The 72,089-nt window shown below is 39.3% G+C and overlaps 1 long non-coding RNA gene across 1 annotated transcript; it reads left to right on the top strand.

Moving 5' to 3' along the window:
* The first annotated feature begins 14,613 nt into the window (after positions 1-14,613).
* LOC135973293 (uncharacterized) lies at positions 14,614-68,547 on the top strand. Its single transcript, XR_010590102.1, has 3 exons — positions 14,614-14,737; positions 53,954-54,057; positions 67,864-68,547. It is a non-coding gene; the product is annotated as an uncharacterized LOC135973293 (long non-coding RNA).
* The last annotated feature ends 3,542 nt before the right edge of the window (positions 68,548-72,089 follow it).

The following is a 72,089-nucleotide window of genomic DNA, read 5'->3' as shown; positions in this document are numbered from 1 at the left end:
ATGGGGGTTGCCATACCAACTCTAACAAGACTAATCAATTAAGGTGGGCTATTATCAGCAGGAGAAAAACAACTTTTGTAGTGATAATCAGGATGGCCCATTTCAAACAGTTGAGAAGAAGGTGTGAGTAACAGTAGGGGGAAAATAAGCATGGGGAAATAGTTTTTAGTTTGTGTAATGATCCATTCACTGCCAGTCTTTATTCAAGCCTAATTTAATGGTGTCCAGTTCGCAAATTAATTCTAATTCTGCAGTTTCTCTTTGGAGTCTGTTTTTGAATTTTTTTTTTTTTGCTGATGGTGTGGCTGATGTGATTAGGTCCTATGGTGTTGTCCCTGGAATAGATGTGGACAGATCCTTGCAACAAAGCCTGTTGCCAACTATGTTCCTGTGCTAGTGTTTTTGTTGTGTGATGTGTGGTTGCTTTTGAGTATTTGCTTCAGGTTGGGGTGCTAAGTGAGGACTGTCCCGTCTCCCAAGATCTGTGCGAGTGAGGGATCGTCCTTCAGGATGGTGCATCATCATCATCAAGGATCTACAACCTATCGGGCTCGTTCACCTGCACATCTACCAATGTGATATATGCCATCATGTGCCAGCAATGCCCCTCTGCCATATACATTGGCCAAACTGGACAGTCTCTATGCAAAAGAATAAATGGACACAAATCAGCTATCAAGAATTATAATATTCAAAAACCAGTCGGAGAACACTTCAGCCTCCCTGGACACTCAATTACAAACCTAAAAGTCGCAATTCTTCAACAACAACAACAACAAAAAACTTCAAAAACAGACTCCAACGAGAAACTGCAGAACTGGAATTAATTTTTTTCTCCTGCTGATAATAGCCCACCTTAATTGATTAGTTTTGTTAGAGTTGGTATGGCAACCCGCATTTTTTCATGGTGTGTGTGTGTGTGTGTGTGTGTGTGTGTGTGTGTGTGTATATATCTTCCTACTGTATTTTCCACTGTATGCATCTGATGAAGTGGGTTTAGCCCACAAAAGCTTATGCCCAAATAAATTTGTTAGTCTCTAAGGTACCACAAGTACTCCTCGTTCTTTTTGTTGATATAGACTATCACGGCTACCACTCTCAAAGTCAATAGGAGCTAAATGCCCTAATTGCAGTTAGTGCCTTTGAAAATCTTTACTGTTATCCTTTAACCATAGGTACATATAACCCTCAGATGGTAAGGTGATAGAAGCCCTACAAACACTGCGGGAGGGAAGGGGGGGAGGAGAGAGGTGGTAACTTAATTATGTAAATTTTGTTTGTGTAGGGGAAAAGTCAGAAAGGTTTGGGTAAAAATATTACTTGCACATCCAAAATAGATGGTATTTTGCTACTGTAATGCAATAGTGACAAATAGTTATTAAATAAGACATTTTACTCTGAGACGTGCTCAAGATATGAAAGCTTATGATAAACAAGCAAAAGTAACTACTGGCTGCAGAACTACAGAAGTCAAATCTAAACCTCTTGTAGTCTTCTTTAAAAACAAAAACAGAATGCTGGTATTCTTAGTGAATATTATATTAGAGTTTTGCTCATTTAAATGAGCATAGAGAGCAGCTGCTTTTTGGTTAATTCTTTGCCTTGGATCTTGTATTTACAATGCTAGAAGTATTGTAGCTGTCAGAGCCAGTGAAGAGAGCTATCCTGTTTCCTTCCAGAGGCCTGACTTGTTAGAATTGAGAGAGAGTTTGAGTCTATGAATTACTGTAGAAAATATCTTTCTCTCATGACGTTCAGCTAGCCCAACTTTAAGCAGTTGTCTATAGTCTGGAAAAAAACGAGTATTTCTAAATAGGGCCAAAGAGAGAAAGAGTGCACATTTCTTATCAAGATGTTTTGTTTCTCTCAGCTCTATATTGCTTATTACTTGCCTGCTAATGTGGATGTGTACTGAATGGAGATGCCTTTAAGAAATATTGCCCAGTGGACATAGGAAACAACCCTGCAATGAAGTCTGTACCTAGACCCCTGTACCTGCCTGGGGCCTGTCACAGGGTGAGCTGGACCCTGGACTGGGTCTCTGCTACACCTGTGCCAAGTTTACTCCACTTCCCCAGGTGAAGGGATGAGTAAGGTAAGAGACCCCAGGGAAAGCAGATCTGGAAGGGGATGATTCACTAAAGGCCCGGAGAATAGCCAGGAAAGGGCCACTGGTCATGCTGAACATGTAGGAAGACACCCTGGGAAAGAAAGATGAGGAAGTTTAGATTATAGGCCAAAAAGCCCAATTGTTTAGGGTCTGAAGACTGAGGAGTTATAGTAAAGGTGTATGTTCCCTCTATGCCACCACCAGCGGGAAGAAAAGACTGAAGCCCAAAACTAGAAACTGAACCCAAGTGATGGGGTAAAGACTGGGGTGGGAGAAGACCGACTCTGGGAGCAAAGGCTGTGTCGAATAAGTGTTTGGAATGTTCTGTTTGGACTCTGACTCCTGCTGGGGAGGACTTTTGTTTCTTAGCTGGAGGGCTAAGTCCCTGAAGCAACCTATATGCACTAGGAGTCATAGAACCATCAGAGAGGGAAAACTGAAGTTTGACATTGAGGGGAATTGAAGCAATGAACAGGCCTAAAGCCAGACCAGGTAGGTCTCTTCTACAGGGTCCTGTTGAAATAAATAGGAATCTACATGTAGTCAAATGTCTACACACATGGAACAACATACCAGACTGATTGCTATATCTGGCTGTTCTGAAAAGCCCTATATGGTATCAGTGTCTCTTATTCTTTTCCTAAGATATGGTTCAACTGAAATGTTGTTGGCAAACTAACAGAGAAGTGACATTCAGAGCTCTTAGCTGTTAAGTTATTTGGACTGGGGGGGGGGGGGGGAGAGTTTGGCAATTAGCCAGAGAGAAAGCTTCAAAGGTTTTTTTTTTAAATTATGTTTGAATTAACTCATTCTGGGGCTAGAAAGAAATTAACAAGTTAAGAGAAGTTTCAATAATAATCACAGTGGCAGTTTTGGTCTAAATGCTGTGGTGGGGCCTGGAGCAAGCTTCATTGAGGACTCAGGTATTCTATCTCCACAGCAGCTTGCAGCACCATAGGTTTCTATTATGAGTGAGATTTTCAAACACACTGCAGTGGGAGCCATGTTAGATTATGCAGAGAGCTTCTGAAAAATTCTGCCACCATTCAGTGTGGAATCACCAACAATGCTTGCATTATGGCTCTATTTTCTCCCACTCCCAGCCCCACCTCTGACATGGTCCCTGCGTTGAAATTTGTAATGATGTGTGGGCATTTAGTATAACATTAGCTAATGGGTATGATTCTCAACTTGCCTATGCTGGTGTAAATCATGAGTATCTCCATTTAAGTCAATGAAGTTGCATTGGATTTACATAAAACTGGTGTATCTATACTTTAATTAGAGATGTTTCCTCTCTCCTCCTTTGCTGTCTTGTTTTCCCAATAATTTCCAAATTGTTGGAAATTTCCCAACAATTTCCCAACAAATTGATCCCAAGCACCACATGAACCCTATAACGTGGCTCAGAATCTGAGCCATGTAGGATATTCAAGAGAGTTTGAAATTAGTGAAACAGCTTTGCACAGTGTCTGTAACAAGTTGTGCAAATAAAAACAAAATCCATTGGGACCTCTGTTCAGCTATGAAATATTGAGCTGATTTATTTGAATTAAACAAGTTTGAAGCTCTCCATTAAATGGACTAATACTTAAAATACCCAGGAAAAAACTGAGTTAAGTGAATTTACAATAAAGCAATAGTGTTTTTGCTATTTGCCAGGCATGTCACTCGGGATGAGGTTATCGCTGATAATGGTGCTCAGTTCTCCAGTTCAGAAATCAGAATGTTTATTGAACAGTTATGTTCTGAATAAGCCCTCATCTGGTCTTGGATTATGTCAGTCCAAAGGACAACCTGGACAGAAAAACACTTAAGGGAAGCTCAGAATGATGGTAGAGAACCCTATCTTGTAGGCAGAAATCTGACTTATGCTAGTCTAAACTGTGGATAAAACTGGAAAGCCAAACTGGAGACAAACAAACTAGAAAATGCCAGTTAGAAGTGCTGCTGTGGGCAGCATGCACACCACTGTGTAAAAGGGAAAAGTGCTTAGAATTGTGTAAGGAGACATCACATCATATTCATATAACAATTTTCCTCCTGAAGAATAAAGCCCATAGTTGAAACACCTTTCGATGATCTAAATTCTCACAATATGCTGATTTACACCATTTGAGGGCCTGGGCCAAAAGTATTTAAACAGACTCTGAGCCCTAATATTGTGCTATGAGCCAATGACCTTCCATTGTTAGATGTAATAACAACAACCTCTACTTTGAGATGAGATTCGGTGCTGGGAGAAAGGAGAACAAAGGTAAAAGGGGGAGAAAAGTGAAAAGGAAGGTCGGGGGGATCAGTCAGGGCCAAAAGTGAGGAGACAAGCAGCAGAATATATATATTGGGAGAGGAATAGAGTAATCATTGTTTAAGATAAAGAGCTGAAAATAAATATTTGTTATTGAAAAATGCTTGCAATTTACTTTTATTAAACAAATATGATCAATCAAATTTCAGAATTCTGAATATCTGTGATGCATTATAGGAAATAAATTAAAAACGGGGATGGTTAAATAGTGGGAGGGGGGTATTATCAGCCAGCCTGTTCATGCATTTTAAAATGCTTCTCAGGTTAGCTATGGGCATACCCTGATTCAAAACACACAAACACTTGCCCAACAATAGTCCTCATATATGTTGCTGTGTTAGGATTAGTGCTGGGCAAATAATTCTTGGGATATTCTTGTCTGTTTTTTGTTGTGGATAAACAAAAATAAGAGAAATCACAGGGGAAGGGCGGGGTGGAGAAACCCTGATTTGGGGCTGACCTGAAAAACAATCTTTTGGTTTTTTTTCCTCATCAAAATGGAAAACAAATACAAATACTAGTTCATTTCATTTGAAGGTGGCTATTCACCCTTTTTCTCTATTTAGATTAATCTACTTACAATTTCAAATGTTTTGACATCGTGTTTTAAAACATCCTAAAAATGTTACCCAAACAAAAAAAGTGAAACTTTTTTTAAACTTTTATCCTTTCCTCACCCACCAAAAACAACATTTTCCCAAATTTGACCCAAATTATCAGTTTTGATTAACCTCAAATTGCATTTTTCCATGAATAGTTTATTCACTTTTTTCCCCTCTAGCTCTAGTTAGGACAGCTCTTGACAAAAGAGCAGGATTTCATAGAATCTCAGGTCCATAAGGGACCATTATGATCAGTGAGTCTGACATGCCTAACACAGGCCATAGATTTCACTAAGTGATCCCTCTATCTAGCCCAAAACTTTTTGATTGAACTGAGCATAACTCTTTAGAAACATATCCAGTCTTGATTTAAAGATGCCAGCTGATTTTTACCACAAGAAAAATCTATCACATTTATTAGTAAACTGTTCCAATGGTTATCTACCTGATACCATTTTAGAATGGTAGAAATATTGACAGATTTTGTAGTATGATAGCATATAGAGACTAAGATGAGATCAAGGCTCCATATTGCTAGACACTGAACAAATACAGAAGAGAGAATCCCTGCCAGAAAGAGCTTACAATCTGAATAGAAAGAGTAGAAGAAAGGAGATATTACTATCCAAATTTTAAAGATTGGGAATGAGGCAAGGAGAAATTAAGTGACTTGTCCAAGATTGCACAGGAAGAGTGAGATAGAACCAGGAACTGAATCCAAATCTCCTGCGTATTAGCTGAGTGCCTTAATCACAAAAGCAACCTTCCTGTAAGCAGTCTACAAATTAAGCACTGAATTTTTGTCTCCATCAGACAAGCAATTCAGTGATACAAATTGACCTAGAAAGCACTACATGGTATCAGTTTGCTTTAGAAGAAATTATCTATAGTAATGAGAGAGAGTTTGGTTTTGTTTTCCTCCACAAATAATGAATTTAAAAAAAATCAAGATATTATTTAAAGTCGCTGGGAAAGAGTTAGCATTTTTGCTCATCTTTCTTGAAAGATGAGCAAGGTCAAGATTAAAACAATCAGGTGCAAGACTGGAGGGGTACTGTGCAGTAGCGTAGCTGGGGAGGAGCGGGGGGAGCGGCCTCTCCCCCACTGAGTACAATCAGCGCCTTGTCAATTTCCTGGCGCCTTTGTCCTCACCCAGGGGAGCGATTTAAAAAAAAAAAAAAAAAAGGGTGTCACCTTCAGTGCCGCTGAAGACACCCGGAGTGAGTGAAGGGCCCGCCGCCGAAGACCCAGAGCACCGCTGGGTGAGTAAAAGCACTGCAGCAGGTGGCGCCTTTTTTTTTTTATTGCTCCCCCTGTTTCCTCCACCTGGCTACGCCACTGGTACTGTGATGCTTCCTGGGGGTATCTAGGGCTGTGAGGTTCCTCATTGCCACCTTCCCTTAGCCTGAGGAAGCCTTGACCGTGGCTGCCAGGGGTCAGCTCCCCAACTCCACCAGCCAGAGGCAACACAAGCACCCACCTCAGCCTGTGCAGGATCCCCTCTCCTTTGTAGGTAAGCAATACACACTCCAACCCTGAGCATGACAAGTTTCTCTCTGGAGCATCCAGCCTCTGGTCTGCTGGATACTCACAGAATTCACAGATCAGTTATTCCTAAAGGAACAGTACACCCCATCCTGACCTCAGGATCACCACTCCACTCAACTCACAACACTTAGATTTGTTTATAGTGAAAACAAGTAGACATTTATTTAACAAAGAACAGAGATTTGAGAAGAAGCAAGTAGAATTAATGGAACCAAATGGTTACATCAAAAATGAGATCATAACCTGCTTTCTAGAGCCTAAATTTAACTAACAAAACATTCTTCTGTCACATACAAGTTAGCTCAAACAGTCTCTCTACCAGCATTAAACAGCCAGACTGGCTGTAATCTTCCATTCATAAAACAAGACAGCTGACAGCTTGTCCCTTAGGTGAAGGATACCTGGGTGTAAATCTGTATCCCAGATATAGTTCCAACCAACCATTGTCTTCACTGATAAGCAGGGTAATCTCTGCTGCTTGTTTTTTTTTTATTTTTTTTATTTTATTTTATTTTTATTTCTTTCCTCTGCATAGAATCTCCCCTGGAGACTTTCCAAACCCTTGATTAGCATTTTGCTCCATGTAAATAGGCATTCATTGTGAAGTATACAATATCAATTGACATATAGCCAGACAGGCAAATAAGCATCTCCTGCCTGAAAGAAACTTGTTTATCACCTTCTGGTGACCAGCCCCAACTCTCAAACTGTAAGAACATAATTTTGAGTATATAAACATAACTTTGTGCATATTATCCATAAATACATTTTGCAATGACTATATCAATCATTGTGACATGACATCCTTTGACAAACTACTATGTAGCAACCAGACCTAGGCAAACCCTTTAATCCTATATAGCCCTGTGACTTCTGCCAGTTGGCACCAAGAACTCCCTGGGTCACAGGTTCTATTTTATTTATTGGATTGAAGCAACAAGTGATAAAGAGGGTTTTTAAAAGTTCATTTGGAAATGAGCCACTTTGCTTCATATTATATAAAATACCAGTTTGTAGTCAAATATTTTCAAACTTTGGAGATAATGTTTTGAAATCAGAGAGTGCATTGAGGATTTTGACCTTTTTTAAAGACTATATTGTTAATGTAAAACTGACAGGAACCATTTAGAACTTCAGCCACCAGTGGAAGAGCTGATATCCGTTTTAAATGGTAACTACGTAACTGACATTTGGAAGAATTGTATTCCAAATGTTAACAAAAAATGACTTAGTGCAAGTGCAACTTTTTATTCTGTACAATACTAACCCTCTTTTACACTTTGAAACATTATTTTAAAATAATGACTGCTACATTATTTTAAATGGCCTCTCTGGTCACAGAATATGGTAGTTGTTTTCCAAGATGGTTTCTGTCTCCTTTCATTATAGATCCTACTAATGTTATAATTGTCACTTTTTACAGAATGAACTTTTTTTTTTTTAGTCTAGGAAAAATAGCAGATAATCATTAAAGTGATGGCTATGGATGTTGTCTTCTGGCTCCATCAATGGGAATGAGGCAGACAGGCCAAAAGGCAATGTCATGCTTCACACTGTTTGCTGACTCAGGCAGAATTCCTTCAACTGTGGCATATACTGCCTCTATGCTCCAGAAGGCCTTCCATTCTTTAAAAATATGCAGCTTGTGCTTCCCTCTTGCACAAAGCAACTTCTGCTGGTGATTGTAGAGTACCGTAACAGGGTAATAACGCTGCCTTCACCCAATATCCTTTAGAGAAGCTAATGCCTAGCACAGTGCAGTAGCAAAAGGGGTCAGTGTCCCACACCCATACTGGGCTGGGCATGTTCTAGCCAAGAACTTTAAAAGATAGTGTCAGAATAGAAAAAGTAGAAACAAATGTTAAAGGACAAGTGTATGTTCAGCAATGAGTTAGAGGAGGAAAAGGAGAAAGGGTTGGGTAAAGCTTACTCATAAATTGTTCATTTAGTAAGTCATTGGTTGACATTTTAAAAAATGCCAGATGAACTTAAATATGATTGCAACATTTTAGCAGATGAAATTTAAGGAGGCATTATCCAGTGTTACCTTGGTGTCACTGAGAACAGAGTTTGACTCATAGCAGCTAGCTCTAACCTCCAGTGTCAATGAATGCCACAGGATGACTACACTTTTTGTGTGAGTATATTTTGCTTTATAAGTTTTAACGGTACATATCCTTAACTTTGTTATCCCTTGATTTTTTTATTATGGGCTAATTGAAGGAAGAAAGATTGATTTTACTGTTCCCTTCTGAATTTTAATAGCCTCAGTTAAGTTCCCTGCAACTATAATTTTAATGTTTAGTAATGTTTTTTTGGGTGTAAATCCCACACATATCTAATCTAAGCATCTTTAATCAGTTTTTGTCGAGCTTTTCAATTTTGACTATATTGTTCTTAAGAGCAATCCACCAATGCCTGGAAACTTTTTAAAAACACTATAACAGAGTCTCAAAGCAAAGTAAGCAGTCATCGGATAAGTGGGATGCTTCTCTCATGGATCAATAACTGGTTAAAAAGAGAGGAAACAATGGGTAGGAATAAATGGTCAGTTTTCAGAATGGAGTCAGGTAAATAGTGGTGTCCCCCAGGGGTCTGTACTGGGACCAGTCCTATTCAACATGTTCCTAAATTACCTGGACATAGGGGTAAACAGTGAGGTGGCAAAAGGTGCAGATGGTACAAAATCACACCCAGGTGACAGGCAACATAAAGCACAACTAAGTCCTGTGTTCGGGCTAGGTTGGGCACTATTGATGGAGTGGCTGTGCAGGGATGTAAGTCCTTATGTTATGGGGGCTGAGGGTCCTCATGCCAGCAGACCCTTATGAAAAAATTCTGTTGAATTTAATAAGGGTGAAGGCTGGGATTATTTTTGAAAAAGAGCCTAAGAATTAAGTACCCAAATCCCCTTGAAATTGAGTGACACCTAGCTGCCTACCTTTTTTTTTTTTTTTTAAGGTTCCTTTGGGAAGAAGAAGATGGGGCAGGAACAGGGGGAGAGTTCCAAAACCTATATGGTTGTAAAGAAATTACTCTTAACAACCAGATCCTTTGCATAGGTTGCATGATCCGTCTTACAGCATTCTAGTAGGGATATAATTCTATAAAAAGGAAATCCATTCTCCAGTAAGTCCTTTTAGGACTGTTCCTTTAGAAGATGTGGGACAAGAGAAGGTGTGGATTAGGTCAGGGGTTGTGTGGTCCACATTTAGGGTACATCTAAGCAGCAGTTGGGAGGTGTAAGTCACAGCTTGAGTAGACGTACAGGCCCTAGCTCTGCAGTGTGGCTGTGGTGGCACAGCTAGTGTCTCGGGCTACATAACCAAAGGGTCAACTAGGTGTTTGAAACAACTTTATGGCCTAGCCTTGGGTTGGATTTCATCATCCCAACCTTCTCTCTCCTTTGTACTTTGACTGCTTGCTTACTCAAGCTTTATGAGAGTGGAGTGAATTTATCCCACTTGTGAGAATTAAGACTCTTTTCATCATATCTTTGTCTATGATCTAGTTGAAGGTCCATGTGGGACAAACCTCCTGAAGCCAAATGTCATAAATAAACTTCTTATAAATCTTCCAAGTGTCCTTTTTTGACCTTAATACTGAAAGGTAGAATAGTTATCTGTGCAAATCTTGAATGAAATACAGGGTTGACAGAAATATGGCTGAATATGGTCTCACAGCATGCTAAAGGTCAGATAGACAGATCTAAGAAGTAACTAGACCTGTCTAGAACATGTCTTCCTGCTACAGAGCATCTACTCTACACAGTCTAGATGGTCATAAATAAATAAATCACCATATATTGTAACTGGTCACAAAAAGAGCAGCTGAATATCTTTGATACTTTTCATAGAATATCAGGGTTGGAAGGGACCTCAGGAGGTCATCTAGTCCAACCTCCTACTCAAAGCAGGACCAATCCCCAGACAGATTTTTGCCCTGATCCCTAAATGGCTCCCTCAGGGATTGAACTCACAACCCTGGGTTTAGTAGGCCAATGCTCAAATCACTGAGCTATCCTTCCCCCAAATGTTATTAATGTAGTTTGATTTGTAACCCTTATGAATGCAATCCAGAATAATTTTCTTGTTGTCAGTAACAATAAAACCAATATCTAGATCTTATATAACACTTTAAAGTAGGAGTTCTCAACATGCTTTACAAAGAACTCAGTATCGTTACCCCATTTTGCCACTAGGGAAACTGAGATATAGAGAAGTGACTTGTCCACAGCCACCCCGCAGGCCAATGGCAGAGCCAAAAGTAGAACCCACGTCTCCAGAGTTCTGGTCCATGTCTACTGCCTCCAGTAGGTATTTTTTTTCCCGGTTGGAAACTGCTTTTATGACAAAATCAAAATGTTTGGGGGAAAGCATTGATGTAGATGGGGAAAAAATCAGTGCTTTGTTGTGACTTGTATATTATAACTTACAATATAAAAGTCAAAATAATAAAGTACATATGAGACAACTTGATAAGGTCTTTTCAATATTTGTGATCCCTACTCTCCCCCGGAAACTATTTATCAGGAAATTTTGCCTTTTCATTCTAATTCAGGACCAGCTTTTGCCAATTTCCACCCACACATTTATTATTACTATTGTTCCCAGTCAAGATCCAGGCCCCCTTGTGTTGAATGTTATACAATCACAACGACCGCTGCTGCCCTGCTATTAAGAATTTACAGTCCACGGTCCTGGTCCTGCAAAGAATTCCATCATTGCTCAGTGGTCGTAAAACCACCAGAAAAATGATCCCTTATAGTTCCCCTTGAAATAGATTTATTTTGAGTCATTTGAGTTATTTAGATTGAGTCATGTAATGGATTATCTAATCCCATTTCATTGTTGAAGTATAGGATTTTTGTTAATTTAACTGTTATATTCTCCATACTTTCCACTGGGTATTTCAAGCATGTAAGTGTGCACCCTGTTATTGAAATGATAGTATATAATATATTCTTGTAAAAGCTAGATTTTCTTCATTGATATTAAGAAGGCCTAATGATTTACTTATCCTTGCATTAATCAAGCCATCAATGAGTGAAATAAATTATGCTCAGTAACTGCAGGGATTTACCGGAGTAAGGATATATATTTGAGTTTTCCAAGCCATTGCTTATAAAAATAATAGTAAAGTACTTTCATTTCCCATATCAACAAAAATTCTCAAAAGGACCCAATCTAGTTATATAAACCAGTATTCATGTCTCAGGATGAATATAATGAATTATGCTACCTCCTATACATTCTCTGTCACTCTTGTAAGAAATTAATCAATAATTCATAAATTTCAAGGCAAGAAGGGACCATTGTGATCACGTAGTCTGACCTTCTGTATAACACAGGACACATAACTTCCCCAAAATGATTCCTAAAGCATATCTAAATAATCTAAAGGTACTATTGATATTCATGACAATAACTCAAAGTCAGAGCTGGTTGAATAGTGCAAGGAAGTATTTTTAAAATGTTTTTCAAATAAAGCCCACAATCATTTGGCCATTAGTCATCTTTATTCACTTCCCTTAAACATTTAAATGAACAATTTTTGGGTGAAAATATATTCACAGACAAAGGAAGTGCTATAAATGTGCATTCGCGCAAGTATTTCTGCTGAAAGCGTACCACTAGCAACTTTGAAAATTCTGGGAACAGAAATGGTACCATGTGATTTTAGGCAACCAATCACACAGCACAAATGGTCCATTACCAGTAACAATTATGCAAAGCAATAGTATTGGAGAATAGTTAAACTTCACAGAATGAAATTTTCATAAGCATGCAGTGAATAATTTTATAATAAACATTCATAAACATCAGTTTTTTGTGGCTAATTTGTCTAATAAACTGCTTCTACTGAAACGTAAAAGATTGCTGCTGCTATTATGGTCTTGCAGTAGTGATCTCATAGTTGGGGCTACATCAGAATTTTCTGTTTTCCAAAGCCTTTAACTCAGTCTCACCTATTTTTTTTTTCCATTCAGAAGCCTTTTAAAAAAAAAAAAAAAAAAAAACAGGACATGCAGCATTTGAACTAAATTTCGTTAATTAGAATTTGTGTGGGATGAACTCAAAATATATTTGGTTTGTGCCTGTGTTTGGGAAAATTTGGAAAAATGAACACACACACACACACACACACTCTGCCCCCTGTGGCTGCCTGAACAGTAACTTGTGACATCAGAGATGATGCACTCAGTACTCATTCATTCCAGTTCATTTGTATGTTTGGTGAGAGTCACTAGTTCTTTGGTTGTCATGGCAATGACTGCCTTTGAGTTACCTCAGACTGCCATGACATCATCACAGAGAAGAGTCTGAGGAGGCACTGCTGTACTCCTTCAGTATTGTACTGGGGTAAGTAACACTGTTTCTTTTTAAAGGGTAGTTGTTTAAGTAAATCCATTTATTCATGTCTTAGTATCAGTGATTTCACAGCAGATTTTGGAAGCATTCACAATCTATTGCTAAGTTTAAGCACACTTCAGCCAACTTTTCACTGATCTGCCACACAGCATCCACCCATCCATCTCCTTGCTGGTCATCACCTACAATGATGATCCTCCATGATTCCTTCTATAATAAATTTATCAGGGTTTTTTCCATTGCAAAGCTAAATTTAATATGTATGTTTTTGACTGCTAATTGCTATCGTGTATCTGTTTGTTGTTTTACAAAGTGGGGGCTGTGGCTTTCTATTTACCTTTTTTATTAAGCAGGAAATTACATATATTTCCTAACTTCCCGAGTTTTCTGTTTATACAATTTTATATAATCATTTAGAAGCTGCAGTAAAGCTGAAGTTGCATTAAAAAGAACAAAAACAAACATGTTTTGTTTGAATACAGTTTAATTTAATTATTTTACTTTTAATATGTTGGGTAACGTAGTGAAATATGGAGCTTCTCAAAGATAACGACAAAAATACACACTGAAGACGTGTAAGTGCTTCATTATTTCAATATCTCATGATTTTTATTTCTATTGGCAAACTAAGGAAAATCATAAACAACAATCTTCATTTGTTAAAGTTGCTCTCATCAATGAACTAAACAATTGAAAAATTTGGAAACACAAAGTTAAGGATTAAAAGGAATTAACAGGTTACAAAAAATCAAACGCCCTTCAATTGGGATATGGCAGAATTAACAGTGCACATGCAATCTTGATTCATCCCCCTTGTGCATATGCATATGCATTTTGATAGTCTTTGGGTACATGCAGAAGTGACTACTTGGGAAAAGTCTGTTGTAAATGGTTGACTTGGACTTTACATGGAAGCAAGAGTTCACAGTGAAATTTAGTGCTGTCTTTAGATTTTGCCAGTTTGTAAAATCCTCCTAAACTTCTTTATGCCAGCCAGGGAACTCTGAAGCACAGCACAGCTCCATCTCTGCCATCAAACACGCATCTCTACACTAGGGGAGATTCCTTCGTGCCATGTGAATCCTTGGTTGCCTGGTTTATGGTCCATTTAAACTGCTCTAAAACTGTAAACGAGCCATAACATGGACCAGGATATTTACCTTTTATTTTTTTCTACCTCTGGGTCTCAGATTTTGATAAAAGAAGCAAAGCAGACAGAATTGTTTTTTAATGTTTCAAGCATGTTTGATGATACTGTTATGAACTAGCGAATGCACATTATTTGAACTCTAGAGGCTTTGCTATATTTTTATATCCACCTCATTGCATGCTAATTGCATGCTTGGAACAATGCGAAAGCCCTTGCTCGGCCAAAATGATATCTGAGTCCCTTTGGATGCATTAACCAAAGTTTGTTCATTGGATATTGAAATATGAATCCTTCCGGGGGCTGTAATAACATTGATCAACTTATAACTTACCAACATAATACGAAAAAAAAAAAAAAAGCACCTGCTATAGGAAATGATTGAGTTAATTTTCCTCAGACAAAAAAGTTGCAGCCTAAGACTAATTGCTTGCACCTGTTCAACTCCAGCTAGAAACTTGAACACTTAATTGGTTTCAATTAGAGCCCAAGACAGGTGCTTATAAAAATCCTACTGGAAAGTAACTCTTCCTTTTAGAAGGTGAGTTAGGAATCTCAAAGGCAATTTTCTTCCCCCACTGAAAGAAATCACCTTTACACAGACTCCCTCTGTATGTATGTCTCCCTACTGGAGTAGTATATCAAAATGAGGTGAGTTAAGATGTTGGGACATTAATTTTGCAGATGGTGTTGAAACTGAAATTCATGTGAGACTTTAACACTTCAGACTGATTTTTTTTCTCTTTATAGCCAGTTACCAGAAAAAGAATTAAATCAGTCTTCCAGAAACTGTTTTGTGTGAACAACAGTTAGGGTAATAACTATACATGGTTAGCCCTTTCTTCTCCCATTGCAATACTGTCATGCCCTACTTGTTTAGTTCTAATGTTGAATATTTCAGGGTCTGATATTTCAATCTCAATTGCACTAGGAGATGAGTGCCCATCACTTAGATAAATCAAGTTACTAATATTAGAAGTGAGGGGGTAGTAACAGATTCCTGTGGGTATACCAGATGGCTTTTTGTACAGACAACACATAAAGTATATAAAAATTAAATAGGGTTTATATTTGCTGACCCTCTTAATGTTGGCTAGCAGCTAGAGTCATCATTCCTTTTGAATAGTGGCTGAGCAGAGAAATGAAGGTTTTTTTTTTTTTTTCATTTTAGACTATGTTGTACAAAGTGTGGGCAAGTTGCATGCTTTCCGTGGTGTGTTTGACCAAATATAATATTTATGGAGGTTCTACTCATAAAACTATGGCCTAAAAATAGTGTAATCTTTTATTGGTGGATCACATAACTATTCTGTTAACATAGGCTGGAATCATGCCAGGTCTGATTCCAAGTAGTTCAAAAAGTACTAGTCTTTTTTTATCAGATACAGCAAATGTAGAACTCCCTGTCTAGTTTTAAAAGAAATGGTGGTAAAAGAAAAGGCTTGACTATAAAACCACATAGAGTAAGAGAAATGCTGTAGAAAAGCACTGAAGAGGGATTTTTTTTAAGTGGGGGCACTAGAAAGAAGAGTTTTTTATTTAAAACAAAATAACATGTTGATTAGTCTGTTAACGCTTTTGATTATTTATATTCAGCTCAAATCTGAAACTTTGTACTCAGGTGAATGAAAGATAAGCTAATAGAACAAATTAAGGAACACTAAAGTAGAACAGGTTTATAACTTTGAGATTTTTTGCGGCCTGATCTTAGAAACTCTTCTTACTGAATGCAAGTCACATTGAGCTTAGCATAGGAAGTGTTTGAATGGCTGGCCTGCTGGTTTATTAAAATCCTAGAATAACAAGATATGAGCTAAATTCTTCAAATTTGGGTGCCTAAATAAAGGAGGTCTGACTTATTCGCTAATAATCTGTGGTTCATATTGCCTACAGTGATTGGTGGGCCAGGCATCTTTGACATGAAAAAAGGACTCGTAGGGCAATACTCACAATAAATATTTAGCACTGTCACTCATTTATGACAGTTTCTGCTATTGGTACCCTCTGTGGCTCAGTCATGGAGCTTCTCTCAGCCTTCTTATTTCTGCAGTTGCAGAGGCTAATTACGATTCTTTAGAAAACAATAGCATGCACCCATATTTGGTTCCAATACTGCCTTAAGTTACTGCTTTTCTTCAAGGAGTTAGAAATTACTGATGGTAAGTACTAGCTCAAATAGGAGGTAACAGTAAGTTTGCCAAAGAGTCTTGAAAGCTGAAAGTCCAAAATAAACTTTAAGCAAGTCAGTGATGTAAGCCAATATTGTTATAGAGGAGTATATGTAATCATGGGGCAATCAACATGAAACATTCTTCCCCTTCCAAAAAATCCCTATAATTTTTCTCCAATCTTCAAGGCTTAAGTATGGGGAAAATAATATAATATAATTAAGAATCATATGTGATAGCTAATCTTGCCAGATCCCAGTGATTATCCAATACTTTTATATTGTGGACTTTAAGGGGAGGGGTGGGGGGCGGAAGATTATTTTATAAACAACCTCCCTTCCTAACCAATACCGTTCCTTCAGCTGCTATAGTGCTTGGTTATATTCTCCTTACCAATAAACTCGCTCTAATTTGATGTGCATAGCTATTTCAGTGTGCTTATCTGTGCTCTTTCCTCTTCTCGGGTGTAGAAGTGTACATTACTTGCTATTACTTCTGCATCTTATGTTAACACACGGCCTAGCAGTCAAGGACAGGTTCCTGTTCCAAAGGCTGGCTACAAGATATGCTGTTAGTGGAGCTTCATAGACTTCAAAGGGGCTGCACAACACTCTGCCTGTATGGAGTAATTTATAGGTCTTAAGGTCCTCTGTCCTTCTCATTGAGGTTGAGGAGAGTTTTGCCTTTGACTTGAATAAAACAGGATCTAATCTGACAAAGAACAACAAAGTATGATAGATAAGAGGGGGTGATGTCAAGGGAAAGACTTAGAGAGAAGGTAATTGGATTGCATTGGTTACATAAATATTTTCTTGTTTCTTCCTTCTCCCTCTAATTTATCACTAAAAAATTGGACCTTCATCCTGCAGCTGACCCCACACTTAACCCTCAAAGAGGATGAGGCTTCATGTGGGCACAGGAGCCTACTTGTGTTAATTGCAGTGTTGCAATATGTATCACTATTTGTAATACATATTGCCAGGCTGGTTTTGTTAAATGATTAAATAAGATGCATTTCCCTGGAGGTCAGGCAATGGCTTAGGAATGATCTTAGATTGTTGCAACTCAAAAGATGCATTAAAATCATATAAGATGGTAAATCCCCAAGCGATGGTAGTTTAGCACATGAATTTTAGTATTCTTTGAGACTTTTTTGCTGGAGAAAATTATTCTTGTTTATGAAGGGCTCCATTTGTACCAATGAGAGGTGGGTTCCTTATATTGATTTCTGGGTAAAAACAAAAAAGAGAAAAGATTTGATGAATTGTCATCCTTTTAGTCTTTAATTTGGATTTCATAAATTTGTTTAAAGCTTTGGGTTTCCTAGGAAGTTGAAGAATCACAAACTGTAAGAGCTCTTGACGTGGAAAATGAATGATGATCTTTTGTCTTATTTCTGGAATGTACTTGATTTGAGTTTTAAAATGTGTATTAGGCATGGGCAAATGGTTTGAAGTTAAGTTTTACAAAATTTGTCTTGATTGTATAAAACTACTTTGCTATAATAATTGCATTTCTGTGTGGAAAATCTTTAGGCCCAGATCCTACAAACAACTTGTGAGTAACTTCATGCATGAGAAGTCCCATTGATTTCACAGTTGGGGGCTCATTTATTATTGGGCTACTTCTAAATATCTTGTCAGATGAGAAGTTACCAGTCAAATTCTGTGTAGACTTTATAATCCATGGAAATTGACATAATTCAGTGTGATCATTAGCTGTCAGTCAAAAGCACATTTGGTAGGGAGAGCGGGGGAAAGGGATGACATGAAAGCTGAGGTATAAAGTTATGCGATTACACTTTTGCATCAATCCACTCTGATGTTTTACTGGGGAACTAGTATTAAACCCACAAAAGTTAACTGAACAAGTTGGTGGCTGGACTTTCTCTGTCATGTCTACAAAGTATAGGGGCAATTCTGTAAACTGTTTCATGTAGGTGGAGCCCTACACTGACATGAAATCTCATTGACTTCACTACATTTCCATGCAGGAAAAAAGGTCAACATTTACGGGGCTGAAACATTGGCTTTTTGAGGCATTGGACTGTCTTCAGTCTGTCTTGTACTGTGCATTGTATAATGTAATTTAAATCTACTGAATAATCTATTAAGTGATGTGCTTTCCCTGAAGTCAAGGCATATTGCCAAATCTTCTAGGCAATTAGAAGGAAATGGGATGAAAACTGTTATGAGAAAAGTCACCCATGGATATGAGATTTGGAGGATATCCTCCATTGATTGTGAACAGTTTATACCAAGCTGGAAATATGACTAGAAAGCTTACTAGGGCAGACTTTTGAGATTTTTAAAACTTTCTGTTTCCAGCTAAAAGTATTGGAAGAACAACGTTCTCTAATGAAGAACTCTGTGTGACTCAAAAGCTGGTCTCTCACCAACAGAAGTGGGCCCAATAAATTATATTACCTCACACACCTTGTCTCTCTGATAGTACACCAGCAGTTTTGTTTCCAGTATTTTTCCAGGACATAAATTGTAACTAGAGATGCTTATGGAAAAAAAGTTTTAGAATTTTCAGAAGTGTTTGGCTTGCTTCAGAAAGTGGTCAGTTTTCATGATACATGATCCTGGGTTTTTTGACAAACCAACTCATCCGCTCCAATGTGCCTTATATCACATTTGTCCTCTTATTTAAACTTATTAATCTGAAGTATTAGAAGCTTTGTGGAACTGACTAGCAGTCTATTTTCAAAATCCCTAAATATACTATGTTTGTAGCCAGCTAAGGCAGATAAATATTACATATTCACATGATATAAAAATCTGGTCAAGCTTAGACTATTGTTTGAAATAGTTGAAAGTAACATTCAAGATCCCGTTTTCCAGGAGGACAAAAATACAATCTAGCTAAAGACATGTTCTGCAACTGGTTAGACCTTAACTAGAAACCTGAACAAATAATTGTCTCCAATGAGTATCCTTCAGAAATCTTTGATATTTCTGCTGAATAGGAGCAGTAATCAGTCAGTAAAATGAAGATATTGTAATAAATGTCCAATAAATACATTTTATTTATTTTTTAACTAAAGCTTTTGCCACTACATTTCATAAATTCAGTTCGTGTTTCCTGAAAAAAAAAAAAATTCTGTCCAGATTCCTGTTAGGAATATTGTTAAACAGAATCTTAAGTGAACTTTCACATTTTATCATACAAGAAAGAAAGATCTGTGATTTTTACACTTTGCAGCAAGTTGAAAAGGTTTTCCTAGGCAGAGCTATGTCAAACTTCAATATTGAAATGCAAAGCTGGAGACTTAGCTGGGCCTGGCCTGATTCAGCTCCACAGAAAAGCCTTTGAACCGGGGATGGTTGTTGCAGATGGAAGCAAGACAATATGTGACTGTTTTTCCTAAATTTCACTTGGCACTTTTGGATTTGTTTCAGTGCAAATTCATGTCATGATAGAGGACTGTAACAGGATCAAATAAGGGAGACTCAAAGATACTTTTGAATAATATTAATAAAAACTGAATGCTAGACTGAGAGTTAGAATAAGAACCCCTTACTTAGGCTACTCTGATCTTGTCTGAATATTCAGAGGTAAAAAGGGCTACTTACCTTCTTGCTCACTCAGTGGAGCTGGTGTGGGGACTTATTTCAACTTCTAATCCTCTACTCTTACTGGTCTGAGTAGCTGAGCCAGCACAGTGAGGTAGGTAGTAATTCTCAACTGAATTAGACTCTCAGTACATTAATCACCCCAGGAGAGAGGAGGAAGCAAGGGCAGAATTTTGCTTGGGGAGGGTGGGTGGGTGTCTGAGCAGCAATGTTTCATGAGGCTACGCCTGAGCTGGTACAACCAGCCAGTGGTTACACACTCACTACCCAGTGCTTAGGGCTCTGCCTAGTGTCAAGAACTAGCTCTGAGGTCTGCAATAAACTGCTGCTAGATGCAATCGATTTCTGAAAAGGAGGATAGTTTATTCAGATGCCATAATATATGTATTCTTCTTATAGACATTGATTGAAACTTTAAGAATTTTCTAATTTTTACAATCAAATTGTTTAATGAAGATTATATTTGTACAGACAACCAGAAAATGTACCATTTATTACATTGTATATGTTTTGAGCAACGTTAGAGGGGGGAGAAAAAAAGACGAAACACTTGTTGGAATTTGCTGACTTGTTGAAATCCAAATGTTCTGAGGAGCTGGTTTGATTTCTAAGAAGTTCTGGTGAAACCTAGGCAGGCTTACAGGCAATGTGGCTCCAGGGCAGCTCCACAGGCAGACTCTCTCTGAGCTGGGGCTCCATTTCCTTTCACAAAGAATTTTGGGGTTTTGTTCCAAATTGAAACACAACTAACTTTTGAAAGAACACTATCCAAATGAAAACTCTAATTTCTTGTTTTGACAGATGAAATTCCATTAAGGACTATACTATTATATAAGACTGAAATATGCACCAAAATGTAACCAGGATGTAGCCTTATTTTCACGAACGATATAAAGGTGGATGATATCCATGGTGATCCTGCTAGCATGACAAAATGGATGGGTTATGTGATAGGTGACTTGTTAACAGATTAAATAGGTATTTGTATGGTGACCGTGAAATGATTTGAATATTCTAGATATTAACTAGTTTAGAGTATTATAATTTAAGAATCAGAGTTGAGACATGACTGAGAGACTTTAGCAGCTATCTGGGTCAATTAACAAAGAAGATGACTCTCAAACTTTTGAATTAATATTTGAGAAAGTTACTGCAATTCATATGAAACTTCTGTTCTAATTTTGCTTTTGAAGATTTAGATCTCATTGATCTAAGGAGAAATAGAGACTCAGGACTATACAAAAGTTCTCTTTCTTGCTCAGTGCAGAGGCCAAATGAATATTCCTCATGATGACTAGATTCTAGATCACTCATTTTTAGTAGTGCTTTACTCCTTAAGTGAACCAATTGATTTCAATGGAACCACTGGTGAAGCCCCTTACTTAGGCTAAGTAGCATAGCAAAATCTAGCCCATAGTGATGCAGCTGCAACTAGATGGTGCAGAAAAATGGAAGAGTGTATTTCAGTGATTTGATTATTATTTTTTAATTTTAACTTGTGAATTTTGATTAAGAGGTTGTGTCCTTATAGATGATTCAGTTGATTTCCTGAATTTAGAGGATGACTTAAACACCCCAGAGTTAGTGTAGAACAGGGGTCGGCAACGTTGGCACGCGGCTCGCAGGGTAAGCACCCTGGCAGGCCGGGCCAGTTTTATTTACCTGCTGAGGCGGCAGGTTCGGCCGATCGCTGCCCCCATTGGCCGCGGTTCACCATCCCGGGACAATGGGGGCGGCGAGAAGCGGCGCGGGCGAGCGATGTGCTGGCCGCGGCTTCTCGCCACCCCCATTGGCCTGGGACGGCGAACCGCGGCCAGTGGGGGCCGTGATCGGCCGAACCTGCCGTGTCAGCAGGTAAATAAAACTGGCACGGCCCGCTAGGGTGCTTACACTGGCGAGCCGTGTGCCAACGTTGCCGACCCCTCGTGTAGAAGAAGAGGAAGCCCTCTGAAAAGTCACACCCGAACTGGGCACCCACAATCAGTTGCCATTCTCAAATTTTGGCTTGTAACAATTACTCTCTGCAAACTGAAGTAGATATGTAACTTTCAAAGGAAATGAAAGTTAAATGTGCTTCTGACATAGTCTAAGTAGACATACAATTGATAAGAAATGTTCTTTTCCGTTCTGGGATCATTTCAGAATCGGCTTGAGGTGAGGATTTTTTTCTTTTTTTTTTTTTTTTTGTCTTTCCTCACAAACAGTCTGTCACTGATTTTCTTCAGAGCTTTTGGAGCTGATTGTCCTTTTGTTAGGGAACAAGGGAAAACAAAAATGATTATATATTCTGCTTTTTGGTTATCTTTAATTGTTATTATAGCTTTATACTCTTTCTAGAACTTTGAACAATATGGAAGCCTTCCTTTAAGATACTGGGGTCTCAGTGAGTACTTTCAAAATCTTGATAAGGCTCTATAAACACTTGGTGAAACTTCTTACCTCTTAAATTTTTATATTTAGGCCTTAGCTAAATGGGGGAGTTGAGCACCTGGTGTAGCTACACCAGTGCAGATCCTCAATGTAGACATGTTTACTCCACTTACTCCAAGTACTCCCATTAAGGTCAATGAGACAATTTGAGGATTAAGGTGCTATCAAGCATAATTAAGGTTGTCAAAATCTGGCCCTTAATTCTGGAGAATTTTATTATAAGGACAGAGTACAGCTTAGGAAAGATTTACAATGGGAAAAACTAAAACAGCAAGTATAGTAAATACAGATATGTCATCAGTGATCTGTATGGCACACTAGTTATTTTTATTTGAACTACAAACCATTCCTCAGTTCTGATAAAATTCCGTCAGGTAAGATATATTTGCAGACTCATGCAAAGGCTTTACCCAAAACATAGCTTGTCTGACTAAAACTTTTGATTCCAACAAAGTAGGTATAATAGGTTGTCTTAAACAGCCTTCTCTAACTTCTCTTCTTATGGAACTTTTTATTATAAAGCTATAAAATATCCAGATTCAACAAGCATATCCTCTAAGTATGCAACCATACAAAATTGCAGCAGTTTCTTTGCAGAACACTCCACCAGAGGACACTGAAGAGCAAAGAATCAGTAATTAGAATCACTCTGTGACTCAGTGTAATAAATGTGTAGCTAGCCTCGGGTGCTTCCATTCCCCTATCTACATGGTTCACCCAATTGAGACTACATATTTTGATATGGCTTGTTTTTCCCCTTATTACTATTTGGTTTATGTAAAAGTATAATCTCTGCATTTATTAATTAATATTTATTAATATAGAATTTATTATTCTCTGCAGAAGAGAATAATAGCATCCTGTTCTGGGAAACACACTTGAAGAGTAACTCATTTTTGCAGCGTTATTACACAAAACCCAAGCACTTCCTGATTATTTTTAACCTAGAAATTGGATAACATCAATCAAAATGTATTACTAAAGCTTTACTGCTACCATCTATAATGAAGACCTACATTGTTCCATATAACTTGTTTTTTAAAACAGCATTTACTAAACACGATATCTGCCTTTATCAAGTACAATGTATGTTTGTGTGTTGGTACACGTGCACAGCAATGAAGTAGGCCTGGGTATCATGTTAGCAATGAACCCTGAGACAAAACAAATCATATAGTATGAAGTGAGTGATAACAGACGCTTTCATGAGATTTTCTCCAGTTGATAGGTGGTGTTATCGTTGTTAAACATGGAATGGGTTGATCTTGATAGTAGTTCTAGTAACTTCAACAAGGATAAAATGTTAGACAACGGATATAGTGAGGCATGTCTCAGCTTCTCACACTCTTCAGGTGGGCTAATGTAATCAGCAGCAACTTCAGTAGTGCATTTTCTTCCTCTGATTCCTTGCTCAATGCAGTTCGCCATCTCTTTGATTATGGAGAGCTCTCTGCTGAGAGACACCAATTCGTTTAAGAAATTAGCAAATTATGTTTAGTGGCAGTCGGTTGCAGTAGGACAAACTTCAACCACCCAATACTTTAAAATTTAAGGGGAGACTTTGGGGTTCCTTTCCACCTTCAGATTTCTTACAATGCTATCAATAACACACTCCATAAGGTTTTCATTGCATCTTCAGCAGATATCCAAAACCAATACTTTTCCCCAACTGCCTCAAACTTGCTCTCTAGTACAAAATGTTAACATTGACTTCAACAGTGTCAAGGAAGAATGACTTCCAGAATGCATGGATTGTGATGGTCAGATGTGTTGAACTGTTGATATAAAGATATGTGAGGTCACTGTTAAGGCTTTGCATTTGAGTGCAAGTGTGATGCACTCTTGATGGGTTATTCTAAAGAAGCCATGCTCCTAAGTGCTCTATGGGTGAGGTGGGTCACAACTGGAGCTGGTCTGGAATCTTCCACCAGAATGACTTTTCTGATGGAAAATTGCAATTTGCAATTTTTGCAAAATTGAAATTTGTCCACTGGGAAAATTGTAATGACTGCTCCCTGGTTGCCTGTCTGGAAGGATCTCTTGTCAAGAGCCTTTTAGACAGCCAGCTGGCAAACTGAAAAAATCCATATTAGTTCTCCAGGAGTGGAATTTTTCAGAATATGTCCCATGAAAAATTACCAAGGTTTTTACTATTCATTGCAAAAACTGATGATCCCTTCCTCCCCATCACCCCCCAAAAATCAATTTTCCATATGATGGAAATTCCATTTTCCCATCAGCTCTAGTCACAGTGCTGTAGGGAGTACAGCATAAATGAATACTTGCTGGGCCATGTACACTTCTATCCTCCAAAGTCCCTGCTGGCTTGAGCTGGAAACATTATCCTGGTGAGTGAAAGCTAGCCCTGGGCCCTGAAAGAATTTTAGGGCCTGACCAACCTATGGAAAATAGAAAATAGCTTCAAGTCTGAAATCTTAAGTACTGTAATACTAATGTAACTCCAGACCCTGCATTAACATTATGTACAAGTGTCCTGATATAAGACCAAAAAGCTAATTAGTGAGCAAATATAAATATACACTCTCTTAATCGTTGGAGAATTGTAGCAGTAAATATTTATTATGCGATGTTACTGTATTTTTACTGCTTGTGTTTAAACTACAGTTTAGGGGTGAAAATGTCCCCCAGTTCTATTACAGACCCTAATACAAGTAAATATTGATTTAAATTTTGTCTCTCTATTCTCTGAGACTCGAGCAATCAGCTGCTTAGAACAGCGTTGAGCTTGTTTGTTTTTAATTTTCTGCGAAGCTGCTGGTTTTAAATGGTGCTTATTTGACATCTCTCCAGACTGATGTCCTCCTGTTTACCAAATAAGTACAGCACAACTTTTATTGCTGCTGCCTACCTTTCAGTGTACCTTATCTGATATTGCAGTGTCCATCCAGTTAGTTATTTTTCTCTCAGCTGGATCTGCCAACCTGTGTACCAGTTGTGGTAGCATTTGTAACTTAAGCAACATGCTAATAACACTTGGGTCTGCATTTCATTTTCTCTCAATACTGTAATGTCTGCTTTTCCATTCCCTGAGAGGGCTAAACAGGTGACTAGGACCCAACTGGCTTTACCTCAGGCCAGATAATATTATAGAAGAATACACCAACAAAAATGTGTGTGATTTGTCTTCTGTTGGGAGTGCATATCCAGCTTTTTCCATTATGATTCACCGTCTGTAATGGGGTCTACAAACCCTATTGTGAGCTTAGGCAGGAGGGGAGGGGATCCTCTCCTGTCTGCCGTCAAGCAGCTTGACCTCACCCACATGCAGCTACCAGAGCTGCCAAACATGGAAGCAGGCACTCACAGCTGTGTCCAATAGACAAGACCTATTATAAAGGAGAGAGTACAGAGAAGGAAGAGGAGGCAGAAGGGCCTAGAACAGCAAAGGGACGCACCCCTGCACCAGGTTACCTCCCCAAGCACAGCTAAGAGACAGAGGCATGCTTCTGGACTGAAAGGTCAGAGTAAAGAACCCCTCTCATGGGAAAAAACTAAAGGGATCCCAGCAAGGACTGCAGCAACCCTCCAAAGGACCAAACCAGGAGTCAGTGACACCGTCTTAGAATCATATTAGTTGTGTTGCTGTTCTTGGACTGTTACTAAAGTCAGAGCTGTGTCTCTTTACTGGTATGGTTGACCCAGAGGCTAAAAAGTATCTTTCTCTGCTCTAGACCTTGCCATTGTGATCATGCCTTGGTAACTTCAAGACCATGTTGCTATGGTGCTTGAAAAAGCACTTGAAAACTTAGGCTAATGCATTCTATTCTAGTTGATCGCTTGAGTGGAATGAACTACCGCTATTTATCATCTTTTTGTTCTGTGTTTGTACAGTGGTAGCCCAGTGGGGTCCTGGTCCATAACTGGAGTTCTCAAGTGCTACCACAATACACCTAACTCATTAATAATAATCCTGACTACCTTGCTGTTCCTAACTAAAACTGGAGGTATTGGTTATGCTCTATAAAGAAGAGTTCTCTATCACTGTCCCATCACAGGAATCCTATTTTTCTAATAGTTTCTGATATCCGTTCTGGAATTAAACTCCCCTCATCAGCAGCCTGCTGTCTTTGCTATAATCCAGTTCCTTTAACTCTGATCTCTCCAGCACTGTTCTACAGCCTGAGTTTGAGCCTCATGAGGACACCATAATACTAATTTGTTTGGTCAAGCTTCAGTGAGCTTTGTTTAATATTGGGCAGTTCTTGTTATGGAGAAGGGATTCAGTTGTTCGGTCTGCTAAGCAGAAAGCCTTATTTTTGTTTGTTCGAACGATACACTGATGCCTTGCCTCAACAAGTCTATCTCGAAATGGGTATCAATATAAATAAACAAATGTGACTCCAGCTCCTTGTGGACAGGTACTGAAATCAACATGCTACCACTTGTCAATTTCACTCTAGGGAGCATAAGGCTAAAATGGATAATGGATGGTAATAAAGATGGAAGATGGCAGTTAAGAACATGTACAGTACAATGCTGGGAAAGTACCCTTTTCTCATCACCAAAATATACACGGTGGAAAACTGAACACCTACTAAAATCAGGATGAATTTTTTTTAAAAAGAAACATCTCTATTTTTTAAAAAAAAGTCTAGCAGTATCCACTGAGCTACAGTTAAAAGAAAGGAAATTATTTTTTTCCAGCTATGTGAGAACAAATGTAATTAGAGATGTCAATAAATGCAGACGCAATGTGAAAAGGTAGGGAGTAGAGAAGGAACCTGTCATTGCTTTGACTCTGATTCAATAAAGTATTAATCAGTGTTCTAATCACTAACAGTACATCATGTAACACTTTATTCCAAATGCAGACAATTACGATCACTTAAGTTCTATCTGAAATAAAATATTTCTGTTTATGTTGTATGACAGCACAGTTGCTGTTGTAAAATTGAAGGTTAAGAGTCGAATATGTAATGCTGTAAAACTAAACACTATACATTGCAAATCCCTTTAGTCAGACTTCAGGGACACTGGAAACCTTCCAATAAACAGCCTTTTGCTGAGCAGGGAGAGTTAGCCAGGCTCCCAGCTGTGATGTGCTTAGTGTTCTCCCTTCCTGAGTGTGGAGGAATCTCAGGGCATCTGTAAAATCCCATAAGACAAAACTGAACTTGTTTTTATTTGCTAAGCTGAGTTAAATATGGATGTATTGTACTTCAAAATGTGACGTTTGGGGATTTTTGATGGGCAAACTGGCAGGTGGTGAAGAGGAGGTGCCTAATCTGTCCTGTCCTTCTTTGCGATAACCTCATTCTTCCTCTTACAATCTGACCTATGAAAAGAGAATTTAACTTCTCACCATGCAGTTTCTACCCCAAACCCCACCCAACTCAAGCTCTGTTCTCCGTCTCACACAAATTAAGCTCCTCCCATGCTTTCCTTGCTCTGCTCCTTCAGGCGAGTTCACTTATATCACCCAAAGTGATTGCTTTCTGTTTAAATTATCAGAGCGGGAATAATGCCATGAGAATTGGGTGAGAGGTCATTCACCACAAGTGAGTAGTTGAAGATAGTCAAAGAAAATGCCTCATAGGCTGAAATATATTCGTGCAACAATTATGAAATATAGATATAATAAAAATCAATCTGGTCAGACAACTTGCAAATGGAACAAAATGCAAAATCAATCAGGTGATTTGTTTGATATGAATATACCTCCTAGCTCTGGTTGTTGCTACATACAATGGACACTTAGACTTCGCCATGACAACATGGAATTCCTATCCTCCTGCTCTAAATATACATGCCCTTATTGCCTCACCCTTTCTGCTGCTTGCAGTGCAGGGTCTAGTATAGAGATGAACAGTTTCAATTCTATCCAGCAGAGGTAGCCAATTTGTTAAAATGTTAATCATTTTGAAAACTAACTAAATCATACTGAAGTTGAAGATAATTATACTTTGGTTTAATAGGAGGTGGATTGGGTTCACGGGAGGACACAAGTCAAGTGTTTCAATGAGTTGAAAAGCAGTGTGTAGCCCAGATAAAGAAAATGGAAGGAAGTGCTAAGAGTGGAATGACCCTTTCAGGTACTCCTAGACAAATGTTCAGAGCACATGTAATAAGCAGGATTAATTTGAGGTAATGCTGAAAAAAGAATAATATTTTTCAAAGCAATTATAGAAACATGGTGAAATTTGCATGAGTGGAATATCAGCATTGTTGTACATAATAGGGCACAGAAGGGGAAATGGTAAGTGGGACATTCCTAGTATATAAGTTAGAATGAAAACACCAAGAAGTGACATGCATGTTGTGTGGAGTATCATATGGTTATAAGTATGTGTGAGGTGGCTTCTTTAATAATAATAATAATAATAATAATAAAAAAAAGCCAATAGTTAACTCTGCATTCAACATAGAGTATTGTGTGCTTCACAGAGCAGAGTTGCAGCTTTGAGCAGGTTGTGGCTACTGTGGTGTTCATTGGATGTAAGGTAAGAATTTTTTAAAAAGTAGTTAAGTACAAGCTCCGTACAGGTAGAAATTCTACTTACTTCAATAAGATGCTATTGATTAGAATACTAAGGCAATAAGGGTAAGTGGGAAGAATTGACAATTGGAATTCCATATAAATTCCACATGGAAAGTAAAGATGGTAGAAGACCGAAAATAAAGATGGTATGGACACATGGCTCCAGATCTTCAGCTGGTGTAAGCAGCAGCATGGAGGTACATCTTTTTACACTAACTGGATCTGGAACTCAAGAGATTCTAACAACCCAGTTAACTGATGGAAGGACTGTATGTGTATAATAGCAAATAATCTGGTTCATGTTTACTGTTCCTGTAATTTCATGTTTCTACTAGTTACCAGCAGAGGTCAGGATCCTCAGTGGCTAACTGATCTCATATATGGGGTTGGGAAGAAATTTTTCCTTGGGTCAGATCAGCAGTGACCTTGGGGGTCTTTTGCTTTCCTCTGCAGCATACGGTGCTGGCAACTTGCTGGCAACATCTGGTATGTCTCACATAATCAATTCCCTGCCTTTCCAGGGGACTTGGGCTTTGGTGTACCTTGGTTCCTCCTGTTTTTTTGCTTGTGATGCACAATAGTTTAATCTCTTGAGGGCTGTAATAGTTTGGTAGTTGTACTTAGCATGCATATGCTGGGTATTAGTGGCCTGTGATACAGGTGGTCAGGCTAGATGACGTCGTGGTCCCTTCTGGGCTTAAACTCTGACTCTAAAACCATAGTTCAAAGCCTCTTTTTAAACATGATCCACTCAGTGTGGTGAAGGAATGGGATTTGCATGGAGCAGATTGTCACCCCTTGCTTACATGGAGTAGTTCCTTATTACACCAGTGGCCCCATAGTACTATGAAGTGGGGTAAGTAGTAATTAGCATCAATAAGTGAATCTGAATCTAGCCCTGTGGGATTTGTTGCTAACTAATAACCTTTTGCCCTCTTGTTGTTTAAGTTTTTATACTGTTCCCAATTCTATCTGATGCATGTCATCTTGGGCGCTGATTCAAGAAAGCATTTGAGCATATGCTTACCTTTTTAAGAATGTGCTTAAGCACTGCCTTTAAAAATCGGAGCCAGAAACTGTAGTGTTGTCTGTGGAAAGTGCTTTGCATGTTTGGGGCACTATTGTAATACAAAAAGTAAATAGTAATTGGTGAGCAAGGAGATCAGGTTGTTGGCCAAGGTAGCAGACCTAATGATAATCGAAATCAGTCCTTCATTCTTGATGTACCTGATGCTGGTATCTCTCACTTTTCATTAAAGCAAATTAATTACAACAGAAATGCTAATCAGTGAGCCTAAAGTTTTATATTGAAGTACTATACATGTTTCATAGAAACTAGCCCCACATAATTTCACAGTCCATCCTCTGCAGTGTTGTGTTGTGCTCTAATTTTGAGTCGTTATCATACTTGTGAAAGGCTTATGTTTCCTGTTTCAGTGTTGGCAGTTTGAAAACTGTGTGTGTGCATAAATTAGGACTCTTTTTAAAACCCATACATCCGCTAATCATCATCCTTCCAAGGCTGTTAAATTTAGAAAGATGCTAAGGCAGTCACAAGAATTTGTATGGCTTTTGTCATAAAGCCAAATTTTTATGAAAATATTTTTGTGCAGTTTTTATGTATGGATGAAATGAGTCCTTTCACTTTGAACAAAGAGAATTCACTGCATCATGGCCCTTATCCTGCTCCCCTTAAAATCAATGAGCATTTTTCCATTGGGTGGAAGGATGGTGCCAGGTATAAGCTCTCTGTGCACAGATGCTGCTGTAAAAAGTCCTTGGGTGTGGGAAGGACGGTCTCTCACACACACACACACACACACACACACACACACACACACACACACACACACACACACACACACACTCAGTAAAAATCAACAAATAAAAAAAAATCATTTAGCGTTCTCTTGAGTTGGAGAAAGTAATCCTACCTTTCTTGTATCCCACTGTCCTCTTCTGAAGTGTTATGGGTGAATAGAGTGTCTTCATATTTCCATTACTCTAAGTATTCCATTGTTGAGGTTCTTTCAGGTTCTACAGCTGCTCACCTTTTTATGTATTTATATATTTCTGAGAACTTTAATGGGTTCAGTAGATTTTTTTTTTTCCAGGCCAAAGGGCCAAGTAAGATAATCTAGGCCATGAATTCTCAGCATGCAGGTTCTAGCAGGTCAAATCCAACCTCCATTCCCTATGGTTGAATGAGAGAGTAGGTTTGAAACTTCTCTCTGTTGCTTGCAACAACATGGGTCCACAGTATGGGAAATGTTCAGAACTAGTTGTCTAGCCTGACTTCCTACATAAGATAGGATACAATATAATTAAGGACCAAAGGTACTTCATGGATAAATGTTGTGAAGATTTTCACACCCAATGTTTAAATTGGTCTTGGTCACAAGATGTCACAGACTTGGCTAAAGCAAAAATGCCACCTTAAGTGAATTGGTTAAGGGGTATTACAAATGTATTTAAACAAGCTAACTAAGCCCTAAAGGTTTCCCACAAACTAAAGAAATTCATCTAATGGGCAATGCCAGCCCTGGCACTGTTCTGTATCTACTTCAAGCCCTGTTTATACTGCATATTATATTTTAGTACCTCTTTTAATTCCTTTAATAATCAGTGTATTTGCATGAAAACAGGATCTTTGCTGCTTAAGAGTTTGATGCCTGCTGCTTAATCCTGATTTGAAATCATAATCTCCTGTTTGAGCTATCACAATTGGTTACTTTGGAAGTAATTATGATGTCACAAAAAGAGCATTATGACTTTGGGTGGGAATTAAACAGCAGGAGCAGATGAGCTATTTGAAGCAAAGAACTATTTTTCATGTGAATGTTCATATTAAAGGATGGAGGCGAAATAGTGTGTGCATATCATATATGTCCCAAACAAAATACTTTGTAAAGTTTCAGATGGGGCAGCAGCTTTTGAAATTGAACTATTTTTAATAAGAAACATTTGTCAAAGGTCGTATGAGATTGAACAATAGCAACGATACTTTGCATGTATGTATTTATCCAAAGATGTCTAAAAATGTTGTATCTTAAGTAAGCCTCTCAATATAGAATATAATATGCAAATTTATTTTTAGACTACTTTAGCTGTTTACACTACATAGAGGGAAAGGGCCAGAGTGACGCATCATTCCGTTGCCAAATCATGATCCACTTGCTCTTCCATGAGTATTCACTGATTACAATAGCACAGCTCATTGTGCAGTTGTAAGATAATCACAGTCTGACCCTAAATGGTTTATCCAAGCCTGTACTGGGCAATGTCTACACAAAATAACTTACTAGGGAGGGGGAAAATGTCACTAGTTTATTTGCGCTAGTGTTGGGACTGGAGAGCTATAGTGTAGAGAAAGTTTGCATGACTAGCCCCCTTTTTAGCAAATGTTACTGAAAAACAAATCTAATTGAAATGGTGATTAAAAACATGTCCGCTTTTCTACCCTAGATTTCTCACTAGTTCAACTAGATCATTTCAGAATGGATAGTTAGCACCAAATGAAGAGTATATTTACTAGAAAAAATACAAATGTTGAGGAAAATGTGCCATAATACTATTTTTATCCTAAGTCTGGTATGTTCTACTCTCAGTATTAACATCACCTGAGTCTCTGTTCTTCCTGTTAACCCAAAGCCCTTGCCAGCAAGTGCTGATATTGGTGTAATATGTTCAGCTTTTTTTGTACTTTATTAAACTATATTGAATTGTGGAGATGCATGCTACAGTGTAGCAAACAAAACATTTCTATATCAATATTTACAAAGAGGTCTTAGCATCAGGTGTGTATGGTAATTTGTTAGGGCAAGAATAGAATTGGCCAAGGTTTCTGTAAGAATGTATTCTGTAAAGCTCAAGCTATATCTAAGTGACTTAAAAATTCATCTCTCTGGGAAATGTCATCTAAACTTCAGTGATGAATCTAGGACCCTCTAACATTAAGAGGTTAAACAAATCCGGCCCAAGGAGTATTTCCATTCAGCCCCACTTATTAATCAATAAGTACATTAGAATAACCGTTTAGTTGGAAATGGGGGTTTACCATTTCAAAGACTTTTACAGGTAAGTCTTCAAACAGTACAGCATGGAATTTAGAAAGACATGAATGGCTATAGTGGGCCTGCTCTATAGTCCATCAAGCCCAGTATCCTATCCTGATTAGGGGTCTGGAGCACATGACTTATGAGGAGAGGCTGAGGGAACTGGGATTGTTTAGTCTCCAGAAGAGAAGAATGAGGTGGGATTTGATAGCAGCCTTCAACTACCTGAAGGGGGGTTCCAAAGAGGATGGAGCTCGGCTGTTCTCAGTGGTGGCAGATGACAGAACAAGGAGCAATGGTCTTAAGTTGCAGTGCGGGAGGTCCAGGTTGGATATTAGGAAAAACTATTTCACTAGGAGGGTGGTGAAACACTGGAATGCGTTACCTAGGGAGGTGGTGGAATCTCCTCCCTTGGAGGTTTTTAAGGCCCGGCTTGACAAAGCCCTGGCTGGGATGATTTAGTTGGGAATTGGTCCTGCTTTGAGCAGGGGGTTGGACTAGATGACCTCTTGAGGTCCCTTCCAACCCTGATATTCTATGATGATTCTATGATCCTGTCCTCTGACAGTGGCCAGTGCCAGATGATTCAGAGAGAATGAACAGAACTAGGCAAGTGAGTGATCCATTCCTTGTTGTCCAGTACCAGCTTCTGGCAGTTAGAAGTTCAGGGACACCAAGTCCTGGAGTTGCATCCCTGACCATCAGTACTAATAGCCATTGATGGACTTATCCTCCGTGAACTCATTGATGCTTTTTTGAAGCCAGTTATATGTCTGGCCTTCACAGCATCCCCTGGCATTGAATTTCACAGGTTGACTGTATGTTGTGTGAAGAAGTAATTCTTTGTTTGTTTTAAATCTGTTGCCTAATAATTTCATTGACTGGCCCTGGTGTTATGTGAAGGAGTAAATAAAGCTTTCCTATTCTCTGTCTGTGCACCATTCATGGTAGACTTGCAACATATATCCTCCTTATTTGTCTTGTCTAAGATGAACACTCCCAATCTTTTTAATGCCTTCTGATATGGAAGCCAATCCATATCTGTAACTTTTGTTGCCCTTCTCCATACCTTTTCCAATTCTAATATATCTTTTTTTTTTATATGGTGGGACTAGAACTGCAATATTCAATTTGCAATGTGGGTGTACCATGGATTTTTATAGTGGCATTATATTTTCTGTCTCTTATTAATTATCCATTTCCTAATGGTTTCTATAATTCTGTTAGCTTTTTTGACTGCTGCTGCACATTGAGCAGATGTTTTCAGAGAGTTATCCATGATCAGTTCAATATCTTCCTTGAGTAGTAGCTAATTTAGATCCCATCATTTTGTATGTATTGTGAGAATTCTATTTATCAATGTACAATAATTGGCACTTATCAACCTTGGCTGTCATATCCTATTTTGTTGCCCAGTCACCCAGGTAATATCTAAAGTGCGTTGAGGTGTCCAGGAGGAAGGAGCTAGCTACCTTTCCCATCCAAAAGCACATAGAGCAGTTGGAAACAAGGAGGAGCCAGCACCATGTGAACTACTCTACATATATCCCACAAACAAGTGTTCTATAGGCCTGTGGTTCTCAACCAGGGCTATGTGTACTCCTGGGGGTACTCAGAGGTCTTCCAGTGGGTACATCAACTCTAGATATTTGCCTAATTTTACAATTGGCTACATAAAAAGCACTAGCGAAGTCAGTACAGATTAAAATTTAATAGACAATGATTTGTTTATACTGTTATGTCTACTATACACTGAAATGTAAATACAATATTTATATTCCAATTGATTTATTTTATAATTATATGGTAAAAATGAGAAAGTAAGCAATTTTTCAGTAATAGTGTACAGTGACACTTCTGTATTTTTTGTGTCTGATTTTGTAAGTTTTTAAGTGAGGTGAAACTTGGAGGTACACAAGACAAATCAGACTTTTGAAGGGGTAAAGTAGTCTGGGAAGGTTGAGTGCCACTGCTATAGGCCACCAATTTGAGAATCTCTGATCTGTAGATCTAGTGGCTAAGCTGCAGGAATAGAAGTCAGTAGCTCTGGGTTTTATTCTTCTATCTGCTTTTATTCTCATCTCTGTTACAGACTGTCTTCCAGCAAGTTTCTTAATTTCAGTGCTTCATCTATTGTAAAGAAGATATCTTTGAGGCCAAGAACTCAGTAATATCAGGACCAGACACTTACTTCAATAATGAGAATCTTCACAGTTACATAAAATATTTAAAAAAAACCCTAAGGGATATGCACACTTGTATTTATTGGGATAAAATAAACAATAACTGTCATTGACATGTTAGGTAATTGTACATTGTGGGGTTCCTTGAGTCTTTCTCCTAAACATGTGGTCCGTGGCTACTAGCCAGAGTAAGAGATTAGATAGAAGTCAAGAAGGGCAACAGGTGTGAACTGGTATGTCAATTATTCTGTGTCTAATACTTCACTAACACCTGTGATGTAGGTTATTAGCTTAATTAATATCTAAATTGCATTGAGGTGTCCAGGAGGAAGGAGTTAGCAAAATACACTATTATATCATGTTGTCTGACACAATCTGCCTTTATAGATAGTTTAACCTACACTGTTCATCTTTGGGAGACAAAGGGTTAAGGAGAGGATGTGATTGTCTTCCAAATTGTTGGGCTCTGGTAAGTAATCGACATTTTACAGTGAACAAATCTATTGATGTGCAGTTCTTGCAACTATTTGGTTGCTTGTGTTTGAAGTGTACTTGCTAATGGTACAAAAACATATTCCATTTGTTATGGATTTCTTTTGAAGTCCCACTGTATGTGTGTTTTCAACAACCAGGTCAATAAGATCAAAGGCTTTGTAAAGTTCTGTTGGGGAGGGAAAAAGTCAAGCTCTGGATCTTAGCCTGTTATCAGCAGGGAGTAGTTTATTGTTTGTTTAGAAGTATACTTCTCTCTTTGTTCCTTATGTGTGGAGTTTGATTTCACAAAAAACCTTCTTACTCCATCCTATTAAACATGTGACGCCACAGTGGAAAACAGAGAGAACATGCACTCTATTTCAGCAATAGTCAGATAACACTTGGCTATGTCTCCTGTTACATCAACTACAAGCAGCACCATTATATCAGTCCATGTAAAAGAGCATTTAGAGATGATGATGGGGTGGGGGAAGAACCTTGCGGAAGTCATCATCCCAAAAGCTTTGTGCTGTTTCTGTCCTAGCATCCTCAATAAGCTTCACAACTTCTGAACTTCCTAGATGCCCATATAGCTATGAATGCTAAAAATACCCTCTTCCACCAACACCTTTATGGAAATGTCCTAGACCATCGTATCAATTTCTTGATTATCACAAGGCATTGTACAAAAAAGTATACTGAACATAGGTGGGGGAGGGAAACTCCCACTATTACAGAATGGAGCAGCAATGGTGCTGTTAGTAACATAAGCCATTGAGTACACATCACCCTGTGTTCCACTCACTGTACAAGTTTTCCACTGAATACCAAGTCAATTTCAAATTTTAAGTCCAAGTTTTCAAAGATTGCATAAGGCTGTCCCAAGCTACTGAAAAGACTAGTCCTCTTTCCGCAGCCATGACCTTCCATGGCAGCCATATTCCTGAGGTGCTACTGTGATTTAGTTTTGAAAACAAGCTCCTCAGCCAATCTTCTTGCAATGGGTTTGCTGTCATTTAAACTTGCTATACCGGATCCTGCAATCATTCACACAAACCACCTATTAAGATTGATGGGAGTTGCGCACATATAAGTCCAAGAGCAATAGAGCAATGCAGTGTAGAGAGTGCAGGAAGAAGTCAATGGGACGGTCAGGAACTAATTGGGAAAAGTTGTAAAGCTATTTCACCAACTAAGGGAGAAATGAGAAGTAATATTAGAAGTAATTAATAACATTATGGGCAACACAAACTTCTCTGTGAGAAAAGAGATGCCACAAAAGCATGAAGACGGTATTGGTGACATCTGTGATAAAGCACATTAAAGTTCCATCACACTTTTCTCCAGACTTTTAGTAGTTGTTTAAACTTAAACTGAGACTCCTATAGCCTGGGTTCTCATTGGTTAGACTGACATATAGCAAGTCTCACTGAAATATTCCCTGATAATGCAACTTTTACCACAGCAAGGTATTATAAGATGATGGCCGCAAGTAAATTCGAAGTTCTGAGAAATGTTCAAAAGGGAATGGAAAATTGACATGCATCACTAGAATGGAAAGCCTTGAAACATTTAGTCTGTGTTTATTAGAAGGGTATCATTTGTATTTATTTTCGCATGATTTCTCATCCACTTAGAACCTGTGGATAGGAATAGTCTGACTTAGGGTGACTAGACTGGTTGACATTTGAAAAGCCTGAAAATGAGACCGATATTTCCCATCTCCATCACTGATGTGCTTAACACTACCACCTGTCCTATGCCTTCAAAGGAGTATAATATACTTATACATTCTGATTTAAATATACATTGAGGCATGTGGTAAAGCAGATGTCTTACTTTAGCTACCAAACAATTATTTTTATTAATAATTTGCTTGTAAATGTACCAGCCCTAATAAACAATATGGAAGTTAAAGATCCGAGGCGGGTGGTGGTAATATCTTTTATTAAAATATATTTTAAATAAAACATTTCCTCACCTATCTTGTGTCTCTAATTCGCTGGGATCAACTCTGGAAACAATATGGAAGTTATTCTCCTTAATGGCATCATGGTTTGCTCATCTAAAATATGTGGCATGTCATGGTGATTCTTCCTGTGTATGAGTACTTGTGTCCGTGTGTGCACGTACATAAACATACATTTCCCTGTCAATTTCTTCCCTTAAAGGACGGTGCACAGAGACTATAGACTTTGCTTTGACTGAGCTTTATCATGATAGAAGTTGGGAATAATGCTATAGAAGTCAGGAGATTTATACTGGAGATAGAGTTTATTTTTTCTGCACCGTGCACCTCTATGGTGTTGTATACAAATTCTAAATAGGTTTTAGTCTCTCTCTTTTACCATAGAGCAATAGGCCTCTTTCCATGAGACTTCTCACAACTCACAGCTAGAATGTGAAAACTTGAATGAAAGGCGCAATTAAAGGAAATGGTGGGCGTGTAGTTGGGGGTGTTTTTATCTGAGCTGGAGATCTCAATCCTAATCTGCAATCTGCCTTCCTAATTCTGCTGAGGTTTTTCATGAGGTTTTTTCTAAGATCTACATTTAAAGTGAAGCCAGTTATGAATATATAGCTACTAGATTTAAAAGGCAATTCAAGAGACAATAGCAAGCATCTTTAAAATCAATACTTCAATTTAGCCAAAAAATGTAAGTATTACTAGTGTGATAAACTGTCCTGCTGTTCCATTCTGAAGGCGCAATTAAAGGAAATGGTGGGCGTGTAGTTGGGGGTGTTTTTGATTGATTACCCTCTTTCATCTACTTCTCCTAAATCAATCCTCATTTTTAAATCCAAATGTCTTTACTCTATCATAGAGTTAGGAACACTCCAACTTTTGGTTCCTGTTACTTATGAATACTGGAAACATTTATAATGTATTCACTGTCTCAGTAAGTTTATTTTATTTTCTTCTGAATCTGAAGATCTGAGTTTCACTGAAATCACCTATTTGGGGTCAGGAAGGAATTTTCCTCCATGGCAGATTGGCAGAGGCCCTGGGGGGGTTTCGCCTTCCTCTGCAGCATGGGGCACGGGTCACCTGCTGGAGGATTCTGTGCACCATGAAGTCTTTAAACCATGTTTTGAGGACTTCAAATACTTCATTCTTTGCAGTTGAAATACAATGTGTATGAAACTACAGACATAGGTTAGGGGTTTATTGCAGGAGTGGGTGGGTGGGGTTCTGTGGCCTGCATTGTGCAGGAGGTTGGACTGGATGATCATGGTGGTCCCTTCTGACCTTAAAGTCTGTGACTCTGTGACTTTGTTTGGGATCCTTAAAAAAGAAAGTGAAGTACGTTTTAAAACAAACACTTGCTGTGCGTATGGATTTATTGGACTTAAAAGAAATACCAGATTTGGAGGTAATCTTCCCTTAATGGGAAGGTTTATGCTGCGTGAAGATTTTATATATTCTTCTTAAAAAAAAAATCCCTGAAATGATTCATTTGTTTATAGCTTTAATTAGTGCAGTAAATTTACCACTGGAAAACTCATCTTTTTATTTTCATTTACTTATATCTGTAAAGTCACTCAACATGCAGAAATTAGGATAGGGATGTTGGTCATTATTTTAACTACCAGGAGAAATGAACTTTCATATAGGCCTTAGATCAGGGGTGGGCAAACTTTTTGGGCCGAGGGCCACATCTGGGGGGGGAATCGTATGCAGGTCCATGGCAGGGGGTTGGGGTGCAGGAGGGAGTGCGAGGTGTGGGAGGGGGTGCGGTGTGCAGGAAGGGGCTCAGGGCAAGGGACTGGGGCAGAGGAAGGGTGCGGGGTGTATGAGGGGGCTCAGGGAAGGGGGTTGGGGTGCAGGAGGGGTGTGGGGTGCAGCAGGGGACTCAGGGCAGGGGGTTGGGGTGCAGAAGGGGTGAGAGGTGCAGGTGGGAGTGGCTTAGGGCAGGGAGTTGGGGGGCGGGGGGCAGGAGGGCTTCAGGCTCCTGGGTGGCAATGGCACACACCGAGGCCAGGGCAGGCTCCCTGCCTGCCTGCCCTGTCCCTGGCCCCGCTCCGCTCCAGGAAGCACTGCAGCCCCTGGGAGTGGGGGGCGGAGGACTCAGTGTGTGCTGCCCTTGCTGCGCCTCCAGGTACCTCCCCCAAAGCTCCCATTGGCCGCGGTTCCCTGTTCATGGCCAATGGGAGCTGAGGGGGGTGGTGCCTGGAGGCAAGAGCAACGCATGGAGCCCTCTTCCTCTTCCCTCTTCCCCCCCCCCCCCCCCCCGCCAGCCCTGGGTCCGCAGGGATGTGGTGCTGGCCACTTCTGGAGCGCGGCATGGGGCCTGCAGCGCCCCGGGGGGCAGTTCCATGGGCTGGATCCAAAGCCCTGATGGGTCGGATCTGGCCCGCAGGCCGTAATTTGCCCACCCTGGCCTTAGACAGACAGAAAGCAGAAACTTCATTCTTTGTAGTTGAAATACAATGCATATGAAACTACAGATGGTAGGATTTTCAGTGGGGCTTGGGTTCTTAAGTCTTTCACTCTCCGAAGTCTAACAATTAACATAAAGGATAGTGTCAAGGTACAAGACAAATGCCAATTATAGGGTGGAGTTTAGTCTACAGGTCAATATCTTCCCATATCGTGTCACTTTAAACATAGAGTTGCACTGCTTCAAAGGGATGTTCATGAAGCAATTTCTGCCTCTGGACCTACAGGCGGAATGAATCTGCTGCTATATCCCTTAAGAAGCTGTAGGATATGTTCCCTCTTCCACAGCATGCCCCAAGAGACCTGCAGAGGGAGTGGAAGAATTGTGCAAATTCCTTGCAACCTTCTCCCTCCTCCTCCAATGCGCACCCAGGTCCTAATCCAGCAGAACCCTTACACACATGTAACTTTAAACACACAGCTAATTGCTCTTGAAACCAATTGGTTTGCTCAACTGGGGCCCTGCTGAGAAGCTGGATTGAATCTGGCCCCAAATAAACACCTGATTTTTTTTTTTTTTATATGAAACTGCATACTTTCTTTTGACTAAAGCAGTTTCTGTAATACTATATGTATGCCTAACATAGGTATATACCTATATGATCAAAAGAATTAATTACAGCCTTGCTCCTACAGTCACACTGGAAAGCTGAGTGCCTGACCAGGCCAGAAATGACAAGGTTAAAAAGTCACTTGAAAACATTTCGCTGTTCTAATCCACACTACAGTGCTCTTTTAGCCTACAAGAAGAAAATTCAGTTTTCCTGGCTAGATGTGTCACTAGTTAACTGAGGAAAAGTGACAGTCATAGTTATAGATCTCCCCATTATTCCTTATCCTGTGACACGACAATATGAGGTGAGACTACAGCAGAGATCATTTTTCTTATAATTGGTCTATATCCTGTGCTGCTAACCCCACAATGACAGTGACATTGTCACTTAGTATAATTTAGTATTATCCCCTATGCTGTGCCACTGGACAGAGCCAGGGTGGTGGTGGTTTTTTAAAAATGCCAACAGTATAATAAGGAGAGATGCAATAATTTATTCTGTTAATATCACTATGCTAATAGCTAGTCTCCTGTAGTCCATCATTCTCTTCTCTGAGGCCTGGTCTACACTAGCAGGTTATGTCGAATTTAGCAGCGCTAAATCGAATTAACTCTGTACCCATCCACACAACAAAGCTATTTAGTTTGACATAGAGGTCTCCTAAATTCGACTTCTGTACTCCTCCCCAACGAGGGAAGTAGCGCTAAATTCGACATGGCCATGTCGAATTAGGGTAGGTGTGGATGGAAATCGACGCTAATAGCTCCTGGAGCTATCCCACAGTGCACCACTCTATTGACGCTCTGGACAGCAGTCCGAGCTCGGATGCTCTGACCAGACACACAGGAAAAGCCCCGGGAAAATTTGAATTCCTTTTCCTGTCTGGGCAGTTTGAATCTCATTTCCTGTTTGGACATCGTGGCGAGCTCAGCAGCACTGGCAACGATGCAGAGCTCTCCAGCAGAGATGGCTGTGCAATCTCAGAATAGAAAGAGGGCCCCGGCATGGACTGATCGGGAAGTCTTGGATCTGATCGCTGTGTGGGGCGATGAGACCGTGCTTTCGGAGCTGCAATCGAAAAGATGGAATGCAAAGATCTACGAGAAGATCTCCAAAGCCATGACAGAGAGAGGATACAGCTGGGATGCAACGCATTGCCGCGTGAAAATCAAGGAGCTGAGACAAGGCTACCAGAAGACCAAAGAGGCAAACGGACGCTCCGGATCCCAGCCGCAGACATGCCGTTTCTACGAGGCACTGCATTCCATCCTAGGTGCGGCCGCCACCACTACCCCACGACTGACCATGGACTCTGAGGATGGGATATTGTCCACGCCCGCTTCCTCTGAGATGGTAGTGGACGGGGAAGAAGAGGAAGGAGATGAGGAGGACGAGGCAGTCGACAGCGCTTACAACGCTGATTTCCCAGACAGCCAGGATCTCTTCATCACCCTCACAGAGATCCCGTACCAACCGTCCCCAGGCGTTAACCCGGACCCAGAATCAGGGGAAGGATCAGCCGGTAAGTGGTTTAAACATGTAAACATTTATTTAAAAAAGAATATTAATATTAACTGTGGCTTTTTCATGATTAGATTGTCCTAGGCACTTAAAGTTCTAGTCTTTGGCAGTGCAACTGCTGCAAAAAAATCTAACAATGTCCGGTATATCTTGATTGGTTTGCCCTAGGCGCTGTACTGTTTAGCCCTTGCCAGTGCAGCTACAGTAAAATTCGGTCAATATGTCCGGGGATAGAGCAGAAATCCTCATGGGACATCTCCATGAAGCTCTCCTGGAGGTAATTGGAAAGCCTTTGCATGAGGTTCCTTGGGAGAGCGGCCTTGTTGTGTCCTCCGTAGTATGAAACGTTTCCGTGCCAGGCTACTATCAAGTACTCCGGTATCATTGCCATGCACATACATGGTCTTTGGAGGCTTTCCCGAAGCATGCGTTCTTTGTCGCTGTCTGAAATCCGCATCAGAGTGATGTCGCTCATGGTCACCTGCTTTGAATTAGGGCAATGTTAGTATTGGGACTGCTTCCCTGTTCCTTTACAGAACTGTAACCGCCGGTTTACAGCCATGCGGTGGAGGCAGGAGAGGGGCAGCATAGAGGGATCTTCCCGGGGACAGCCGCGAGGGGGTGGGACAGGGACAGAGTTCATGCTTGCCGGATTGCTGGCAGGAGGAACTGGCCAACGCTAGGAGCATTGCTTTGAACGTGAAAGTAGGGCAGTGCTATTATTAAAGTTTTAAGCTGCCACAAGTCTACGGCTTACCATGTCAGCCCGCTACCCAAATTCCGCTGTGCTGTTCCGATTCTGTGATCTGCACTGCAAGACCCAAGGGACTGAATGCGAAGGCCGAAAATTCGACCTTGTCCTGAGTGCGCATGTGATAGGTGCTGTGAATGGTCTTTTTCACAGAGAGAGACTATTTTCTTTGTTCACCCAAAAATTATCTTTTTGAGGAATTCACTCCCTTTTTCCCATCCCACAGCTGTGGCTGTCTCCCAACCCACCCTGTCATCAGTCTCCCAGAGGCTGTCGCAGATTAGGCATAGACGTAAAAGGACACGGGACGACATGTTCTCAGAACTTATGGGCTGCTCCCGAGCCGAGGCAACCCTGCAGAGTCAGTGGAGGGAGAACATGTCCCAATACCAGCGAGCACACAGCGAACGGGAGGAGAGGTGGCGGCAGGAAGACCAGCAGGCGACTCAAACACTGCTTGGACTAATGAGGGAGCAAACGGACATGCTCCGGCGCCTTGTGGATGTTCTGCAGGACCGGAGGCAGGAGGACAGAGCCCCGCTGCAGTCTATGTGTAACCACCGTCCCCCGCCACAAAGTCCCATACCCCCCTCACCAAAAATACCAAGAAGGAGGGGCTGCAGAGCCCGTGAAAACTGTCACTCTACCCCTGCAGACTGCTCAAGTGGCAGAAGGCTGTCATACCCCAAAATTTGATAAGTCCTTTCCTTCCCGCATCACCCAATCCCCCATCCCAGTTTCATCCCCTAACTGTCCATTTGCTAATAAAAAATACGTTTCTGTTAATTGCTGTTTCCATCGTGTTTTTTTAGAGGACAGTCTGTTTTAAGGGGGGGAAAGGTGGTTGGTACAGACACGGGGGCAGGTTCAGCAGCAGGTCACACACACAGTGCAGTCACTAGGCACCCTGGTCAGTCTGGGAGGTGGTTTTCATTGTCTGTTGGGGGGGGGGCTATGAGATTTTTTGGCGGTGGGAGGGCGGTTACAGCTCTTATGCAGCGGTCCTTCTCCTGGATCACAGAGCCACGCAGCAGGGAATCTGTAACTGTCCTCCCCCTGCCACAAAGTCACATAGCCCCCACACACAGAGTCCCGAACAGGGGGGGTGGCAGGCTCCGTTCAAACAATCAGTCTGCCAGTGCGGACCACTGTAGAAGCAGGAGCCTAGCATTCCTCGAATTTAGAAGCGTCCTTTGCATGAGTACACTACACCCGCTCCCCACCACAGTCTGCGTCCCAGTTTCAACACTTTCCCGCGAAAACAGTAATAAATAAAACGTTGTTCATTAACAAATTTTCAGTGATTTTATTTTTAAACGTGGGTTGGAAGGGTGTGAATGGGGTATGAAACTGGAGAGGATTGTGAACAGTCACTGGGTAAAGAAACGGGGGCAGGTTCAGCTTCTCTGTAAACCAACAAAATTGTCACAGGTTACCCTGCTCACTCAGGAACCTAGCTTTCAAAGCCTCCCGGATGCACAGTGCGTCCCGCTGGGCTCTTCTAATCGCACGGCTGTCTGGCTGGGCGTAATCAGAAGCCAGGCTATTTGCCTCAACCTCCCACCTCGCCATAAAGGTCTCCCCCTTGCTCTCACAGAGATTGTGGAGCACACAGCAAGCTGCAATAACAATGGGGATATTGGTTTCGCTGAGATCGGAGCGAGTCAATAAGCTTCTCCATCTCCCCTTGAGACGTCCAAAAGCACACTCCACCACCATTCTGCGCTTGCTCAGACGGTAGTTGAAGAGTTCCTTTTCACTGTCCAGGGTGCCTGTATAGGGCTTCATGAGCCATGGCATTAGCGGGTAGGCTGGGTCCCCGAGGATCACTATAGGCATCTCCACATCCCCAACAGTTATTTTGTGGTCCGGGAAGTAAGTACCTTCCTGCAGCCGTCTAAACAGACCAGAGTTCCTGAAAACACGAGCGTCATGAACCTTGCTCGGCCATCCAACGTAGATGTTGGTAAAACGTCCCCTGTGGTCCACCAGTGCTTGCAGCACCATGGAAAAGTAGCCCTTTTGATTAATGTACTGGCTGGCTTGGTGGTCCGGTCCCAGGATAGGGATGTGAGTTCCATCTATGGCCCCACCGCAGTTTGGGAATCCCATCGCTGCGAAGCCATCTATGATCACCTCCACGTTTCCCAGGGTCACTACCTTTGACAGCAGTACATCAACGATTGCGTTGGCTACTTGCATCATAACAACCCCCACGGTAGATTTTCCCACACCAAAGTGGTTCGCGACTGACCGGTAGCTGTCTGGCATGGCAACTTTCCAGAGGGCTATGGCCACTCGCTTCTGGACAGTCAGGGCTGCTCGCATCCGGGTGTCCTTGCGCTTCAGGGCAGGGGACAGCAACTCACAAAGTTCAAGGAAAGTTCCCTTCCGCATGCGAAAGTTTCTCAGCCACTGGGATTCATCCCAGACCTGCAGCACTATGCGGTCCCACCAGTCAGTGCTTGTTTCACGTGCCCAGAATCGCCGTTCCACAGCATCAACATGACCCATTGCCACCATGATGTCCACGGCGCGGGGTCCCGTGCTTTGTGATAGGTCTGTGCCACTCTCAGACTTCATGTCCTCATCGCGCTTGTGGATGAAACTCATTCAAGGCAATGTGACTAAAATCATTCCCATCTAAAGGCTCTTTCAGATCTTATGTGAAATGGAATGGGTGGTCTTAGTCCAATATATAATGGATGGGTATCCACAACATGAACCATCATCCCAAATGACACTAATTGGCACTCTGCTGGCAGTCACAGCCAGGAAACAGGAGATTTGTTTGCTCATGCAGATAAATATTTGCTCATTTTGCATAGCTGGGCTACTCCAGAACAGGGTAAGATATGTGGTGGGATAACTTGTTGAAAGATTGCATTACCATTGCTCATACTTGCTGCATCTCTCTTGTTGGTAAATAGATGCCTTAATTTTGTAGTGTGGTCAGTCTGATAGCTTTCCTCAGTACAGTACAATACTACATTCATAATTTTAAATTGTGTTGGTAAATCAAGAAGATGGGTGTGTAAAAAAAAATCTGATTTGTGCCCACAACTAAACTTCATTTGCAAAAAAGGTAGAGTCAAGTCACATTTTGCAGGTGCAAACTGCACTTGCCAAAATGGAGGCTGTGGAGAAGTAGGCAATACCTGTATATATTTTTTTCATAAATATCATATGCCCCTCTGTGTGGCTGGTGTGATATTTTTTATACCCTGCCTAGTTAGATCAAAAGAGGTTGTTAAAATAAACCAGGTATGAAAGACGAAACAATGACTTGTATCAGGAGCATTTTTTCAAACAATAGCCAGGTTTACAAGCATAAGGAGGGACTCCTCAGCCCCAATCCTTGTGACAGGACTATTTGTCAAGGTTGAGACCCTAGAAAATGAGCGAGAGGGGGAAAAAAAAACTGCTGGGAGAAAGGGAGGGGAGAAGAGTCAGAGGCTGCATGCTGACAGCCTGACTGAGAGCTGAGATCTGTGGCAAGCAGGCTACAGCTTGGTTCCCAAGGGAACTTGGGGAAACCTGGGCTAAGTCATGTCTATTTAGGAGTTTGGGGGGGAATGCCAAGTGTGGGTAAGACAGCATGCATATAGGTGTCTTCATATTTTAAATCCATTTCTCTAAGCACTTTGTACCTTTTTGGCAAATATTTCAAAACAGTGTGATTTATCTGCTTCTGTCATTGCATTAGTTTTACTGTCCACAAAGGGAAACTGTTCCCAAAGGGAAACTTTTGCAGGTGCCCGTTGGGCCTGCTAGGCATCACGATTGACTACTGAGCGGTGCAATCTGGAGACCTAGTCAGGAAGTGGTTGGGTTGTGGGTCCCATCCCAAAGAGAAGTGGGCCTGCTACTAGAAAGAGATGCACTTGGGAGGTAAAGGGGAGGGCTGGAAAAGAAGCCTAAGCAGGGGCAATGTGCCTAGGGACTCTCAGAGGTCACCCATGAAAAAGTTGTCCTCTATGATCTACTTTTGTGTATCTCTACCTAACAAACCCTATAGCTGTACCACAACTCTGTATCTAGAAGCAACTCAATACTTACCTAATCTTGCATCCAGCCATTTATTCCATGTGTCAATTGCCTTTTGATAAAGAAAGTTTCATCTGATTCTTTAAAAAAGTTTCCTTCTTCACATCAATCTATAACCTCTTCAATTGGAAGCTTGACATCAATCTGTTCCTTGAACTTTGGGAAATCATATAATTAATGGAAATACCTCTCATTTTTGTTTTGTGCTGCATGGGTCAAGTCTGACTAGACTTTCTCAGAACTCTCTAAAATGCCAAATTACTCGACTTGCCCTCTACTGCACCTTTTCAATCCTTACTATGTCACTCCTAAAATGGAGTGCTGAATTGCATCATATTCCAGATGAGGTCTCTGTCCCAAACTTTGTTACATTCCTGTGAATTTGGAAAAGTAAGTAATCCAGGTCTGCTAATCTGTGATTCATTTGTTCCCTGATTATTACAGAATGTTGTAATTTAGATTTGTGTAATATCAGTAGCAAGAAAATGCTTCATTTCTTGAACCCAGTCCTCAGATGAGTTGACTTCATATTAAGCACAGTTGAAGAGGCCATCATTCTTCTCTATCAAATTTAGGCTTGACAAAATAATCCTTTAATGAAATTAAGAGGCAGGACAGGGTTTGGAGTTGAAATCTCTGTTGCCGGCAGTAACAATTCCATAAGGACTGCTATACTGACCAAGAACCAGGTGGAATACCATATGCTTCAGCCCCTTCCTGCTCATTGTAGACTTAGGTTTGAAGTCGGATCTATCTAAATGCAAGGCTAAATCTCAACATGCAGCTGTTTGGAAGGTTCTGATTCGGATCCTGATTTCAAACATCCACATGTGGGAGTGGGAACCCTATAATCTGCAGTACTTTCAGACATCACAATATATGGGACCACAGTCTTGCTTAAACTGGCCTCTGTTAGAAAGAGTAGCAACAAGTTGTACAATAGGTTGGTTTCCTTCTCAGTCTGTGGAAGGAAAGTAGAATAGATTGGGAGGTGAGTGGGGATGGTGGCTTTGATTTTTTTCGGGGGGGGGGACGACAGTTGAAAAACTTTAATATTTTTGTATAAAAGTTCCAATTTAAACAAAGAAAATCTTAAACTATATATAATTATATATATTTTGACAGCAAAAACAAATTCTGGCCAATTTGCCCTCCCCCCCCCAATTTTTTTTTAAACTCCATCCCTCCCCCTGCCAAAAAACCCCAAACAAGTAAAACCTAAATTTTCTGGTGGAAACTTCCATTTTTCAATCAGCTATACTGGGAACTCATTCCCTTTTCAGATCTCTATGGGCTGGGACTATCTTTTTGTTCTGTGTTTGTACAGTACCTAGCACAATGGCATTCTGGTCCATAATTAGCCCCCCAGGCACTATAGTGATATAAATAATGATTAGTAAATAATAAATTCTAAACACTGCAAGATCCCTGCTGGCCAAAACAGCATAACTGTTATTAAATATTATCACACTGAGTTTAGTGAAAAGTCTACTAACACTTAAACACTTAAAAATTGCAAAACTTCATTTTTGACATCCCTGAATTAAAAATGCTTGGTTTTGCTGTGTTAAATCAAATAAAAATGTTTAGAGTCAGTTCAAAATTAAACTGCATGTGCCTAAAAATGTTGTATTGCCTCACTGGAGTTGTGTTTTGCATGCCTCATGCTTTCATTCTTCCTGATGGGCCTTGCATTTTGGCTGGACAAAAGCTTCGTTGATGCACCACAGACATGAGACTTCCATAATGCACTACACAGCTTAGTGGGAGAAGAAACCAAGGTGCATTATGGGAGATGTGGTCTGGCCAAGGAAGCTAGACCATGGGAAAGAGTGGGATGTGAAACACCTGAATCATGTATCAGAGTGGTAGCCGTGTTAGTCTGGATCTGTAAAAAGCAACAGAGTCCTGTGGCACCTTTAAGACTAACAGATATATTGGAGCATAAGCTTTCGTGGGTGAATACCACAAAACGTATTCACCCAGGAAAGCTTATGCTCCAATACATGTGTTAGTTTTAGAGGTGCCACAGGACTCTGTTGCTTTTTACCTGAATCATGAGGCACTTCAGCAATTGAGGTGGATGTTACTATTGAACTGACACAAAAGACAATGCCTAGTTTCAGTTCACCAAACTGAAGTGTTTTGTTTCAGGTCAAACTTATCCAAAATGAAATATATTGTTTCAATTTTCCCAGCAGAATCAAAATATTGGCAAAACTGAAATTTTCTTGTGGGGAAAACTTGGATTTGCAGAATCTGCATTTTCCACTGAAAAATAATTTTGACTGATAACTCCAACCAGCTCTAATCTGGACTCCGAGATGAGGTGGGAGGGACCTGGATTTTGGAAAATGTTTAACCCATGAAATACCTATTCAGATTCTAAAGGAAGCTGTTAATTTGTGTAACCAGTGCCTATTTTGTGCTTGCTCCCATGTAAAAAAAACAACTCCTCCTCTATTTTGGGGTATTGCCAACTGCTGACAGTAAAGATAAATTGTCCCTTTTTCTGTTTGTTATGAAGACAATGACAGTTTTAATGGTCTGATGCATTTAATTACAATGTAGGCAAAAGAAGGGGGAGGGGAAAGAGAATTAATCAAATGATGACAAAGCAATCTCACTGAAACTGTGTAGAATGTCTGTTTCTTTTGTCAGTAAGTAAAATACATTTGGAAATTAACTAGACCAGATCTGATGAGATTCAAAAATAATAGCTAATGATTTCTCCTTGGTGCTGACCACTCAGATTCAACCTAGAGCAAATTAATTAAAGGGCTCCACAAAGAAAATATAGTTTAATAAATAATATGGAATGACTAGAGATATAAAAGTTTGATATGTTTGATTGTATATCTGTCCTTGTAATACAGCTACAAATATTGTTTCCTAACTCATCTGTCCAATCAGAAAAAAATGTATGTAAGACATCCAGAGATCAGCTCATTGAGTTGTGATGGGTCATCTGGTTTGAAACAAATGCAAATCACCAAATTTTCTTCCTAATCTTCCATTCTCTCCAGCAGGGTTCTTGTCTTTTAACATTTTTACAGAGGGCAGTCCAAGTCCACTTCTATGTACCACTTAAGTCCCATCTAGGAGGCTTAACTGGGACGTAAATCATGCATAGAACTTGGGTTGGTCTCTGTGCATGTATGAACCTCATCCTCTCAGAACGTTAGTAGCAAAATTGCCAGATAAGAGCTGTTGGCATCCAATCCTCAAACAATGCATTATCAAAGGCAGGGGAACTGGTTAGGATGAGTGCTTTTGTCATAGTGGATGCAGGTAGGTAGGAAAGTCCTGGAATTGAGGTAAATAATAAGGTTCAGGAGACACGGAAGTTTTGTAATTTAATGTTGGGCTGTTTTTAATTTTATTTTAGGGATGTGTAAATTACTGTTACAAGATTTCACCTAGCTCATAATGGATTGAGTTAACTTCATTCAAACTGATGTGTGAATGCACCCTTCACTTACATTAGCTGTAAGAAATGTTTCAGGGGCCACATTAAAACAAGGCCTAATAGAATCTGGGCAGAAACTAGAACCGTGTGTATGTGCGTGTGCATGCGCCAGACTCTGAACAGAGAGAGGCGCAGGAAAAGACAAGAAAGCTAAGCAATAGCCTGTGAGCACAGTGTGAGCCTGGAAAAAGAGAGAGAGAGCTTTTGGATCTGCTGCTGGCTAAAGTTTGAAGCTGTAAGCTAAGAAACTTCTTTTTGTTCTCAGTTCCTCCTGCATTTGGAGAAGCAGGACTTGGCACGTTCCTTCTAAATAAACAAGATTGGGTCAAAGAAAATACCAGACTTCATCAATTTCTACTTCCAACTGAAACATCGCCAGGACCCTGAAATTTGGCTAGCCTCTTGCGTCAAAGGGGGCAACAGTTCTGAGTCACAACAAGAAGCCAGTGGTACATCTGGTGTGGCCAAAACAGCAACTACATTATAATAACAACCAATAAAAGTATTGTTCAATTAAGACAGCAAGTCCTACTATGCTAACATAGCTCTTTCTATTAAAACAAAATAGACTGTCGAGGTAGAATAAATCTTTTGTTAGTAGATTTTACAAATATGCCATTTTTAGAGATGAGGGGCCAGATTTTCTAAAGAGCTCAGCTTTGTTTTAGTCATCAAAATAAGTGAGCAGAAAGCACTCAAATTTAATGCATCAAGCATTTCTGAAAATCTGGCCCTCATTTAGATCCATAAACAGGAGTTAAGTTCCTTTGGCCCTAAATATGGGTGCTAATCTCATGAATATCTGACGTTAGTCACATTAACTTTGCTGTTGTCAAATAGCTTCGCATTGGAATTTAGTTTGTGGCACATGGATGTATATAACCAGTGCTATATGGACAATGGATTGTGACTCAGTCTATTACTTGGTATGCCACTGTACACCAAAGACGGTGCAAATGCAGGTTTCTCCTTGTACTACATGAGTGGCATAAGTTACACATGTCTCTTCAGAGCTATGGTATGTTAAACCTCAGCTTCTGAATCTGGCATATCGTGCAATGTAAAAGAGAGCAAGTGCTATTGTGGACTAAATTGGTTTGACTGTTACTAAAGCAGGCTAGAAAGTCACTGACTTCAGATGCACACTTGTCATAATTCTAACAGCGTTGGAGTTAGTATGGGATTGTAAGATTTTGCAACATTCAATTTTAAAATGTTATTACTGTAGTAGCACCTTGCGGGACTCATTGTGCTAGACACCGTGCAAACACTGCAAATTCTTCAGAGCAAGGACATCTGTTACTATCTAAATACACAGACAGTAAAAGGATCGGAAGCAAAACAGAGATCAAATGACTGGTCCAAGGTCACAGAGTAGGTCAATAGTGGAGCCAGGAATAGACTCCAGATCTCTGGAGTCCCAATCTAGTTTCCTGACCACTATAGAATGCAGAGTCTCAGATGATTGTGTTAAATAATCGTACATTTACAATGTTAAGGAGTTTCTGCAAATAGATACTTGTTGATATTTCAGATTCTGATAACTTGCCTGCTTTGTTTCATTTTTTTTTTTAAATCCCAGAATCTCCCTGTCCACTCTTGCTATTAGCCAGAGGAAAACTCACCTTAGACGTCAAGCTATTTGTGTGTAATAAGAGTGCTTACAGACTTTCACAGTCACTAAACTATTTTTGTCATATATTGCCATTACTTCCTAAAAATTGAATGCTAAGATCTAGTTTGCCAAGTTTCAGCTAAGAGCAAAGGTTTAAACTCCTGAATGGAAATGCTGACACAGAGGCAGTTAATGGCTGTAGCATTAGCAGACACCAATCCATTCAAAGCAAATAAACAAAAAAACGGAAACACCGAAATCATGATATAAAAATGTATGGCTCCCACAACAGCTGTAACGCATTCTTTTTGTATAGTGTATTTTGTATTACTGTCTATGTTGACAAATATATTCCTTTAGTGCATTTATGTTGTCGCTATTGTGGTTTTCACCAGAACAATAACTATGAAATTTCTGAGATTTTTGTTTTTAATTGAAAAACTATAATTCCATGGTTAAAGCATGCTTCCAGGAGTCAGGAGATCAGGGTTAATTACCATCTGTGTGCTGCAATATCTTATTCATTAAAATGGGGATAATAGTCCTTTCCTGCATCATAAGGGTGTTGAGCACTTTACTTTAACAGTGTTTGTAAAGCACTTTGAGGCTCATGGATGGAAAATGCTACAGAAGTATGTTGTATTACTGAATGTCAGATGTAATGAGGTTCTACCGTGTCCTTTGGGGGACTGTTCTACAACCTAATGTTTCATGATACTTAAATTAAATATTCCCTTACCCGTTATCCTCACTTCCCTTACTCTGAGCTATAAGGCATGATCTAGCTTATAGTAGTGATGTAATGGAAGGCAGGACAATCACCTTTGGAACTGGTTAAGATAACTGCCTTGGTTAGTGTTTCCACAGTACAGAGAAAAGACATGACTGTAATGAATGCAAAGACAAATGTTGAGGCTACTGGACATTCTCTGAAACTAGGTCATTTGCTCTGGCTATTCAGGTCCCAAACTGACTGACACACATGCCTGATGCCATTTATTATCACACAGGACAAGTGGTTTCCATTCTCCAAGTCAGCCTAGTTTCAACGAGTTGAATAGATGACACTTATCAAAACAAACCGTCTATAAGGTGCCACAGGGCTCTGTGTCATCTATTCAGCTAACGGACGTATTGGAGCATAAACTTTCATGGGTGATGCTTTTTACAGATCCAGACCAACACGGCTACCCCTCTGATAGTTGAATAGATGACACTTATCAAAACAAACAGCTGTGCTGGTAAAGTGAGCTTGTAAATAGATATGAAAGGGTCATCCTTAACAATTTTTCAGATTTTTTTTTTCTGATGGAAACAAATTGGTCCAATATTGCTTACTTCTTTCTCCAAAACTGACCTGCTTAGCAGTGGAACATAAGCACTTTATAATCAGAATTTGTGTGTGCGTGTGCAGCTACTTATGCAAAAGCAGTCTGATCAGGTTTTCCCTGACTTCTCACTGAGTGAATTCTTTCATACTCCTGGGTCACTAATCTTCATTTTCCACACAATTTACACTTAAACACCCTGAAATCAAAGAAACGCTATTCATTATGGAGATGATTGTCTGTTTGATAAATGGGACAAACATTGGCGATCACAACCACTTTTGCACCCACCTCCAGTTGTAATAATTGCCAAAGGCCTGATTCCATGCAGTGGATTTCACTGACCCTATAGAGTGGATAAATGGAACATTATATCCTTGTGAATGACACACTTGGTGTTATCTGTAATCCTGTTTACAGGTGTGAATTGGTGCTTGCTTTGCTGTGTGGGACTTTGCTCATTTCCGATTGCTTTCTTGTTGCTAAGCGAATTGCTTTCACAGTAATATATTTTTGGAAATGTTTAAATGCTTTGTGTTGTGCTTATTTTAAAGTAACTTCTGCAAAGAAATGATGGACTAAAATGATGTATTCCCATGTGCTTTCAATTAATTGTAGTGTTTGCTTGTCTGACACATTTTAGTTTCCAGAGTTGAGGTAATTGTGAAGAGTCTACAATAGTAGGACTTCAAAAGGACAATAAGTCTTAGCCAGTGAGGCTCAGCAGCATTCATAGGTTTTGTTTTTCTTCTAGTGAACCTTTAGTAAATCCCTCATTTCAGAAGACGCATTACAATTGGAGTTCTGCATAGGAAATTTCTAAGAGCAGCTCAGCACTCCAGCCATTTCTACTGGACCGTAAGTATAAACAATCTCTATGTGACTATGCCATGCAGCTCAGCACCAATACAAGTTTTAGTGTGACTGCATACACAGTTTCTTTAGCAGTACTTATGAGACTGAGCACTCAGTATCATTTAAACTTGTCCACAAGACCAAACAAAATATTTTCCTTTTGTCACATATTCCATTCTTGAAGGCATGAGACAAACGCTGCTTTGTTGTTGTTCTCATTCTGTGCCCAATGGTTACTACTTCCATCTAGGTCAATGGGAGTTGGGGTTGTTCCACGCTATTGAGGATCAGGCCCTGTGATACTTTATGGCCAGCGCCAAGCAGGGATTGAAGGATGACTATGGGACTGGGATTTGGGACTTGGAATTTAGAACACCAGGGCTTATTTTCAACTGTACCATTTAACTTCTCTCTCCCTCCACTCCTCCTCTGTAAAATGTAAATGATACTTCACAAGAGTGTTGTGTGTCATGAGATTAAACTAACTTATGAGGTCCTCCATTACTATGGTGATGAGGTCTGTAGAAAAACATAAATATTTTAATAACTAAACATCATTAAATCTGGCTTGTGTATGAATAGGATCATAGTATATAGGAATAGGATTGTATCGCTTAAATTCTTTGACAGTCCTTAGTGGTTGTCACTGTGTTCTATGTTCTAGAATCCTCCAGAAACCAGGCTAGAGCTGCAGTGACCTAAGACAAACCTTGTATGTTTGTCTCAGAGGGGTAGCCGTGTTAGTTTGAATCTGTAAAAAGCAACAGAGGGTCCTGTGGCAAGTCTTGCATCTGAAGAAGTGAGGTTCTTACCCATGAAAGCTTATGCTCCCAATACTTCTGTTAGTCTTAAAAGGTGCCACAGGACCCTCTGTTGCTTGTATGTTTGTGTCTGTTTTGTAAACACAGCTTCTTGGGATAAAGCTGATCAAGACTTCAAATAAGGCATACATTTTTAATGGTCAGAGTAATTAACCAAAGGTTATGGTGGATTCTCCATCACTGACAATTTTCTATTTAGTCCAAGATGCGGATGGGTGGTAAACTGTGAAGGCTTTATTTTACTCATGCAGGGTAACATGATCATATTTGTCATATGCTAGCAAAACAGCTGTCCTTGAGGCCTGTAATATTGAAACTTGCATCGCTGCAACATTCTCTCTGGGGAAGTGTGTGTTTGTGGGTGAACTTATTTTTTATGACATACATAATTCAACAGAACATTATTCATAATTTTGTCAACACTTTCCTTGAGTGTTTGAAGAGGTTTTAAGAACTCTGAGAGTGGCAGAATCCTCTTTGAAACTTGATAGATGTGTTGAAGAAAGTTGAAAAGTAGTCTAAATGACAAAGTCCTGTGGTTTTGTCTTGAAAAATGTTGTTGCAGAATTTTGCCCAGAAGAAGGGAGGCAGGGAGGAGAATAGATCTCCTAGGAGTCAAAGATGGAGCTTTCTTAAATGGTTTAACTTTATACACTATAGAGAGCTTTCTCTCTTCTGTTCATCACTTACTGTCTTATTTTCTTCTCTGCACACTTTTTTCACTGTTTCATGGGAATAGCTACATGAGTATCTTTTTTTACACCATGTAGATTCTCCCCTGCAACATCTTGTAGGGGTGGTTGGGAGGTCTCTGTGTGTGCATAAGTAAGTAAATAGCACAATGAAATTCTGCTTAAAATATCCACTTCACTAGGTCACCTATATAGGAAAACACTTCAGCATATGCTTAATGACCACTAAATTCAATAGGACTTCAGCATGTTTTTAAGTGCTGTCTGAATAGGAACAATGGTTTAAGTGCTTTCCTAAATTGGTGTCTATATATCTACATAGATAGGCCTGGCAGTTCTAGAATCTTCTAATATGGGGAATCCAATATCTAGTCAAGGATAAGTCAAATATTTTACTGTCTGTAAGGTGCCTCTCTGGAACTTATGGGGGAGCAATATTAAAAGAAACAGTATTGGCGGCAACTGATGTAAAATGTGTTCTCTGAATACGCAGAGGCTTGTACATCCTGATGCAAGATAACTGATATGATAACACCAATGTGCCTCCTCCTTTAGTTAGAACCCATCTGTTGGTAAGGGTGTAATTCTGTCTCCATACACATTAAAACCTTTACTTCTCCACTAACACTGTCAAATATGGTGTCTATAGTGGAGAGTGGGTATATGATGTGGACATTGTCTCCTAGGACTATACTGACTTGATGCTTTTGGGGGGGATGGTATTTTCCTTTGTGAAATGATGCTTTGTTTTCATTGGTAAACATTTCTAAAAAACTGGATCACTAAAAATTAACCACCATGAAGAAGCTAGAATTGTCACTTGTACTCTATCAGACATGGGGGAAAAAAAACATTTTACAGAACTGTTGTGGTGACATGAAAGATGGTCTAATTTACAGCTGATACTTCAATAATCCCCAAATGATCCCCATGGTTAAATAATTGATTAGTCACTTTGTACATCCAGTGTCTCTAAGATATTCATCATATTACTTGGAGTAGTGACTTGAATCTATTTCCCACATCCTTGGTGAGTGCCCTAACCACTGGGTTTTAGGCTGTTCTCTCAGGGAAGGGTCTCTGCTTTTAACCAGAAATTCCATCCTGAACCCGAGAACCTCCGATTAAGATGTTGTTGAAACTATCCTTTCAATGAAAAGTTTCTATTTGCTTGCATTGGCTTTTTCTGATGTTTTTTTTAAATGTTTTGCCTAAAATCCTGACCAGCTCTACTTTATATGTTACATCAACACTGCAGCTGCAAAAAGTAGTCCTTGCTTTGCACAGTGCACTGGAATTCACGTCAGATGTTGGTTTTCTACGATTGACATTTAGTCTTTTTATGGACACAGCATTAAATCAGAATGATAATTGGTACAAAAAGGTCAATGTGTACTTTCATTCATTAAATGTAGAGAAACATTTTTACATTAAGTGATTTTAATCTAGATTTTTCTGGGGCTGTTTGTTTCTGGGGAAAAAAATCTCCCCTTCTCCCAAGGTAGGTGTTTAATATTAATGCCACCAGCCTTTTCTTTTTGGAGTAATTCACTTGGAGGCAGAGAACATGTGGAGAGTGTCAATTATTATGGAAGCTTCACCTGTAGCTAAAAAAAAGCAAATATTTCACTCATTCTTAGCCTCTTAGATTTGAAGAATGAGTCACCTAGAGCCATATAACTTTTTGAGCTATATAATAGAGTACTTTAGATCTCTTATTTTTTTTTAAACCAAAACTATATATGTGATATGAATTTAAAGGTATCTTAGTGTCACATTTGTTACAATATTTAGTCTTGCTAGTGACTTGGTCCAAGTTAAAAAATCTGGCCGTTGTACAGGTCTAAACTTGATGGCAAACTAAATTTGCATTAATAGTATATTGCAATTCAACTTTTTATTTCGGTCTTGCATAGACAGAAGTTCTCTATCACATTACTACAAATTGATCCTTTTTTTTTTCTTTTCAGGGCCTGGTATGATGCCAATTAAAGTTAATGGGGATTTTTTCCATTGACTTCAATGAGCATTAGGTTACGCCCTAAGAATATGATCTTCAATGTGAGCCTAGACTCAAAGACCCAGATTCTGCAGAACACTTAAGGAGAGGCTTAAGTTCCTACTGGTGATTTTAACAGGGGTTAAGATCTGTGCTGAATCTGGGCTCAAGACCATAAGTTTCAATGGGAGTTTTGTAACTAGAATGACTACAGATTGGATCTATGAATAGAAAAACTCTCATTTCGGTAGTTGCTGCAGTAGTGTATTATGGATCCAATCATGTATTCCTTGATCTTCCATTTCAATAGATGTTTTGGGTGTATAAGTGCTAAGTGTGATTTGTATGAAGTTTTGGATGAACCTAGACTGTGAACTAGAAAAGTCAATTGATCTGTAGAGATGTACGCCAGCTGAGATTCTGGCCCATTATCTCAATGAGAGAGAACAGTGACTCGTTCTGTAACATCCTGCCTCAGAAACCAAACAAAATGGCAGTTCACAACTGCTCCTACAAGCAGGAAGGTTCCTCTACATGTAAAAAGCAGCACACGGTAACTCTTATATTCCATGCTGGCTATGTAACTGATTTGTCCCAGTATTAACAAGAGGAGCTAAACTTGCTAGTTCTCTTGCACACTGGGAAGAAGGATAGGTGGGATAAGAAGAGACCCATCTATCTATTTTGAAGATTGACTTCTGGTAAGAAGCACTCTGCTTTCATTCAACTTCTTAGGTTGAATGCTATTTTGGGCACTGACTGTTCTCGTGTGTGTGTGTGTGTGTGTGGTGCCTAGCACAATATGGCCCCAATCCCTGACTGGGGTCTCTTGATGCTATCGCAAATAGCGTTCATTGGGGATTTTTCTACAAAAAAATGCCAGTTGGTCAAAACAAAACCTTTTTGTGGAACTCCATTTTGATGAAACTTGTGTGTCAGGAAGGTTTATCAGGACTAGGATGAAATCTCTGATCTGAGAGACACAGATATTCCAGACAGCAAATAGCTCAGGTGTTCTGGCACTCACTTGTGATGTGGGAGACCCAGGCTCAAGTCCCTTTGTGTATGTCTTCATTGTAATTAAGCACCTGCAGTTGGCCCATGTCCGCTGGCTCAGGCTACTGGGCTCTTTAATTGTTGAGTAGGTGTTTGATCCCAGGCTCTGGGACCCTCCACTACTTTCGGTGTTCTGGATCCTGGGATCCAGCCTGAACATCTACACCGCAATTAAACATCCCATGAGCCTGTGACAATTGACATGGGCCCACTCTGGTGGTTTCATTACAGTGTAGACATACCCTCAGATTCAGACAGAGCAGGGATTTGGGCCTGGGTCTCCCAGTTCCCAGGTGAATTCCCTATTAACCAGGCTATCAACAAGCCCATGGTGAGGGGGATATGTGATTTTTTGTGAAAAATTCTGAAAGGTTTTCATTTTGGTCCAATGCTGAGTGTGGGGTGGGGGAAAGTAATCTCACATTTTTGCAGAATGGGAAAACCATTTTTATACCACTTTAATTACAATAAAAAGAGTAAAGAATTTGGGAAAGAAGGAACACATTTGAAAAATCTGAACCACACATGTGAGTTTGAAAAGTGCCACACATTTTACTCCGATCATAGTCCCTTATGGCCCAATTCTGCTTCCATTGAAGTCAATTGCAAAGCTTCTATTGACTTTTTGATGGCGTATTACTAGGAATTAGATGTCTTACCCCACAAAATGTTAGCACCTTCTGCTATGTGATTAGTAGTCTCCTCTCCTCCCATTAAACTCAGTGGAAGTTTAGGATACTCAGCACCTTGAATGACGCACTCATAGTCTCACAGGATCATGACGTTTTTCCAGTTTTCAAGAAAACCACATACAGAAGCTGAACTATGCATGAAATCCTTTACTTCATTTTGTTGGTGGCCCTTGAGGAGCTAGTCTGCATAGAAATCAATACTTGGACTCAATTTAACAGCTGTAAATAATATCTGCAGCATAAAACTCTTGAGTATGGTGCTATAGCATGTCAGTGTAGGGGTATGCCTAGTAATGAAGCATTTAAGTGAAACTAGTAGTGTTCTATGCATGATTAATCATTTACACATCAGAACATCATCCATTAAAGGACCATACACAAACCTTAAGGTTTTTAGAAAATAGTTTGGTGTTTCTTGTCCTTTTTGGTATTACATGCACGTTTTTCGGTAGTACGCTGATACATTCAGTAACCTTCTGATAAAATAGAATCTGTGAATTACAGAATCTGTAGGAAAAGTAACACTAAAATATAAAATGCTTTGTGTTCCTGTACAGTTTATATGTACAACAGGTACAGTATTAATTAAATATCTATCACTGCATATTGACTCAGGAGGAAAAAAAGCCAGTTCTTTCAGAAACTAATGGCCATTAGGATAAAAAAGTATCCTGTAGAAATAGTGCATGACTGTTTCTTTCTCTAAAGTTTTTCAGCATATACGCCTGAGGGGCTCCTTGCATGGATCTCCTTGCACAACTGAGTTCCAATTTCATTATCCGTACTGATAATTAGATGAATCACCTATCTATAAACTCTATCTATATGTTATAGGTTAACAATAGTGTTAATAGAAACGGCAAATTTTTTTTTATTTTTTGAAAAAGCTTTTTGCTGTTTGCATAAAAATTGTTTAGAGGCACTGGTGTGTGTGTGTATGTAAAAACAAACATTGTAGTAGAATTAACAAATATTTATATGTATTCCAGTAATGCATAAAAGTCCCAGTTATGCATCAGAGCCCCATTGTGCTGGATGCAGCATATACACAGTGGAAAATATGGCCCTCTGACACAAAGAGGTTGTCGCTCCCCAACCCAAATATGCTCTCTGCTCAGAGGTGGTGGAACGAAGCATGCGGGGGATGCTGCAGTGCCCCCGGTCTTGAAGTAGTTTCCGTCACATACAGGGTTTACAGTTTGGTTCAATGGTTCTCAGCACCCCCACTATACAAATTGTTCCAGCGCCGCTGTCTGTTTGTTTTTAGCACTAGATTGCCTGTATCTTCCCTCCCTGCAATATTAGACAAAACCAGGTTATTTACCTGTGGTCACTCCTTTATTAATTCCATAGCTCCTCATAAAACATAGCACAGCAGAAGGAACCACTCTAGCTCTCAGAAACCACTGAAGTCTCTACTGCTACTTTTGGAACCAGTTCAACAGGTTAAATAAAAACATATTTTAAAATGTTCTCCAGAATACTTTAAAAAACAGACTAGAGCTGAAAATCCTTTAAACCAAAATTAAAAGTCCAGTATAATGCTCCAGGAGCAATATCACACAATGGAAGTCATGTAACAAAAGTTATGAAGAAGCATAACCACAGGCTCTTTATCTAGTTTTGAAGCCTGCCCTGACTTACACGCTGTGCAATTTCCTTGACTCCAGCAGGATTGCACAGATATAAATGTTGGAATTTGAATCCAAGGTAACCAACTTGGCAATTGGAATACAAAGTGACTCTTCACTCTGTATCCTGTTTTTGTCTGTAAACGGTGAGGTGAGGGTGTTGTGCAGCTCACTCCTGGCTCATAGTTAGGATGATCAAGTGATAGTCATAGTCACGGCCAGTTTCTTAGTAAGGTCACCAGACTGCAGCACTTCCTCTCACTCTCTGACATAACCATACTGCATGTCTTTGTGACATCGCGGTTGAACTACTTCAAATGAAATTCTGTACGGGGCTACTAAAGAAGCTTGTCAATTACCTGCGGCTAGTGCAGAATGCAGCAGGACAATTATTACGAAGGTTGGGTGGAGGGTTTTTGACCTACCCGCTGCTTTGCTCTGCACAAGCTGCTTGTTGGCGTTTTGATGGAGTTCAAGGTTTTAGTTTTAACACTTAAAGCTCTAAATAGACTGGGTCACTCACAACTATCTTGCTGAACTTCTGATCTTTAGGAATCTTTCATCTTGCCTTCTGAGATCTGAGGGTAGAAGGTTAATAGTCACGAGGGGTAGAAAGGAAGCTTAGGTTCAGCTTGCATCTTTGCTCCTGTACCTTCAGACCAGTAGAATTGCCCTCCTTTTAGATTTAAGAAGTAGCATAGGCCTGGTCTCTTAAGAGGTATAAAGTCAGGCCTCTGACTCCTTTTTACATTTTTTTTTTCATGTGAAGGCTAAAGGTTGAGTTGTAAAGGACTTAACACAGCCATAACGGCACATCTCAACATTCAGTATAGATTTATACCATGCACTACATTGCAGTTCATTTTCATGAGACTATGACCTCCACTGATGTCACAATCAGAATGTCCATATTCTGGTTCACCTAGTTCATAAATCTCAAAATGATCCCATATCCATGAATACTGTTGCTGATCCTCATCTCCCTTCCTATAAAGGCTAGAAGTTAATTCTTTCAAAGCAGCAATGACCTTGAGTTGTTCTAGCCACTGGCTGAATTCTGGCATCAGATTCCAAAATAAGACCGTCCATCTGCTTTAGTGCTATGGATTTATCTGAGTGACCAAATTTTTGTTCTGTTTAGAAAAACCTGGCTTCTGAGATGCAAACTGACCTATTGAAAAGAGACCTGGAAGTGTGACAGCTCTTCTAAGTAGAGAACTACTTTAATAAAACAGTTTAACAGCTTGTTAAAGCATCAGGCTAACATTTTATAATCCATACAGCTAGTATTACTGCTTTTATGTGACACTGAATGGTCTAGACTAGGGCTGTTAAATGATTTTAAAAAATTATCACGATTAATTGTGTGATTAATTGCACTGTTAAACCATAATAGAATACCATTTATTTAAATATTTTTGGATGTTTTCTACATTTTCTACAATATAAGCTTTAGAGCCTACGAGTCCAATCAGTCCTATTTCTTGTTCAGCCAATTACTCAAACAGATTTGTTTACATTTGCAGAAGATAATGCTGCCTGCTTCTTGTTTACAATATCACCTGAAAGTGAGAACAGGCATTTGCATTAAGAGACTGCTTATAACATGAAATATATGGCAGAATGAGGGTAAAACAGAGCAGGAGACATACAATTCTCCCCCAAGGAGTTCAGTCACAAATTTAAGAAATACATTTTATTTTTTTTTAAATGAGCATCATCAGCATGGAAGCATGTCCTCTGGAACGATGGCTGAAGCATGAAGAGGAATATGAATCTTTAATGCATCTGGCACATAAACATCTTGCAACGCCAGCTACAGTAGTGCGTTGTGAATGCCTGTTCTCACTTTAAGGTGATATTGTAAATAAGAAGCGGGCAGCATTACCTCCCAGTAAATGTAAACAAATTTGTTTATCTTCGCGATTGGCTGAACAAGAAGTAGGAGTGAGTGGACTTACAGGCTCTAAAGTTTTACTTTTTGTTTTTGAGTTCAGTTATGTAACAAAAAAAAAACATTTGTAAGTTGCACTTTCATGATAGATAGCATGACAGTACTTGTATGAGGTGAATTGAAATACTATTTTTTATCATTTTTACAGTGCAAATATTCAAAAATAATAAAGTGAGCACTGTACACTGTGTATTCTGTGATGTAACAGAAATTGATATATTTGAAAATGTAGAAAAATATCCAAAAATATTTAATAAATTTCAATTGTTGTTCTGTTTAACAGTGTGATTAATAGGGATTATTTTTTTGAGTTAATTGCGTGAGTTAAGTGTGATTAACAGCCCTAGTGTAGACACTATAATCTCTCCATAACAAATTAAAGTTTGTAGTGCACCTTAAATATTGTCAACAATTACATATTTAAAAAATATATATGGTTCAAGCAGGTTCAATTTATTAATAATTTTGAAGTTAGCCTTAATTTCATTCCCCCTTCTTAATCTGCTTTGATAACAAAAAACTCTCTCTCATACTTTTAACAGAAACAGCTCTATCTATCTATCTATCGATCTATCGATCTATTTTTGACTCCCCATTCCTTTCTTCAGCAAGGTCTTTCCAACTTCTTCTTAAAGTAGCTAGGCTTGACTGATGTGAGCTTACATTCTTGCATTTGTTGTCTTGAAACGCTGTAGCTGGCTGTCTATGTTGGACCAATAGGCTTGATCCAGTTCTTGCTGAGAACCATGGCAGAAAGAGATTCAAAAGGCTTTAGCACTGATTGAGAACAATTGGGAGCTGCCAAGCACTTCAAAAAACTTAACCCTGAAATTCTTGCCAGATTCAAGTTGTTTAGTGCATAGATACACTTTAAATCAGCTTCCAAGCTTTCCAATAATTGACCCAAACTCAAACTCTACTTTTTTATTTGCATCAACCTTTCTTTGATATTTTTACAGATCTGTTACAACTATTCCGTGTTTATATTTGTGAAGCTATAGTCTTAAAATGTGTGGCGTGAGCCTACAGCAGCTCTACCACCTGAATGAATGTGGGGAATAAGCTATTCTTGGCCATGGCCAGAGACTATACAGGGGCTTGTGTAACTTGATTCTGAGCTGACTTATTGCCACAGGTCAACTAACCCTTTGAGCATCATCACTGTCAGGGTAACAACACTTGTATTCCCCCTCTGTGGTCCAGCAAGGGCACCCACTCTAGACTTCCAGCTCCCTCAACTCTCACTTCCATTTGTCTCACTCCTTCCTGAACTGTGTTTTTCCATTCTGCACAGTTTCCTGCCCACCCTGTGATATCTTCAGCAAGACAGATTGCCTAAGTACACCTGCATCTCTGCTTTCCTTTCTCTTTAAAGGGTATGAATGAGGTAGTTGCTCACAGTTTTAAGTTTCAACACAGGTTTTTTTTTCCTAATCAAGTATATTTATTCTAAAGCTGAAAGAATTATACAAAACATCTACACATATGCTAATAAGCTTAGCAGAGATCTCACACACTCCCATCTCCACAAGGGCTCTGGTTGATATCAGTCCTCCCAACACTTTCCTAAGGATTGTGGCCCTCCTCTTGGAGAGAAACTGCTGTCAGTTTGCTGAATAAGAAAGAGGGTCTAAGTCAGCTGAAACACAGGCTATTTATCCAAGACTTTTTTTTCTTTTTCTGTTTTCTGGAGAATTCAATTTGAACTAGTCTCTGCAAGCCTCCTCAGGAGGTGGTACCTCTCTAGAGGTGTTTCAACCTGAGTGAATCTGCCTAATCACCCTACCTCCCCATTGTTCTTTGGTACATGGAAAGGCTATGGTTACTCTCCCCCATGGAATTGCATACAATCCCTGACCCACAATGATACATATGCTTAATACAGTAACTCTTCCAAAGATATTGCAGGAAACTGTCATATCTCTCACAACATCTGAAATATGGTCACACTGAGGTTCCACAGAACCTCTTATAAACTTGCCACCCCCAGGGTTGTCTATTCACCATCACATGGAGACAAACTAAATGGGCCCTCTAACCCTCAAAAAATCACAGGGACTTCATTGCAAGTTCCTTTCTTTTTACCCCACTGGAGCGACATGGAGGTTAGCCCCTCTTTCCATTGCGAGAGGGGCAGTATCTTTATCACAACAGGGCCCCTTCTCCTCTCCCTGACTACTCTGATTTGAAGCTATCTACCATGTGAACCATTGTCTCCCTTGGGCTATTGGTAAATGTATCTCCTTGGGATATCTAGGGAGAACTTTGTGTGTTTCCATATATGACATACCCAAAGACCTAACTGGCATGTATTGCAGGGCAGCAATGACTTAAATAACACCATCTATGGGGAGAGAGTTGAGATTCAAAGATTTTTCCCACAGGGCATAGAAGTAATGTAAACACATTTTTGGTCGCCTGTTCTCCACAAGCAATGCTGCATCTCCTGGTTGCAGAGTATTTGTAGGTTCCCCACTGCTCTTGTTTACCAAAATGACCGGCTGCAGAATTAGTTGGCACATCATACAGCTAGTTCATATGGTCTCCTATGCTGTATACACTTTTGTAACTATCTGGTAAGGTATATGAAAAGAGTTTTGCTTACATGGATATCTTGTAGCATCTCTAAGAAACTATTCCAATCAGACACACAGGCAAGGAACAAACTTTACAGGTGATTATGAACAATTTCTAAAAAGAACTGTGCCACAACGAAGAGGACATTTTCTTCCAAGATCTAACAGTCTCCATATTCAGTTACAGATAATCTTAAGTGTTGTTTTTAGTAGAGGTACCTGGTGTCTCATGGTATTACAACTATATAAAAGGAAAATATCCTTTTAAGGTTTCCTTAACAATATTAAAGTAAGTAGTTTTTTCTTGGGTCAATCTCCCTGTTTTGGCACAATTATTATGCAAATAGTATCTAATTCAGAGGGCAAGAAGTGTGGAACTTTGAGATCATATTCTGCCTGAATCTGAACTGTTCATATCTTATCTATATTATCAGCTTGTGTGTGGTTTAAATAATAAGGCTTCTACAATATCTTTATTAGCTAAGAGGTATTACTACTAACCATTTATTTAAAGTTATTGCAAATCATTTAAACATTTTACTGTGGGGAAGGGGGGAAATAATCCTCATTTCCTCTCCCTTCCTTCACCCCATTTTAGTATAAACTTTTTATTAACAAATTATAACCCAAACTCTCTTTTTTTGCTCAGTGTAAAATTCCATTTTAGACGATCACGGCATGAGGGTTATTTATATATATAATAATGTTGGATAATAAACAGGCATACATGATTTCTTCTTTCTTTATGCAAATGTATATTTTATTGGTATGAACACAAAATTTGTCCTTCTTTTCAGTGGTTTTAAAATCAAATTTATTTCTGCTGATTTGAGGATGTAAATGAAATTTTACATGAGAGGAAAAAATAGTATTCTCTAGAGTGTGGTAATAAGATTTGTCTGAGTTTTCACCAAACATAGAATATGGTAGAAAAGAAGAAAAAAAAATCCATCTGATTTTTTCAGTGTATAAGCAGTACAAAACAAACAGTTGGCATACAAATTCTCATTTTGTTATTGTCTAATGCACATCTATGAACTCAAACTCATAGTGGGAGGTGACGAAACTATTCTGAATAACATTGGTTACATACTTGGTGTCTTTTTGGCAAGCAAATAGTATGTAAACAGATCCTAATTTTCAAATGCACTTGTTACTCATGAGAATTCACTGAACAGTTTGAAAGAGTTTTCAGGCTATGGTTTGATTAACTGTTCACTCAGCTATTTCTGTTGTATGGGTAGTTGGTCACCTACATCTCATGGTACTGTTTCTGCTTCCTGATTGGCTGACTAAACCTATGTGAACAAAACAAGAGTAAATAACAAATTACAGATCTCTTCCAGTTTTGTTAAAAAGAATTATTTGAGGTCTGGGAAACATTCCTTTATAATGAGAGACTTAAGCACTTCAAATCACCTCTTGGATTTTTTTTTTTATCACTCTACAAGCACCTACATGGATAATGAGATTTTTTTGGAAGGAGGTGGTTCTTTAATCTATCATGCTCTGCTTTTAAAGGGTAGTGAGAATTCAGAAATTCGGCAGGGGAAAAATACTGAGTGAAGACAACACAGGTCAGAAGAGAACAGGTCTGGAGAATATTTGTTATGCAGGATGTCAGACTAGACTTGTTATGCAGGATGTCAGACTAGTAATAGTCCTTTCTGGCCTAAAAAAAAATCTATGAAGGCATTTTGGAAACAAGATTTCTTGGGAATTGAAGTTTCTTTTGTAACAATACCACTGTGACTTAGTTATCTTTGCTGCCCCACACCCCATTTCTGCACTGAGTGTATCTTGATGGGGAAAGAGAATATGATCCTTGTTTTCAGTTTATTTTTTCTGCTTGTAGTATATGTTGTCTTGACAACTTCTGTTGGAAAGAATTTGGTTTATGTATTAACCAAGACCAAACAAACTCTGTTAAAGAAAACATTGGAATCAAGTGTTGGTACTGTGTTAAACACAGGGACAAAATGTACAAATCCTGTAATTATCCATATTAAACAAATTTTAATAGATAAGATATAGATCCAAACAACTAGCTTTGAACTTGGTTGTTTTCTCAATGGCATATAGAAGAACATACTATGTTCACCTTTGTTCCTAGCTTTACATCCTATTGCATAGCATTAGTACATGAAATTTCTCTCAACATTATGTCAGTGTTGTGAAGTTTAATTTGAGACATCTTTGATTATATTTGGCTATAAAATGACAAAAAATAAACAATGTTGTATGAAGCACACTGTACACAATGTTGATGAAAATTCAATTTAGCTTTGCTCTGACTGGCCTATCATGTTGAAAAATCAGTCCAATAAAGATATGGCACAATAAATTTCCACAAAACAATTAATGTATTTTCTTACTTTTTCACTGAAGCCCAAGAATGCATGCCCTAAGATAATCTTCAGCAGAACTATAGACCGAAAGAGAGCAGTTCAAGTAACCACAGAATAGGAGCACAGCATACCATGTGTCATGGACTACATTACTGCAAGTATAAGATGACTAGAAGATATTGCAAAATGCATGTGATTATGGACACAAATGCATAATACTGCTTCAATTGTAATGTATAGACATATGCTATGTATTGTAAGGTGTATTCACACAAATAACGGAATTAAGTTTGAATGTGCAATCTTAACTTTTGGCATTTCTTCACTTTAACATGTTTAACGATGTTTAAATTCCCATCATTGTAGTTTGCTCTAGATACAGATAAATAAAGTGTACAACTGTCTATCAGATGTAATGGCAGGGACAGGCTGCATTTAAAGAACTACTTCTACATCCCAGACTAGTCTAGACCAAAAGTAAATACATTGTTTTAAAACATAAATATTCAAAGCTACAGGAAATTATCATTTTGCAAACAAATAATTCAAGGTTAGATTGTTCAGCCTTGAGAGTCAAGACTTCAAAATTATTAAAAAGATATTAAAGTCCCTTTAATTCTGACATACGGCTTCCAAGGCAGGAAAGGGGCATATCACCAATATCTACTAAAGATCTTCAAATTTTTAAACATGAAGTATTCTTTAGATATTTTACTTTTCAAACTAGTGACTTTTGAAAGTAATGTAGCAGGTATTTTATTTTAAAATCCTATAGAGGCTCTTTTGATTATATTAAGACAAGAACTAAACAAAAGTTTAAAAAAACTAACAAACTAGAATTATGATGAAAACAAAACTTTTTAGGGAAAGAAAGAGCTAAAATATTATGTCAGAAAACCTATACTAAGAGAAATTCTATCTTGGGGAATCTGTTCAATAGCTTAAGATTTAAATTCCTCTGCACCTTTTGCTATTTTGTTTTTGATAACTAATTGTCAGTTTAATATCAAATTGGGAAGAATTATTTTCCTCACAGAACCAACTCCTGTTTAAGGAAAGATTACTTGTGCAAACATTTTGGGGTGAAGGGTAAGATGAATTAGTCATTCTGACAGGAAGGTATGAATTACTCAGAATAAACAAAATAAAAATATTAATGTGGGACACATCACACTGATGTCCAGACTATGCATAATCCCAGAAATCATACGTAAATTTAGAACATTCTGTTAGCTGTTCAGCTTTCATCTTTTTTTGAAATGCTAAAAGCTCTTCTATTTCTTGCAGGCAGAGAAATTGCTGAAACTAGCACTACTTTTAAGATAAGCTCAATAAATTGGTGCTATCAATGCAATATTTTCATGTAAGCACATACAATAGTTATTCTTTTTTATTCCTAAAATTCAATTAGAATGTAATCAGACTTAATTTTGCAAAGAAAGCGACTATTTCTGATTGGATTTTTGCTCTGAGTGATTCAGTTGGCGTTCGCAAATATATATTTATTTGCTAAGGTTGAGTAACACGAACTGGAAATTAGTATATAATGGCATATTGCTCTTGAAAGACAACACAATGAAGTAAAAATAAAGAACTAACAAGATCTACTACCGGAAACTTGATGAAGTTAAATGAGGAAGAAAGAAATCATCCAGTCCTAAAGCTTATGGAAGATATTAAGTGGGGAATGTGTTGTGTATAACATAAATAACAATCATATGAAAGATCTGAGATCGAAATACAGTGTCTAAAATTCCATCATTGATGTGTTACATATGCCCCATTTCTACACTAATGACAACAGTCTAAATCCTGATTGCCTTGCTCAAGTGATGGTTAGTCATTGTATTCGGTGGGACTATTGTTCATCTGATGCATGTAATCAAATATGTGGAAAATATTTTAAGTTAAGCATTAAAGATCACTTCTGGATCCTTTAGGTTCCTATTCTTGAAACTGTTTCTTTTGGTATATAAAAGGAGGCTCCTAAACCTATAGCTAGGCACCAAGATAAGTGTTCATATCATTAAAAGTTCGGATGACCTATCCCCTGACCTTATTGGGTGTTGCTAGGTACTCAGCATATTTTTTCAAATAAGGCTCCTTAGTGCTTGTCTACATGCTTGTGGGTGGTAAGCTGGGGTATACATTTACTCTGTACTTGCCTGCCTTGCATTAAGTCCACCTTTTCACGTTCTGTATGTGTATATATATCTCCTTACTATATGTTCCATTCTATGAATCTGAAGAAGTGGGCTGTAGCCCACGAAAGCTTATGCTCAAATAAATTTGTTACACTCTAAGGTGCCACAAATACTCCTGTTGCCACACGCTAAAATTTCCATTGCACACCTAAATCTACCTCCTTTTGATAAGCCCTTACTCTGGTGCCTAAAATCACGTTCCTCCTCTTGAAAACCTTTGCCACTGACCTCCCATTAACTACAATGGAACCATCTTGTGGCTTCGTTATGCTCAGCATGAGTAAGGTGCACAGAAATGGTCCCTAAATTAGCCTTCTGATGTCCACTAAATTTGTGAGTTACAATCTTAGGGACCCAATTTGTTGGAAATATAGGAAACTCTTGATGTTCCTCATGTATAAAAATTGTCTGTCTACACCTGGATAGGATGGGAGATGGTTTTTGGTCAATTTCTTCAAAAGTTTTCAGATTTTCATCCGTCATTTTTAATCAAAACTTTCTAAGCAAAATGTTGACCATCTCTAGTATTACTATTGCTGCTTTCTCCATAGGCTCTGTTTGGAGACAGCATCTTTAACCTATGCTGGGGGCTCCACCAATGCAGTGAATGTGAATGTGGGTATAAATCTAGAACCAAGCACTTATTGATGAAAATACTAAATTTAAGATTTTGGAGCCCAGTCCTCAGCTGTTGTGAACTGGCATAGCTCAAGATAGCTTAGGATTTGGCCCTTTCATTTTGTAGAGGGTTAAATTGGATATGGGCTATAACTGTATTTGACTAATACCACTTAAAGTGGTGGCTGATTTTTCTAATGTGAGTGTGGGTTTTTAAACTCTTACTAATTGTATATTATATCTTTATTGTATATTGCTGTTTAGTGAATTCAGTTTTAGCAGGGAGTTTATCATTAGGTTTCTCAAATGTATTCATACAATCAAGTCCACGGGGAGACTTTTCCTGCAGCAATATAATTTTAGTTTCTTTAAGAACTATGCGGCGTTGTTGCTTGAGTCATCTTGCTAATAAATCAGTTTATATATTTGAAGGTAAACATTATGTACAACTTCTGTCCATAAACATGATGTTTTTCAATTTTCAGTAAAATTGTCTAGATTCTCTCTACTTATCATATAAAGTAATAAGAATGACATACAAAGTATATATCACAAGAATAGAAATAGCAGATAACTGAACACAGTATCTAATGGGGGGGCCGGGAAGAAAAAATAAAACTTAACTTTCTACATGCTTTCCATTTCTGCTTGTAAAATCACCAGCTTTTATTTTAATGGTTCATTGGATACTGTGTGACACCACCACGTAATTTTATTTAATTGAATAATATTTTAGAGGTGTACTACTAATTTTCATTGGTATAATAATTATATTCTACCTGGGGTTAGTAAACAACTTTTTAATATCCAAGCAATTTTTTCTTGCTGAAGAAATGTTAAAATATTTCATAATTGCTATGGGGAAGAGAACAGGTGAATGAGAGCCAAAACTTAAGGCCAGGGTGTACAGGAGCCCTGCCTTCAGAGGCCACCTAGAAGAGACATAACTCACACTGACTCACTGTGGTGCTTTGTCCCTTTCTAGTGGTGACAGGGCCACACAAGGTATGTCTACACAGTATTTTGGAATGAGTGACTTGAATTCATCTATTGGCTTGCACCAGTTGTGAGGTAAACGTGAAATCAGTTCGGTAAGCTGTGGTGCCAATTTAGAAAAAGGATACTAAAGAACATAAGAACGGCCGTACTGGGTCAGACCCAAGGTCCATCCAGCCCAGTATCCTGCCTACTGACAGTGGCTAATGCCAGGTGCCCCAGAGGGAGTGAACTTAACAGGTAATATCAAGTGATCTCTCTCCTGCCATCCATCTCCACCCTCTGACAAACAGAGGTTAGGGACACTATTCCTTACCCATCCTGGCTAATAGCCATTAATGGACTTAACCTCCATGAATTGATCTAGTTCTCTTTTAAACCCTGTTATAGTCCTAGCCCTAGCCTTCACAACATCCTCAGGCAAGGAGTTCCACAGGTTGACTGTGTG

Source organism: Chrysemys picta, chromosome 8 (genome assembly GCF_011386835.1).
Source record: "Chrysemys picta bellii isolate R12L10 chromosome 8, ASM1138683v2, whole genome shotgun sequence".
Classification (NCBI taxonomy): domain Eukaryota; kingdom Metazoa; phylum Chordata; order Testudines; family Emydidae; genus Chrysemys; species Chrysemys picta.
The sequence above is the reverse complement of the archived record's forward strand: the minus strand, read 5'-3'. Positions and strand labels throughout refer to the sequence as shown.